The 66,158-nt window shown below is 42.8% G+C and overlaps 1 protein-coding gene across 1 annotated transcript; it reads left to right on the top strand.

Annotated features, from left to right (window-relative positions):
• The first annotated feature begins 12,113 nt into the window (after nucleotides 1–12,113).
• On the top strand, nucleotides 12,114–33,310 carry vps37c (VPS37C subunit of ESCRT-I). Its single transcript, XM_034120894.1, has 5 exons — nucleotides 12,114–12,607; nucleotides 13,041–13,150; nucleotides 15,649–15,820; nucleotides 29,269–29,351; nucleotides 31,938–33,310. The coding sequence occupies exons 2-5, from the start codon at nucleotides 13,058–13,060 to the stop codon at nucleotides 32,664–32,666; spliced, it is 1,077 nt and encodes a 358-aa protein (XP_033976785.1). The 5' UTR covers nucleotides 12,114–12,607; nucleotides 13,041–13,057; the 3' UTR covers nucleotides 32,667–33,310.
• The last annotated feature ends 32,848 nt before the right edge of the window (nucleotides 33,311–66,158 follow it).

Here is a 66,158-nt window from a genome sequence, read left to right as displayed (position 1 = left end):
TTCCCGGGGGAGCTTGCCCCCGGACCCCCCTATGTGAGGTCCACTCCCCACCTATAAAAATAGCACTTTACCCCTGTTTACACCTATATGCTGTGAGCTGATTATCGAGCCTTTACTGTAACAGTCGCAGGTACACTGTGTATTTGCGTGGGGAGTGTTGCAATAGAAAATTCAACTGTAGCGCCCGGTACATTAATGGGAAACCCTAAATGTTTGAGCACCCTCTATGAAATGTCAAGCTACCCCACAGCACCCCCAAAAGAAATCTCTGGCGCCGCCACTGAGCCTGACTATTTGTGTTGGGGGGGCCCGACTTTTTATTTTCTCCAAAGGGGGGGGCCTGACAGAAAAAGTTTGAGAACCACTGCGTTAGGGCCATGTAGCTAATAAGTAGCATAGCCTATAATAAATATAAAATCTGAAAGTATTTATCAAACGCACTGTGTTTAGACCATAGACTGTATATATGGACGTAGGGTCCGTGACGTCACCTATAGGATTCTGCAGAGTTGCAGAGAAGCCCTTAGTAGGCGGAGTCGGCCACTAACGGCTCGACAGTGACGTCAGAGTTCCACTCCCGCCTGCTACAGCCTGCTCCAAATAAGGGCAAAGAGGCGGAACCGAGGCGGGACCTGCTGCCACCGGGCTGGAAGTTCCAGAGCTAGCTGAAGCTACCAAGCTAAGCTAACATGCTCACCATCTGCACACTGCCGTCGCATTTTACGTTTCTAAGGTAAGCGGACATGAAACTATTCAGCAAAACTATAAATAATAATCTAAGTTGAGTTTTTAGCATAATACTTCAGAATCTTAAAATTCCTTAACGTTTGTATGCAATTGTGCTAAATTCAACACTGGAATCAAGCAAATATTAATATGTTTGCATGACATTAGTTATTTATATTTTGCCATCACTTAATAATATGTTTAATACATTTAAGTCAAGCTAAGGTACATGTGATGGTAGCTAGTAAGTGCTCTTACCTGTGAGGCCTCCTCCAAACAGCATTATAACCAGACTGTATCATTAAAACTATAAGTACCAGTTCTAGATCCTTGACTTTAGACAAACAATTCAAAAGACAAAATGTATTTAAAGACCAATCTTTATTTGAAGGTGCCTCTTAACCTGAGATATTAGTTATACAGTAATAGTATTGACAATCTAAAAAAACTGAGCAACTCAACAGTCAACTTTATATTTCTTATTGTCTAAAGCATTTATTATTTTCATTTTCCCCTCTCATATTCAGTGTGGACGGATTGAGACAGCGTGGTGTCCAGAGAGCTGCAGAGACTTCAGGGAGAAACCTCCGTGTGATGGACGTCCTGTCTGTTGGTTTGGAGAAGACTGAGGGTCTTTCCTCTGTGAGGAGGACCAGGCCTGATGGAGGAGCCCATGCATAGCTGATACCACCTGCACAGGCCTAGTCTGTCACTTTATTTGACTAAATGTGTTTACTTATTTAATAGGTTTACACCTTCTGTCCATATGTGCTTTTTATTTAAAACATGTTTGATTAACTTTTGGTTCACATTTCAATAAATTGTATTTGTATTTGCACTCCTTTTGTCCATTATTCTTACTGAAAATGTTAGATTACACATTCACATCCGACTGAAGATTGGCCCCATTTATTTGTGATGTTGCAAACTCTGCGGTACAAGGTACATGTTGTGAAGCTCATAAAGTGAGGCAAATAGAAATAATCAGCTGATGGAGTGTAGATGTGGAAATAGGTGCATCCGATCAGCTGACTGTGTTTTCACAATAAAAGTAGTTTCTTAGTGAATGTCCTGTACTGGTCTTAAAATCTCATAACATCAGCTTTTAATTTTCCTATTGGATGTTTTTCTTGACCCTCAGAGAAGGAGAAAATGTTGAATCGTGTCTTTCAGGCATGTCCTTTCCTAACAAAAATTACAGGAAACATAAAACATATTATTGCAGAACAAGTGTGTTATTTATGAAAGAGGTGTGTTTGTGTTTAGGGGCTGTAGATATAATTATTTTGTAATTGTAATGTTTTTTTTTATTTCAACAGTGAGCTACAAAGACAATCAGATTATGAATGAACAATATGAAATTCATCAACATTGAAATATATTTTATTATCAAAATAATATTTAACTGTTATTAAAACAAGCTTGCTCTGTTGTCTCACTGAAAGAATAACTTTTACCACGTTTTTACAGACAATATTGAGAAATAAATAGCAGTTGTCACTATGCGTTAAATATCTTTGCCTTCAATACATTCAATTAGAAAGCTGACAGTCATATTGCTTGTTAACATCTAAATGTCCTTTTGCATGGAAAAACGAACATGTAAGCAAAGCATAAATTACAGCTACGTTGACGTTACTTTGAATCGCGGGGGTAAGCTAAACCGTTAGCAAGTAGCTATAGCTAGCCAGATATATTAAATAAACACTTTGTCATACAATCTAAATGTTGTGTTTTTTAGCGTTACCTGGTGATTTCAAAGAAAGCTCTCTGGAAAATGTTGACTTACTGTTCGACATGAAGCTAGAAGCTACCTTACAGTACACAGTTGATCCTGAGGGCTGTCAGTTAAAGTGTTTCATAGTTAGCTTAGCTAAGCATCAACCTAGCACTGAAATATATGGATGTTATGTGACAGTATTTCTGAGAAAAAGTCAGCTGAAATGGTGGCATAGTTGCCACTGCTTTACGTGTCGACAGCATGTTTGAACGTATTTGCAGCAGTAAATGAACCTGAATTTAAATGTGCAACCTCTTTTTGTGACAGATTTTTGCATGAAATTATAATTCTTCTGATTGATATTTCCTATTGACAGTTAGTTTCTATGTGAACATTATGAGATGGACAGCCAGCTAACAAGCTTTTTATATACAAAGATTTCAGATCAAAGCGAATCCAGTGTGGCTCCTGAAAGGGGGCAAGGGACACTATGCTCCCAAATATTAAGCCTTGACCCGCATCTTAAAATGTATATGATTAAAAAATGATCTGTATTGTCGGAGGCCTTTTTTCCTCATTATCATGTCAAATTGTACAGCTTTCCTTAGTTTTGAATGCAGAAAGATGACTATATTAGAGTATTAAGTGAAAATGACTATATTAAAGTGTTAAGTGAATATATTAAGTGAATTACTCAAACTGCATTTGTATAGGAATGATTCTGTCCTATTGGCAGATAACTACTCTAACAGTGATATCTACAAGAGGTTTCCAATGTAAATTTAACTATTTTCAATTGGTTAGTATTATATGTTGTGACAGTGTGGTGACACTCATTTTAATGAAGACAAATTTGTGTATCTTGAAATTCATTTATTTGACAGAGCTGGAAACTGATTGACTGATTAACATACACAAGGCCTCAACTATTATTTGGAAGAGCTTTAAAGCCACCCACGTCCATGGGGACATCACAGAGCAGCTACATGCTGCAAATGTCAGTGAGATTCAGGAACGTAGGGAGTATCTGAAACGCGTAGCAGCAGTGACAGCCTTTCTTGGGAAGCAAGGGATTGCTTTTAGAGGGCACAACGAAGCAGGAGAGAGTGATAACAAGGGTAATTTTATGGAATGCATGAAGCTTCTTGAAAACTTTGATCCTTTTCTGCAAACATATAAGCCACCTTCATGTGTGACCTATCTCTCACCCTCATCACAGAATGATATGATTGAAAGCACCGCTGACGTTATAATGGCAAGGATAATCTCTGAGATTAAAGAGGCAAAAATGTACTCAGTAATGGTGGATGAAGCAAGGGATAATCACACAGAGCAGCTTGCATTGTGTGTGCGATATGTAAATCCACAAGGCTTAGTGAAAGAAAGGTTCCTTGGACTTTCTCAGTTTGTAGCATTTGATGCTAAAAACATTATTGACACATTAGAGCAGCTACTTGAGAAACATGGAATAGGACATCTTAAATGTGTTGCTCAAAGTTATGACGGTGCTGCTGTTATGAGTGGAAAAGTGTGAGGTGTACAAGCTCGATTTAGAGAGAAGCATCCAGAGGCACTTTATGCCTAACAGAGCTAATGCAGGCACACGTTTGTTTGTGACACCAGATGGCGTAATTCTCCGATTTAACAAGGATTTTATACCAACCTTTATAACTCTGTGTTACACACCTATGCCGTGAGCTGATTATCGAGCCTTCATTGTAACAGATCTGGTAGGCCACGTTATTCTTTACTTTCTACGTCTTTATATGTATAACAGTAGAAGATATTACTTTTTTCTCCGTCATGTTGTTTCCATAGCAACAACAACTTCCTGTCAACAGCCTAAACTCGCCTTCAAAATAAAAGCACAGGAAGTTAACCTAAATTACATCTAAGACATACAACTGCAATGAAAGTAACACAAAACAATGTAATATCCTTTTCAGTTTCACAGAACACAAATTGGGTTATTTACATAATGTGTTTACAGTACTGTCGATTGTTATTTTTTAATATTCTTTGCGGAATTTGGCCGTGTAAAATGTCCTCTTGGGTTGCTGTACAGCCAATGCGTGACGTCATTGGTAAGCGTAACGGACCCCGAACAGATTCTGGTACCTACACTGTGGCCGTTTCTCAATCGCGAGTACGCTTGCTTGGTAGCACATGTCTTCCGAGTCACTTCCTTCAGAAGCTAGGCAAGAATCCTTCCTGGCATTCGGAAAACGAAGAGTGGAACAGGCTAGCAAGTGTGCAGGTGTGCGTCATATGAGAGGCCCCGCTTTACATTTTCCGCCACAGATTTGGGGAAATTGGTCCGTGCGCAAAGCATTGTGGGGATTTTAAGGACGCGAAGTCTACCCATGTGCAGCCTCGAAATTTCCCCCAAACCAAGGACGCGGCCTCGGTGGAATTCCAAGTATGCTGGACATTGGAAGGTCCTGCTGCGCAACTTGATGACGTAGCATCCTTGAAATATTGGCTTGGAAGCCAATATCCTCGCGATTGAGAAATGGCCTGTGGGCTAAGATCCGAATGTTTCCAGGTCCAGGCGACGCCCCTGGACATGATCATGTGGCTGCTGGTCATAAACATTACGCCTCCTTTATGGGGTTGATGAATGGAGAGAAAGGTCAAAGGAAAAATTACTCACTCCCCCTTTTTTCCCCCAAAATTCTGGTAACAAATATCATGGACCAGCCAGACAGTTTCAGGTTACCAACATTTTAGGTTACTTATGAAACTGGGGCAAATTATAATATGGCTGGCTTCCTTTAAAAGGTATAATACAAAACACTTAGCATAAGTCTTCTCTCAAGGTAGTCAAGGAATGAAATGAGGCGTTCAGTGGGTGTCCTTATTAGATAACCGTTTTCATCACCAGGTAGACAAATAGGCAGACTCGTCATCGCTGGTGGGGACGAGTCTGCCTACAGGTGGGACATCGACCATCAGGGCCCAGGAGTTCAACATTTTTAATCTCAATCAGATCCGATCAGATTTTGAAATCCCATTTTTTGTGATCCAGGATCAGACAAGTCGGACAGATTTTGTCGCTGTAGTTAAAAGCAATTCAGGATAGGATCACCCTGATCCAGATTACGACTTTTCAAGATTACTAGATCCTGAATATCAGTGCTTTAATCCTACCGATCACCATCTAGTGCAGGGGTGGGCAATTATTTTTTACAAGGGGCCACTTCAGAAACTCGAGCTGTGTTGGGGGGCCGAATCAAAAATAAGTTGAACTTAATTCTGCTCAATATACCAATACTGAAAAGATGTTTTACAGTATGTTAAAGATAAGAAATGAATCAGCTTTATACAAAAAGAAATGAGTGCTTTTGATTTTTGTTTTTCAGTTAATTTGACTTGTTCATTGAGAAAAATCCAGTCTGTCTTGGGCTTGAACAAGTGCACGGAAATCTGGTTCAATGTCTGAGGTGGATATGCGAAGGACAGCTGAGAGGTGATCATCAGTGATAGAGGATCTGTATCTGGATTTGTTGAACTTCATCACTGACAATGTCTGTTCACATATGTAGGTAGATCCAAAGAGGACCATCATCTTCTGAGCACGTCTCCTGATGTGTGGAAAGTTCTCCTCTTTCAGGGAAGAGTAAAACTCAGGCAGTGAGACTGACCTAAAGTGCTCTGACAGAAGTGTGTCAGACTGCAGGTCAATGAGTTCAAGCTGAACATCACTGGGTGCATCATCCACATGGCATGTAAATGGGGAAAAGATCATGTTCATTTCATTCTCAATTGTTTTGAAGTCTTTAAATCGCCTTGAAAACTCACCATGCAGTGCTTCTAACATGGATGAGTACCTCTGGAGGTGATCAGCTGATGGTGTGGCTTCCTTCAGTGTTGGCAAGTGCGTGAGAATGTTGTCCTCCATTTGGCTTGAGAGAAGCTGCAGCTTTCTCATGAAAGCCTTCACTGCACTGTACATGTCATGCACAAAAAGGCCCTTGCCTTGCATTTTGACATTTAGTTCACTCATTAGTGCAGTCACATCTACAGCAAAACCAAGGTCTGCCATCCAGTCTGCATCTGAAAGCTGTGGGATGTCGTTTCCTTTCTTCACACAGAAGTCTTGAATCTCTTCTCTCAGGTCCCATACTCTTTTCAGCACTTTGCCCAGGCTGAACCACCTGACAGCTGCATGGTAGGGTATGTCACGATAATCAGTCTCACTTTCCTCCAAAAGTGCAACAAACTGTCTGTGATTCAATGCTCTTGCCCTGATGAAGTTAACTATTTTAGTTACAACATCAACAACATGGTTAATTTTTAACACTGACTTACACAACACTTCCTGATGTATAATACAATGCAAAAATACCTATTTCTGCTCAGGGTTAATTTCTGTCACTTTATCCTGCATTCTCTTCAATAGTCCAACATTTTTCCCTGTCAGATTTGGACAACCATCCGTTGTCACGCCTGCCAGCTTGTCCCATTTCAGTCCCAACTTTTCCACACATGCATTTACCTCCGTGAACAAATCACTCCCTGTTGTTGTACCTTTCATTGACTGCATGGCTGCCAGCTCCTCCGTGATTTTGAAGTCTGTAGTTATCCCACGTAGGAAGATGAGTAGCTGGGCAGTGTCACGTACATCGCAGCTCTCATCCAAAGCCAAGGAAAAAAAGTCAAAGTTGACCGCTCTGTTCTGCAGCTGAAGCTCCAGATTTCCCGCGATGTCCTCAATTCTCCTCGTAACAGTGCGTCGGGAGAGCGGCACTTTCTCAAATGCCTCCTTTTTCTCCGGGCATATTAGTGTCCAACAAACACTCCTTAATGAACTCTTCGTCCGAAAACGGTTAACTTTTAAGACATAACTGGTCTTGACAGCTGCATCTCTGGATGTGGAATGTTTTGTGAAAATGTGTTGTTGGCTTTGCAGCTTAGCTAGCAAAGCATCCGACCAGTTTTTTCAAAAACAGTTTTTTTGCACGCTTTGAGAGCAGCCAGGCTGTGGAGGTACAGTGGGACCAGGAGCTACACTGCCCTTTTGTTTTAAATAGGGCAGATGTGTGTAAATCCTTTAAAAGGGTTAACCCACACAAGGCTCCTGGACCTGATGGCATCCCTGGCCGTGTTCTCAGGGTGTGTGCAGTTCAGCTGGCAGAGGTGTTCACAGACATCTTCAACAGGTCCCTGCTGCAGTCTGTAGTCCCCACATGTTTTAAACACTCCACCATCATTCCTGTCCCTAAAAGACAATCATCACCTGCCCCAACGACTACCGCCCAGTAGCACTCACCTCCATCATAATGAAGTGCTTTGAGCGGTTAGTCAAATTATTCATCACCTCCTCCCTCCCTGAATCTCTGGACCCCCTGCAGTTTGCCTACAGAGCAAACAGGTCCACGGACGACGCCATAGCCCTCACCCTCCACACTGCCCTCTCACACCTGGACCCGAAGAACAGGAACACATATGTGAGAATGCTGTTCATTGACTACAGTTCAGCATTCAATACCATTGTGCCCTCCAAGCTGGCCATCAAGCTCAGAGACCTCGGGCTCAACAGCGCCCTCTGTGACTGGATCCTGAACTTCCTGACGGGCAGACCCCAGGCAGTGCGGGTGGGAAATATCACATCCTCCACCCTGATTCTCAACACCGGTGCCCCTCAAGGCTGCGTGCTCAGCCCTCTCCTCTACTCCCTGTTCACCCACGACTGCGTGGCCACACACAGCTCCAACACCATCGTGAAGTTTGCTGATGACACGACCGTCATCGGCCAGATCACAGACGATGACGAGACGGCGTACAGAGAGGAGGTCGAAAACCTGACATCTTGGTGCCAGGATAACAACCTCCATCTCAACATCAGCAAAACAAAGGAGCTGATTGTGGACTACAGGAAGCAGCAGGGAGAGGGACACGCCCCCATCGCCATCAATGGGACTACGGTGGAGAGAGTCAAAAGCTTCAGGTTCCTTGGGGTCCACATCACTGAGGACCTGACATGGTCTCTTCACACCACCACCATCACCAAGAAAGCTCGACAGCGGCTCTTCTTCCTCCGCAGGTTGAGGAGGTTCAAAATGGATTCCAGGATACTCTGCAACTTCTACAGGTGCACGATAGAGAGTATCCTCACTGGCAGCATGACGGCCTGGTACGGCAGCTGCACCGACCTCGATCGTAAGGCTTTACAGAGGGTGGTGAAAACTGCACAGCACATCACCAGGACGGAGCTGCCATCCATGGAGGACCTTTACTCCCAGCGGCTCAGGAAGAAATCCCTCAGGATTATCAAAGACCCCCAGCCACAAACTGTTCTTTCTGTTGCCGTCTGGCAGACGTTACCGCAGCATCCTGGCAAGGACAAGAAGATTCGGAGACAGTTTCTTCCCGCGGGCAGTGAGACTGTTAAAAAATTGAACTGTTGAAACATCAAACATTCATCTGCTACTCAGTAGTATGTATCTAATACCTAATATATATATATCATTCCAATAACTTGTATATAGACTCGTACTGCACTATTCCACATCATAACTTTATTTCATTTTTATAACTATTATTATTTTTGTATTGCTCATGCTCTTATTGTTATTATGTTATGTTATTATGTTGCATTGTTGGAGAAGCCTGTGACATAAGATTTTCAACTGCATAATTACTCTGTAGCTATGTCAGATTGACAATAAAGAACCTTGAACCTTGAACCTTGACCCCTTTGCCCACTCTTCCTCAGACAGGTTCTTGTATTTATCTGCGTGTTTGGTAGCATAGTGGCGACTCAAATTGTACTCCTTGAACACAGCGACCTGCGCACCACAAACTAAACACACAGCTTTACCTTTCACTTCTGTAAATAAATACTTAGCGGTCCATGTCTTGTTGAAAACGCGGCATTCAGTATCGATCTTTCTTTTTTTGCCCTTAGCGGACATTTCGAGGACTAGCCGGCCAGCATCACTCGTAGCTGTTACGGCATGCGCGTTTACGTAAATAAATAAAAAAACCAGCAGCTTCCTTTTCAAAATAAAAGCAACACAGTTAGAAAAGTATTTACGCCATGCAAGCAATACAGCTGTGTTGCTTTTATTTTGAAAAGGTTGCTGTTTTTTTTCATTATGTTATAATTTATGATCAACCTCACACGGGCCGGCCAAGGCCGGCCAACGGGCCGGATGTGGCCCGCGGGCCGTAAAATGCCCACCCCTGATCTAGTGGATATTAAAAATAATACAAGGAAGACAAGAGACCACATTGCAGAGACATCTATAATGTCTATAATTATATTTTTTAATTTGAAAGGTGATGACAGATGATGGACTTTTTTTTTGTTGAAGATATTTTTACTTTAATCTAAATTACATATGTGATTGACAATCTTTGTTGTGATACTTTTATCAGCATAAACATTTATGTCATCAACATGTGGTTGAAAACAAAATAGGCCACCACAAACGTGAGCAAAAATGGAAAAATAAAATGTATTTCCCATGAAGGCTAAAAATGGTGTATTATTTCAGTTAACAAACTTTGCCATCTTATTTAAATTGAAACATATTTTAAAATAAATTGTACAGTACATTTTGCTCTGGTAATCCACTGGAAATCCACCCCTCTGGTGGGATCAGGATAATCCAGTTTTTTGGGATCAAACTGATCCCAATCCTGTGTTGTCGGTTTGAACTACCCATTTTGAAGATTTGATCCAGATTAAAGCTTGGATTGGATTTCCTGATCTGATCGGATATCAAAGTGATCCTAATCAAGTTTTTTGGTTTTGAACTACCCAAAATCCAAATCTGATCTGATCAGATAGGGATTAAAAGTTTTGAACTCCTGGGCCCTGGAGATCAATGGTCTCCAGACAGTGGAGATGGTTGTGGTGAACTTCTACACCGCCATCATCGAGTCCATCCTCACCTCCTCCATCACCATCTGATACGCTGCACTACAGGGAAGATTGTGGCCGACCCCTCCCACCCTGGACTCAAACTTTTTGTCCCGCTCCCCTCTGGCAGGAGGCTGCGCTCCATCAGGACCAAAACCTCTCACCAACAGTTTCTTCCCCTCTTCTACCGGCCTCATTAACAAGGCCCACGACCCCCACTGACACTGACTTTGATCCACCCCAGATAAACATTATGCATTACAATAATGTACATCACATCATGCAAACAACATCTTGTTGCACATTTCTTCTCCACACTACCTCTTTTTAAACAGCACAGCTCTCCACTTTAAATACAGTATAGTCAGGGTTGCCAACTCTCACGCATCTGGCGTGTGACACACGCTTTCACTCTCAATCTCACGCTCTCACGCTGCCCAACCTATTCTCACGCCAAAAACAAGATGAACCGGCGATCATTTTTGGTTGGTTATTTACAATGTTGAGTTGACAGCTGCTCAAGCTGTCAATCCGCTCCCTCCCCGCCCCCACCACTCTTAACAACGTTAACAGACAGCAGAGCAGTGGGAGCCGGTTGGTCAATCCCCGACCCGTATTGCACATGCGCAGATCTAAGGTCCAGTAGAAATGATAAAAAGTAAAAGTCTGCTGCTTATTGTTCTACTAGGCCAAAATAGAGTCAAAGAGTATATGAGAGTGAGAGTGTGTTAATTAATATATTTGGCAGTTTGGAGTAAGTCTGTAGATTTGTTTGTGTGTGTGTGTTTCATGTATAGGCCTCTCACGATAATTAATTTTGTTGGATACATTTTCCCGGAAATTATTGCGATAAACGATAATATTGTCGGCACCGTTGTATGACCATTTTAGACCACTGACATAATGATAATATATAATAATAATTCAAGTACATCCTTTCAAACTGCTTGTCACATCCTCATGTAAATGGCAATTTATCGAGTTCATTTTTATTTATCGTACGATAAGTCAATTATTTGCTTATCGCGACAGGCACAATAAAACAGTGGAAACAAACATGTGTTTGACTTTCATTAGTGAATGAAACTTTGTGCCCTTTATAGTCTGTGTCCAATATTGTGTATTTGCATATATTGTATATATATCCAATATATATGCTAAGGTCCCGCTACTGACATGATAGCAGTCATTTAGTGCGCATATGTGTAATTAAACCCATGATATAAAAATCTCACTCCAGCCAGGTACCCAAAGTTGGCAACCCTGGTATAGTATGTGTCATATGTAAATATTGTGAATTTGTTATAATAGACGTCTTCTTTCTGTCTTTATATGCACCACATATAGGCCTACCAAAGCAAATTCGTATGTGTAAACCTACTGATTTTGATTTTTTAAATATTGGCCTAGCTGTAAACGTGCAAATTAGGAGGTAGTTGAGTTTAGGTGATTTAATAGTTAATGCATTTTGAAAGAGTGGCTCAATGAAAAATACGTGGCCATTTGTAAAGGTATCCATTGACAGTAGCATTGGCTGCAGTAGATCGGACATTACCGTCACAGGGGTTTCCCTTACATCAGCTGAGCACTGGAACCTACCATTACCCTGCGACACAGGGGACACCAGAGGGATAACTGGCCCAGGAATAACATATAAACACCAACATTTTTTACCCAACAGTAAGTATTTGAATATAGTTAATATAAACTAGGAGTTTGTGAAGGTTTAACGGTGATGTTAAAAATATTATTAAATATGCCCCCCCCCCCCCCCCCCTCAAACCGTGGAACGTCGATGGTTCCTAAAATGGCAGCCGTTTCTGTCAGTGTGAAGTGAAACTTTCCTATTTTTAGCCAACATTTGGTCATTTTCTGTCGTTATAGGTCGACTGAACTCTTCTGTTTACTACAGTAAGCATTACCGGAATACAGAGGTGTTGGACAGTTTTCGTCAGGAGCGAGTGGCGACATTCTTGACTCCGTTTTCCGTCGCGGAATTGCTGGGCTTCCCTCGGAGTGTCAGTGCCTGACATTGGCTTCATACGGACTGCTGTCATCAGATCACTGAAGCTGAGCCGTCAGGGCGGACTGCATTTCGGCCGAGGAACTAGCTGGCCTGCCGGTTTAAGTGCGTGGAAAAACGACTCCACAGCATTCCGTTCAGCGGGATTGAGTTAGGGCTGGTCGGAGATTCTGAGGACGTGTCACGTCAGCTGTCAGTGGAAATACCGAGGTGGTGTTGGATGTCACCAGCAGTCAGTGTCAGGCTGAACTGGGTTTGCTAACGTCATGTAAGTATCACTTTATTTTCCGCCGTGTTGTTGCTCTGCTGTCCACAGTGTTCGTCTGAACAGCCTGTTCTGTTCGTGGCCTGCAGTCACTTGCCTCGATAGTTTGAATGAATGCTTTTTACATAAAAGCTATAAAGTAAACAAACAGTGTACGGTATGTAGCATTCGAAATCACCAGCGTTTACTTTTGACCAGAATTGCCGAAATGTGTCATAACGTTACCATCGGTTGCTATTTTATTAAGGGAGTGGCTGCAGGGGGACAGGGTCTGTTTTGTCTTGATTTGTTATCAATGTCTTGATTAGTACATTGCTAATCGTTGTCTATTAAAGGTTAGTAGCGTTACAATACAAACGTTAGGCCTTTGACTATCACTTTCCGTTTCAAAACATTGTTTTTAACTCTTATTTCCTGGTTCCTTTATGACGGACAGCCATCCTGGCAAATCAAATGGAGAAGCTCCAGGACCTGAGCCAATCAGAGCTCCAGGAGCTCCTGGACAACCCGGAGAGGGTGGAGTCTATGGCTCTGGAGTCTGACGAGGTAAAAAGTGGGGATTTACATGATATGTCTTCCATTTTTACAATACAGTATGTAATAGCTTTCAAATAAGCTCGAGCTAAGATGAACGAATTTATGGGGATTTGATTAATTATTTCTTAAATATGTTAGAGTTTGTAAAAAAAACACAAACCATCCAAAATGCAGTTCTAATAAAAAAAAAAACCGAAGTGACTGGACAGTCTTGGAGGGGGGAGTGAGTAAATAAGGCTTTCCCTTGTACCACTGTGGAGAAATGTTCAACAATATTTTTGTAATGGACAGCTCCTATTTATGTAAGTGTGTGGCCCTTTTAGTTGTATTCCTTCACACACCCTGCACTTGAAATAAAGACCGCTCACAGTTCAACATAGTATACCCAGGATATCTTTGTGCTATCTGGCTTCATTAACCCTAAAAAATGCAATCCTGCTAAACTGTACTACGATGGTAGTTATCAACTTGGTTAGTCAAGCCAGGGTGTCTTAGTCTGGATATGAGTGTGTTCACATAAAAAGGGCAGAGTTATATGAATATGACCATTCAAAAACATGGACAAGCATACTGTGTACATTCAATCCAGGCTTTGTGAATGTTGAAATGAAACGGTTTATAATATCATTGCCCTGTAATATCAGGGGCCCATGCAAAAAAAAAATTTTTTTAATGTTTTTTTTTTATTCTTTGTTTTTTTGGGGTCCCAATGGCATTGACCGGTTCACGCAGTCTTCAAAGTAACCAAGCAACCTAAATTAATTTGTAATTTGTCTGTCCAATGACCTTGCTCCCTTTCATGTCATGTGATACCTTGCCTGACGAGCGAACCGTTTAATCAACCTGTACAGTAGCTAGCAGCAGCAAGTTCGGCAGCATTATAAAAATGTTGGCTGTGCCCGGTGGTGGTCCAACAGTCCCCCCAAGGGGCCCAACCGATAGGGGACTCTATGGCGCTATTGAGACCCCCGACGCCAAGATCAAAAAGGGGGGGGAGGGGGCCCAAAACAATATCACAATCTTGTTACGCCACTGCAAAGACACAAGGAGATCCGAATTCAATTACATTTAAGTATTCCTTTAAATTAATGTGTTGCTTAACGGGGCGCTTTTCCTTATCTGCTGCAAGGATCAGAACAGGGGGTGTTGTTTGTATGCTGTACAGATGTATTTTGGGTTTATCTTCTTCTAAGAAGCAGTTCATACGTGAATGGTGTGGAAGGTCTTCAGTCTGTGCAAATTGTAAGAGGTGAAAGAACAACCTTAAAACAAAATTGGAAATCAAATAAAGGTCGAGCAGCATATTGCCAATAGCAAACTGACAAAACCCACTAAATCTGATGTAGCAGCCTATTATGTTTATTGTTGGCATGTCAATTTGTTTTGTTGAGATTTATAATGCAATTTTATTTTGGACACTTGGTGGCGGAGATTAGCTGCACAGGGTTAGCCAAGAGGAGAGCCACAGGAAAAGCTGCAGGGGAAGAATGGAAACTATTGTTCTTTGTACTTCTGATATCGGATCAACGGTATAAAATCCACATAAAGTACGTTCTTGTCTGGACTTTGATCATTCCAGCGGCAGTTTTACTTTTGATTTAATTTTTGGTTTTATTTCTTTATGATTTTTGCTGCTACATCTGATATATTACACAAATACAAACGGTGATTAAGGGTATTGAGTTTTATCCAGAAATACAGGATGGCTTGCAAAACGCATTCACAAATGTGTAAACTAATCTATAGATCTGACTATAATTAAAATTGTTGGTAAGCAGGCTAACTTTGATATTGTATCATTATACAATATTAAACTAATGGGTCATTACCCACAGCAGAAGTAACTGGAGCAAAGTAACTGTATGAGCAATGTATTACTGTAAGTCTCAGCAGTGCCTGATTTATCACATCATATATATTATCACATCATATATATTATCACCATATATATTATCACATCATATATATTATCACATCATATATATTATCACATCTTATGTTCACTTCTCTGTGTCAGCTGCGTGAGCCAGATGTTGACGTGCACTTACAGTGCCGCAGAATGATGCATTAGAAGTTTTCTTTTACTACAAAAAAAAACATAATTTTATGTACGCAGCAAGTGGTTTTAAGATTAAAAAATATATTTAAGATGATAGGTGCTGGACTGAAGAACATTTAAAGTAAGGAAAAATAAACTACACGTTAGATAATGCTTTGTGGAAATGTTTATAACCCACTGTCTTTAAGATATGAAAGTAAGCCTGCTTACCGCATTGTACTATTTATTTTTTTAGATGAATAAAGCAGCGTGTAGCTTATATTCTATTGCATAAGAATGCCTTTAACAGAACGTTTGAATGTTGTGATATTGACCCAGTTGTACACACTAGATACTGTTATTTGCAATGCAAAACATGAAAAAAAATACCCCTCTAAATGTAGTGCTATCTAGAAATATCCTAAAATGTAAAACTGCCATAATCTTATGCCTTTCCTTTTCCCTTCAGATCCAGAACATCCAGCTGGAGAGAGAGATGGCCCTGGCCTCAAACCGCAGCCTGGCTGAGCAGAACCTGGACATGAAGCCCCGTGTGGAGTCAGAGAAGGAGGTGCTGGTGGAGAGATATTCTCAGCTAGAGGCCATCAGAGAAACCTACAGACAACACTGCTCCCTCAGAGGTAAGTGGGAGGGAGGGAGGGAGGGAGGGAGGGGCATCTACAGTACGGGACAACAAAGTGAGTCTTGATCTTCAGGGACGAGAAATGAATGGGAGAGGTGGAGAGGAACCAGTGACCCATGAGCTGTGATGGTTCTAACTGTGGAGCAGCTGGGAGCACATCTTGGAAATGTCACTACAAAGACAATGTTTCCAAGCTCTCCTGCAGTCCACCTGAAACAGAGACTTTGTACTGATACATCAGAGCTAAGACATTATGATTACTGAGTGAAATACATTAAACCACATAGGCTGGAATAAACATTCTTTTGAACAATGTATTGTTTAAAATACTCTCCTTACCCAAACACAATAGAATAAACCACACACTATAATGTTGAGAAAGGCTTTGGTCCCAGGCGTATGTTTAGTTATTGAGGTTATTATAAATGTCAGACACTTTGAAGTTTGAAGAATAGATTGTATATTCCAGCTGGTTTTAATGGTAAAGGAAATATATAAATACAGTAAATGTCTCATACAGATGTAGCACCTAATTTAGGACAGTTTGAAATGCCGGGGCCGTGGCCGGCACAGGGTCTGCCCTCGCTGAAAGGAAAACCTCCAGCGTGACTTGAGACCGCCCCCTTGATAAATAAATAAAATTATAATGAAGCCAGCTGCAATGGATCATTGATCCACCAGGGGGTGCAGTGGGGTTCCACACTGGAGCTCATGTGAAATAAACTGTGATGCAGTAGATTTATGTCTGGTACTATAGCGGATCTTTGTTAAGATCCATATGTCACGGTCTAAAGAGACATGTAATCATTTACAAAACATCACCATGTTTTTATTTAACAAAATAATGTTGTTTAATCCACGTTGGCGTAAGTACAAAACCATCGCTATGTTTTTTCATCAGGAAATGCAGACCGGCTCATACAAACTATTTTTAATCATCATCCTCACGATCATTTAATGTATCATATGTTCGCCGAATTGACATGAAAGCACTGACAAATATGAATATTTCAGTGTTTGTTTTGTTTAAAAATGTAAAAAGTGATATACTCATTATATATACTACACATTTTCCTTGGATTTTTTAACACCATAGTCCCTAATATATTTGTAGAAAGGCAGGATATTGCAGATATTGCAGATATTACACTCATAAAATAAATGGTAGGCATATCAGTATACTCTTAGTGCCGAGTTGTCTCAGACAATCTGTTGACTTCACAGCTTGTCACTCAGAGGGGGGTGGGGGCTGGTGAACGGTATGGTCACTGTTTGTTTGTTTAAAAAGGACTCGGAGGGTTATACACTACACATTTTTCTTGGATTTTTTAACACCATAGTCCCTAATATATTTGTAGAAAGGCAGGAAATTGAATTAAATCGGAAAAATGTTTAATTGTGGAGGACCCCCTGTTTCGTATCCCCCCCCCCCCACTTCTCAAACCAAAGTTACACCCTTGGATTTTAAACAAAGTCACGTGACCACAACAATATTAGAAAAAATATATATTTGTATTTATTTTAGGATCTTAAAATCAGACCTGTTTTTTAAATGAAATCTGACGGCAGGCAGGCAGCTCTGATCACCTAATCGCCGGCCATTCAGCCACAGCTCCCTCTATACAAATCAAACTGTAGACGGTGTGAAAGCGCCTATTGTTTTAAATAATGGTCGGAATGTGAGCCTTCTCAATTACCGTGGAACAGCAGAGAACTCTAAACTAAAATGTTCAATCAATAAAGTAACATCTTATCTTATCTTAATAATATCTTCATATTAATAATAATAATAATAAATCATGCAGTATGTGTCCGAAAGGGAGCAGGAGGAAGCAAACACCAAAAAAAATATTGCAAAATATATACTGCATATTAAAGCAAACTATTGTAAAGGTATGAGCATAACAAATAAAGAAGTGTAAACATTTACATTATTATTATGATTATTTAATATATAAATAGGGTTCCCGCGGGGTCTTAAAAAGTCTTAAATTTGATAATCTGAATTTAAGGCCTTAAAAAGGTCTTAAATATGACCAAAAAAATAAGAAAGGTCTTAAATATGATTTAGAAGGTCTTAAAAATGATCGGATTTGAAAGCTACTTCTGTGTTGAGATCGCGTCTAAATGTGTTTTGGGGGAAATGTCCGGGCTGCAAAGTAACCAGCACGGTAAGAGCCTTTCAGTTCCCCCAAACAATTTGTATTGAAATAAATCAACATGGAACCAGTAATCACTAACTTTGTTTCCACCGGCCCCTTATCGGAGAACACCCAACAAGCAAGCAAGCTTCAGCTAGCGGCAGTCAGAAACTCATGTATCTTAGAATCTACTTAAAAATAAATATGGGGAAGTGTAAGTTCAACCGTATTTGGTTGGAAAACATCGAATGTAGTGCTTGGTTGAAACCAGTGGAGGGGAACGTGTTTGAAGCCCGCTGCACCTTTTGCAAAATAAATTAGCGTTTGTTTTTGCTAATGTAGTGTTAGCTAGTGCAGCAGCTCCCGCAACAACACTGGGGGACCTCTGGGCGACGTGTGGGTGTACGTCAACCCTAAAAGCGGAGGTGCTGTAGACGCTAAATACCGTAGCTAAACACCAATCATGAAAGATTGTAGCCAAGGCAGCAGAGCTCTGAATATAGCTCTTGTCACACACACACACACTGCTCGATTATGGCAAAAATCATAATCACGATTATTTTGGTCAATAATTGATATCAAGATTATTAAATACGATTATTCATTGACTTTGAAAACATCCATTTATTGAACTTTAAAACAAATAATAATTTGAACAGTATCTTTTTAACTGTTGATTACCCTGAACGTATAATTCAACTGCAAAACCAAGACAAAAATAAATTATACATTTAAATAAATAATATCAAAATAATAAATACCAATAAACAAGATCAACAAATATTTTGGAGCGCACTTCCACAAGCTATTATTAACATATATAAATATGATAAATAAAAATTAGACTAAAATTAATTAGATCAAATATGTTGTAGTGCAACCTAGCAAAGCAAAATAATTTCGTAATTGTGGCAGGCCAAAATCGTAATTGCGATTAAAATACGATTAATTGCACACCCCTAACACACACACACACACACATACACTTTTTGTCTAACACGCTAACACAGTTCTGTACTGTTATGCCTTTACATTTACTTTGTAAGTAATTATGGGACGTATTTCTTCTTTCATAGCAATTTTCCTTCATACTCTCTTGTCGTGAAATAGGTCTTAAATTCTATTCAAAGTGGTCTTAAAAAGGTCTTAAAAAGTCTTAAATTTGAGTAGGCGAAACCTGCAGGAACCCTGTATAAAGACTATATATTATTGAATTACAAGATTAGATATACTTTATTTGATCTAAAATATTGATGTTTTTTCGTTATACTGTGAAAACCATAACAAATATGTGTTCAAATGCTCTTCACCAAAACACAACTGAAGTACTGAAAGTCCATGAAACTTGTCTTTCTGTATTTGTGAATGAAGCGCCATCTCATGGTTAAATCCTGAAATTGGAAATCTGGCAACGCCCTCTTGGAAAATAGTGGGAGGGCTTAACATTCCCAGCCGCTGGGATCCCTTGGGTCTTTGGCAGGAAGCTGTTGGCTGGAGTCCTTTCTAGAGTGCTACATCTGTAAATATGTAATATAGACATTGAGAGATAGATTAATACATTTCAATTAACATCTAATATTAACAGTTAAGCCCTTTGCATATACAGTCTATGATAAGGCGGTGCATGTTTTTAAAAGTGAACGATATCCATGTCAGACCTGAGGACTCCTCTGTTCTCACATGCCTCGCTTGTGTTTACAAGGGCGGAGCTTAATAAGTTCTTAGGATGATGCTTGTGTGTGTGTCCCAGGCCAGGGCCCTCCCTCTGCTGCTCGCCCTGAGCTTTCTTCTCTTGTTCCACCACCAATCGGGGGGTTGTGGGGAGCGTTTCCCTGTCAACGATCAGAGGACTGAGGTTGTCTTATGCTGTTCCCTCCAGAGCTGCACACAATGAACGAGTCGACCAACGAGTATGGGCTTAGATTTGTCTCATAAATATTTGTGTGAACATAAAAATAATTTGTGTGCAAATATGTGATTTGTAAATGTAGAACACCATCCACAAATGCATTTAAAGGAGAGGTGTCATGCTTTTCCGGTTATTACCCATCCCCTTGTGTGTTATGAAGGTTTTTATGCATGTAAACGGTGTGCAGAGTCACAAACCCTCAAAGTACACCCTGTAGCGAGTAAAACTCTAACACAGAAAAGACCTCCCCAAAACGCCTCGTTGGAGATACGTCATTGTCCATTTGATTCTTCCATTTCGTTCCGGGTACGGCATGATGTCAAGCCGTACCCGGAACGAAATGGACCAATCCGTGGAGCCGTTACGTTACGTCCGCGGAGCCGTTACGTTAAGCCCCTGCTGATTGGTCCAAATTGACCAATCCACGGACTTCCTCACACACACATCTGTGTGCAGGGAGCAGGCAGCTCAGCTGATTTCTCCTCCCTGGCTGCAGGCTGATAACAGACAGTTGGGATCGCGGCGAAATTCTCTCTGCAGACCCATTCTCTCTGCAGACCCATTCTCACAGAGTTTATCAACCTTTTTCTTACTCAATATCAAGCCACACTTATTGTTTTTACTTCGGCTGTGAGTTTGTGTGTGCTCAGGATGAGTTTGCCTGTGTTTGGCTGTGTATCCTAAACAAGGAAACAACACCTCCACGGAGCTCAGCGCGATTCACAACGTCCCGACCAATCAGAGCACACTGTGCTCACAGGGAGGGTGGGGGCTGGAGCTATTGGAGCTCCAACGAGCCGTTAAAGGCAGAGAGTGAAATTCAGTGAATACACGTAGTTTACAGAGATGCTGTATGAGAAACCAATGTGAGTTTGGAGAAATGCACAATATAAATCTATTCTAGTAGACCTCAACAATGGAATTATGATCAGTGGAAATGGCCATGACACCTCTCCTTTAAAATATTTGCAAACTCACAAATACATTTGGAAATGTAAAACGGATCTGCAAATACGCAAAATATTTTCAGTGTTTGTTTTGTTTAAAAATGTAAAAAGTGATATACTCATTATATATACTACACATTTTCCTTGGATTTTTTAACACCATAGTCCCTAATATATTTGTAGAAAGGCAGGATATTGCAGATATTGCAGATATTACACTCATAAAATAAATGGTAGGCATATCAGTATACTCTTATACCCCTTTCACACCAGCGCTTTTCCAGCTCCTGCTGGGAGCTAGAGCCTGAAAAGCGCCGGTTTTTCCTGTTCACACCGCAGCGGCGGCGCGTCATAGCTCCGGAATGCGGTTCACTTCCAGCTCCAAAAAATTGTCGGTCCAGAGGCAAGAGCTTCGGAGCTATGACGCGGCGTCGCTTACGTCTCTTACGTCGAGGCGTGCAGGAAACCTTACTTTGACCATCCGTTCGCTGTTATTGATCATTGTGGAGATACATGGGCTATACAGGTTGTCATGTCCGACTATCAGAAGTAGAATCATAATGAAAAATACGCCGGTAAAATGTGCCTATAGAAAACGGCTTAGCAAGTAGTCAGTTTAGCTTCGGTTGCTATGCTAACATCACCCATGTTATACCAGAGAAACTTTCATAACAGCGTTGTGATGCCAAACAGCGTCAATTCAGACTGACACACATTCACTTAAGGGGAACTGGGGATATGTATCAGCTGCTTGTGTGACAGTCAGACAGTGAATACTTTAGAGCCGTGTGAGCTAACCCGGAGCTAACGGGAGAATAAACTCCCGTGGAAGAGCAGCCAGCACTGCAGCGGTCGCTAAATGCCGCTGAAACACATTAATAAACAATGAACCACGGCACTCTGGAGAAAAGTATAAGGTTGGAGAAGTCGTTATTTAATTTAAGCTGGCTTCGTATGATTAAAAGCAACACGATCATCGACCCGACGCAGTCCCCGGCCCGTTGTTGTTGTGGGAGAAAATCAGCGACGTAAACTGTGACGTCATGACGCAGCAGCGGCAGCTCTGGGCAGTGTGAACAGAGCGGGAGCTGAAAAGGGAAACGGGAGCTGAACCAGAAAAGCTCTCGCGAGGAGCTAGAAAGTGAAAAGCGCCGGTGTGAAAGCCGCATTAGTGCCGAGTTGTCTCAGACAATCTGTTGACTTCACAGCTTGTCACTCAGAGGGGGGGTGGGGGCTGGTGAACGGTATGGTCACTGTTTGTTTGTTTAAAAAGGACTCGGAGGGCTATACACTACACATTTTTCTTGGATTTTTTAACACCATAGTCCCTAATATATTTGTAGAAAGGCAGGAAATTGAATTAAATCGGAAAAATGTTTAATTGTGGAGGACCCCCTGTTTCGTATCCCCCCCCCCCCACTTCTCAAACCAAAGTTACACCCTTGGATTTTAAACAAAGTCACGTGACCACAACAATATTAGAAAAAATATATATTTGTATTTATTTTAGGATCTTAAAATCAGACCTGTTTTTTAAATGAAATCTGACGGCAGGCAGGCAGCTCTGATCACCTAATCGCCGGCCATTCAGCCACAGCTCCCTCTATACAAATCAAACTGTACACGGTGTGAAAGCGCCTATTGTTTTAAATAATGGTCGGAATGTGAGCCTTCTCAATTACCGTGGAACAGCAGAGAACTCTAAACTAAAATGTTCAATCAATAAAGTAACATCTTATCTTATCTTAATAATATCTTCATATTAATAATAATAATAATAAATCATGCAGTATGTGTCCGAAAGGGAGCAGGAGGAAGCAAACACCAAAAAAAATATTGCAAAATATATACTGCATATTAAAGCAAACTATTGTAAAGGTATGAGCATAACAAATAAAGAAGTGTAAACATTTACATTATTATTATGATTATTTAATATATAAATAGGGTTCCCGCGGGGTCTTAAAAAGTCTTAAAAAGTCTTAAATTTGATAATCTGAATTTAAGGCCTTAAAAAGGTCTTAAATATGACCAAAAAAATAAGAAAGGTCTTAAATATGATTTAGAAGGTCTTAAAAATGATCGGATTTGAAAGCTACTTCTGTGTTGAGATCGCGTCTAAATGTGTTTTGGGGGAAATGTCCGGGCTGCAAAGTAACCAGCACGGTAAGAGCCTTTCAGTTCCCCCCAACAATTTGTATTGAAATAAATCAACATGGAACCAGTAATCACTAACTTTGTTTCCACCGGCCCCTTATCGGAGAACACCCAACAAGCAAGCAAGCTTCAGCTAGCGGCAGTCAGAAACTCATGTATCTTAGAATCTACTTAAAAATAAATATGGGGAAGTGTAAGTTCAACCGTATTTGGTTGGAAAACATCGAATGTAGTGCTTGGTTGAAACCAGTGGAGGGGAACGTGTTTGAAGCCCGCTGCACCTTTTGCAAAATAAATTAGCGTTTGTTTTTGCTAATGTAGTGTTAGCTAGTGCAGCAGCTCCCGCAACAACACTGGGGGACCTCTGGGCGACGTGTGGGTGTACGTCAACCCTAAAAGCGGAGGTGCTGTAGACGCTAAATACCGTAGCTAAACACCAATCATGAAAGATTGTAGCCAAGGCAGCAGAGCTCTGAATATAGCTCTTGTCACACACACACACACTGCTCGATTATGGCAAAAATCATAATCACGATTATTTTGGTCAATAATTGATATCAAGATTATTAAATACGATTATTCATTGACTTTGAAAACATCCATTTATTGAACTTTAAAACAAATAATAATTTGAACAGTATCTTTTTAACTGTTGATTACCCTGAACGTATAATTCAACTGCAAAACCAAGACAAAAATAAATTATACATTTAAATAAATAATATCAAAATAATAAATACCAATAAACAAGATCAACAAATATTTTGGAGCGCACTTCCACAAGCTATTATTAACATATATAAATATGATAAATAAAAATTAGACTAAAATTAATTAGATCAAATATGTTGTAGTGCAACCTAGCAAAGCAAAATAATTTCGTAATTGTGGCAGGCCAAAATCGTAATTGCGATTAAAATACGATTAATTGCACACCCCTAACACACACACACACACACACACACATACACTTTTTGTCTAACACGCTAACACAGTTCTGTACTGTTATGCCTTTACATTTACTTTGTAAGTAATTATGGGACGTATTTCTTCTTTCATAGCAATTTTCCTTCATACTCTCTTGTCGTGAAATAGGTCTTAAATTCTATTCAAAGTGGTCTTAAAAAGGTCTTAAAAAGTCTTAAATTTGAGTAGGCGAAACCTGCAGGAACCCTGTATAAAGACTATATATTATTGAATTACAAGATTAGATATACTTTATTTGATCTAAAATATTGATGTTTTTTCGTTATACTGTGAAAACCATAACAAATATGTGTTCAAATGCTCTTCACCAAAACACAACTGAAGTACTGAAAGTCCATGAAACTTGTCTTTCTGTATTTGTGAATGAAGCGCCATCTCATGGTTAAATCCTGAAATTGGAAATCTGGCAACGCCCTCTTGGAAAATAGTGGGAGGGCTTAACATTCCCAGCCGCTGGGATCCCTTGGGTCTTTGGCAGGAAGCTGTTGGCTGGAGTCCTTTCTAGAGTGCTACATCTGTAAATATGTAATATAGACATTGAGAGATAGATTAATACATTTCAATTAACATCTAATATTAACAGTTAAGCCCTTTGCATATACAGTCTATGATAAGGCGGTGCATGTTTTTAAAAGTGAACGATATCCATGTCAGACCTGAGGACTCCTCTGTTCTCACATGCCTCGCTTGTGTTTACAAGGGCGGAGCTTAATAAGTTCTTAGGATGATGCTTGTGTGTGTGTCCCAGGCCAGGGCCCTCCCTCTGCTGCTCGCCCTGAGCTTTCTTCTCTTGTTCCACCACCAATCGGGGGGTTGTGGGGAGCGTTTCCCTGTCAACGATCAGAGGACTGAGGTTGTCTTATGCTGTTCCCTCCAGAGCTGCACACAATGAACGAGTCGACCAACGAGTATGGGCTTAGATTTGTCTCATAAATATTTGTGTGAACATAAAAATAATTTGTGTGCAAATATGTGATTTGTAAATGTAGAACACCATCCACAAATGCATTTAAAGGAGAGGTGTCATGCTTTTTCCGGTTATTACCCATCCCCTTGTGTGTTATGAAGGTTTTATGCATGTAAACGGTGTGCAGAGTCACAAACCCTCAAAGTACACCCTGTAGCGAGTAAAACTCTAACACAGAAAAGACCTCCCCAAAACGCCTCGTTGGAGATACGTCATTGTCCATTTGATTCTTCCATTTCGTTCCGGGTACGGCATGATGTCAAGCCGTACCCGGAACGAAATGGACCAATCCGTGGAGCCGTTACGTTACGTCCGCGGAGCCGTTACGTTAAGCCCCTGCTGATTGGTCCAAATTGACCAATCCACGGACTTCCTCACACACACATCTGTGTGCAGGGAGCAGGCAGCTCAGCTGATTTCTCCTCCCTGGCTGCAGGCTGATAACAGACAGTTGGGGATCGCGGCGAAATTCTCTCTGCAGACCCATTCTCTCTGCAGACCCATTCTCACAGAGTTTATCAACCTTTTTCTTACTCAATATCAAGCCACACTTATTGTTTTTACTTCGGCTGTGAGTTTGTGTGTGCTCAGGATGAGTTTGCCTGTGTTGGCTGTGTATCCTAAACAAGGAAACAACACCTCCACGGAGCTCAGCGCGATTCACAACGTCCCGACCAATCAGAGCACACTGTGCTCACAGGGAGGGTGGGGGCTGGAGCTATTGGAGCTCCAACGAGCCGTTAAAGGCAGAGAGTGAAATTCAGTGAATACACGTAGTTTACAGAGATGCTGTATGAGAAACCAATGTGAGTTTGGAGAAATGCACAATATAAATCTATTCTAGTAGACCTCAACAATGGAATTATGATCAGTGGAAATGGCCATGACACCTCTCCTTTAAAATATTTGCAAACTCACAAATACATTTGGAAATGTAAAACGGATCTGCAAATACGCAAAATATTTTCACAAATGAAAAAAAGATCTGTGAATACTATAATTAATTTACAAATAAACAAAAGGAATTTGTGAATATCTCTTTAACATTGACAACTTTCGATCAGGCATTCGTGAATCCATTTTGTATTTGTCAACCAAAAATGTGCTTGTGGATCTCAAATCTCTGCTTGTGGATCGTCTTTTTACACACAGAGTTTTGAGACAAACTTTCCACCGGTCTCGACCGAAATCTGCTCGTGTCACTCGGTTATTTTCGGAAACCACGTGATGGCCTGCTGATGACGACATTTCCGCATTTCAAGGTTTCAAAGTAAGAGCATGATGGCTTCCCTCTGGAGTCGACGCTCGCAGCGCCGTGTCGAAGTGCGCATATTCTACGTATTTATTCAGATCTTTCCGATTATAAGGAGTACAAATATCATGCAGATAACCACCGAATCGCTGGATCTGTAGCTTTCCAGCGGTACCTATTGTGAGACTTTACCCAACTCACAGCAGCCAATAAGGCCACTCAAAGCAGCTTGACTTTGCGTTACACTGTGTGGGATTTGGTTGTATCGTATGTCGGTCAAGTAAATCTCGGCCGGGGCAGCTGCAGCTATGTTGGTCTGAAATGACAAATGGACACTCAAGAAATCACTAAGGACCTACCGACCAAGAAAAATACATAAACCACGTGTCTCCCATCAGTTAACGTATGTGAGGAAACAAGAGAAAGACTGAGAAAATGGCTAAAAAAAACATAACGGTTACGGACGCGCTAGAGATTATTTTCGCTAGCACTCGTAAAAATGGAGCATCAGAACCAGAAGGCTTCGACTCTTCTGAAGAAGAAGAAGAATACAGGGACAACAAGGATCCATTTGGACATGGGTAAGTGTAAATATTACAGTAATAGTGTACTTTCACTTTGTGTGGAATACCGCAAAAATGAACAATAGGTTTATTGAACTTTTTCTTGGGACAAAATAGACTCAAATAATAAACTTTTACTCTGTGTTATCGTTTTTTATGTGTAAAAGTTATTTTGATGTGTAAAAGTGAGGTTACATGTGTAGATGAAAAAATTATCGTTTTTTCGTCCCACAACGGAGACATTTACTGTGTGTGTGTGTGTGTGTGTGTGTGTGTGTGTGTGTGTGTGTGTGTGTGTGTGTGTGTGTGTGTGTGTGTGTGTGTGTGTGTGTGTGTGTGTGTGTGTGTGTGGGTGTGTGTGTGTGTGTGTGTGTGTGTGTGTGTGTGTGTGTGTGTGTGTGTGTGTGTGTGTGTGTGTGTGTGTGTGTGTGTGTGTGTGTGTGTGTGTGTGGTGTGTGTGTGTGTGTGTGTGTGTGTGTGTGTGTGTGTGTGTGTGTGTGTGTGTGTGATGTGTGTGTGTGTGTGTGTGTGGTGTGTGTGTGTGTGTGTGTGTGTGTGTGTGTGTGTGTGTGTGTGTGTGTGTTTAAGCGCGCTTAAGCAACATGCCACTTGAACTTTATTTCAATGAACTTAGTAGTAATTATTGTCCTACATTTTAATTTGTTTTACAGAGAGGTTTCACATAGGCGTATATCCAGGAGCCAGAACCTCCAGCTGTGCCTGCCACCAGGTCAAGATACACTGTGGCTCAAGGGCCTTCACCAGAGCCATCACCACCAAGGACCAGCATCACTACAGCTGCCTCCACCTCCATCTGTGCCTGCCACCAGGTCAAGATACACCTCGGCACAAAGGCCTCCACCACAGCCACCAGCATCAACTCAGCCAGCAAGGAGGTCTCTTAGAACACACGTACCCCCCACACAGCCACCACCATCAACCCGGCCAGTAAGGTGGTCTCGTAGAGTACACGTACCTTCCACACAGCCACCAGCATCAACCCGGGACAATCAAACGTACCTCCCTCCAACACAGCCACCAGCAGCCCTGCACCATCACCCCCACCTGCACAGCAGCCAGCCCCACTGTCTTGGAAGATGGACACAGACCCTGCCACTGCTCCCCCTGTCTTTTCATTTATAATGAGTAGTTGGTTGAAAAAGTTCTGATATTGTAAATATATATATAGTTGGTTGAAGAAAACATATTTATAATAAATTGTTGGTTGAAAAAGAGTTCTAATGCTGAATTTGTATTTGTACACATCACACAACCTTGGTATGTCATATGAAGTCATTCAGTCCTGATGTATCTCAGTCCTGTGGGGAAAGTAGATTGATAAACAACTATTTTATCTAATTTAAACATTTTCATTTTAGACATGAATTACAAATGTATATACAGTGTTAGTCATATATTACACTACTTTTGTGAACCTAAGACTTTGGTAAACCAAATCTAAAACACCAGAAAAATGGATGACATGAGTAAGTCTGTGTTTTCACAAGAGTTTTGAAGATTTCAAAACAATCAGATGTCAAATGTTCAGCTTTAGAGCTAATTATCTCATAACACAGTGCTCTAAGGTGAGTGACTTTATACCAAGAACAGAGACTGTCCTGAAGGCTTTGATATGTAACACACGGGGTGCCATGTATAACATTTTAAAAGGTGATTTAAGGAGACATCTAAAAAATACTCGAGGGTTATTGCGCCGTTTTTGTATTACAATAATGAACAGCAATACGTTAGGTGCATTCTTTATCACCATCATGTTATAGTGATACAGTTACAAAGCACTTCACATTTTATTAATCGGCCTAGTTTTACCTTACCAGTGCAGTGGTAAGGTAATCTGTAGAAAAGCACCGTATTTAAGTTAGCCTTCACAGTAAGGCTACATTAAATGTTGTAATATTCATTGTGTATACTTTGTGTATACACTTCCCGTGTATTGCTTTTATTTGTATTTAATTGTATTATGTTTATACTTGTTTTCCACCTTTTCCCACACAGCGCATTCTTGGTTGACAAATACAAAATGGATTCACAAATGCCTGATCGAAAGTTGTCAATGTTAAAGAGATATTCACAAATACCTTTTGTTTATTTGTAAATTAATGATAGTATTCACAGATCTTTTTTTTTTATTTTGCGTATTTGCAGATCCGTTTTACATTTGCAAATTTATTTGTGAGTTTGCAAATCTTTTAAATGCATTTGTGGATGGTGTTTTACATTTACAAATCACATATTTACACACAAATGATTTTTATGTTCACACAAATATTTATGAGACAAATCTAAGCCCATAAACGAGCCAGAACAACTCAATAATAGATCACTTAAAGCTTGCGAGGGGGCCATTCTACTTTGGCCGTGATTGGGAAAGACATTTAAATAAGCTTTGCAGCATATTTTAAATCAAGTGGCACCCCAAGCTTTTTTCTAGAAAATGTTAAAAAGAAAACAGAATTTGAAAATACATCTTATAACCTGCGTCTCTCTCTGTCTCCTCCTCAGATGGGATGGTGGGTCAGTTGTCCCCAGAGGCTCTGTTCTCCAGACTGCAGACAGAGGGCAGCAAATCAGAAGCAGAGTCCGAGGTACACACACACACAAACACACACACATTTATTCCCTGCACCACATCTCAATGTAAATGTGAGGGCTATGTTTTCTTCACAAGGGTAATGTCAGTCCTGTTTTATTCACACGTACAAATACAGATAGTAGGCAGTGTCTGATGAAGCTGTAGCCCTGCAGTATGTTGCACATCATCATTTACATGCCCTGCTCCTGCCAGACAGTTGTTTTCTGACACAAACGCCCTAATATGCAACAGTAAGTTGTTTATTTCCTCACCCACAGTTAGTTTCCCCCAGTAACAAACAGTTTACTGTGTTTTATTATAGTATGCAAAGTTGAAACAGTTTTATTAGAACAATGAACACACTGATCATTATTAAGGTCCTCTATCCACATGAATGTACTAAGGAGAACCCAGTCCACCACAGGAACACAGGGGTACACACTGTTCCTCTGAGCATTAAGACCAGAAAGCAGAGGTGGGGACTCGAGTCACATGACTTGACTCGAGTCAGACTCGAGTCGCATATTTTTTGACTTGAGACTTGCTTGACTAACATTGATAAAAGACTTGACTTGACTTTGACTTGGTATTCATGACTTGAGACTTGACTTAAGCTTGAGACAGATGACTTGAAAGGACTTGACTGTTTAAAATTAAATATTTGCGTTTGTTTTTGTAGTGAGATATTACGTTTAGTGTTTTCGAAAAACGTGATTGGGTGATTATAGCGCCGTGCGCGCAAACCTGGCAACCCAACCCACTAGACGGCAGGAGCGTCAGTTAACATGGCAGCGGCTAGCGTTACTCCACAAATAGTGAAGTTTGGATTCAAGGATTATGTTGTCGATGACGCTAATAAGAAGAGAACAGCGGTATGCAGGGTCTGCAGCATAAAGATCAGTGACACGACCACCACAACATCCAACTTCATTCGTCACTACAAAAAAAAACTCAGAGAAAGGTGCGTGAATGTGTTGTGTTAGCTAGAAAGCTAACGTTAAGTTACGTTAGACTTGGTTTCAAATCGATTAAGCATTGCAAAGAGAAGACAAAACGGTAAATGAACACTAGAACCACCAAGGGATTCATTTGTACTAACCCCGATATGAGAGAGAGAGAGAGAGAGAGAGAGAGAGAGAGAGAGAGAGAGAGAGAGAGATAAGAGAGAAGAGTATAGAGAGAGATAGATAGAGAGAGATAGAGCGAGCTCTCTCTCTATCTCTCTCTATCTTCTCTCTCGCTCGCTCTCTCTCTCTCTCTCTCCTCCCCTCTCTCTTCTTCTCTCTCTCTCTCTCTCTCTCCTCTCGCTCTCTCTCCTCTCTCTCTCTCTCTCTCTCTCTCTCTCTCTCTCTCTCTCTCTCTCTCTTCTCTCTTCTCTCTCTTCTCTCTTCTCTCTCTCGCTCTCTCTCTCTCTCTCTCTCTCTCTCTCTCTCTCTCTCTCTCTCTCTCTCTCTCTCCTCTCTCTCTCTCTCTCTCTCTCTCTCTCTCTCTCTCTCTCTCGCTCTCTCTCTCCTCTCTCTTCTATCGTTCGTCTTACCGATCTGCTGGCTTCTCCGAGTCGTTCTCTTCGTCTCTCTCAGGGTGCGGTCTGCTTCTATCTTTCTCGTTCTCTCTCTCTTCTACTCTCGAGAGAGAGAGAGAATTCCCCTGTGTTATCAGAAGGTACTGTAACTTTTGAATAATGTAGTTCATCTACTTTTAGTAGTTTGATTTAAATGTTTTAATGATGTTGTTTTTGTTTGTAGAAGTGCATCATTCCTTGATTATTGTAAAATGAATCTGAACTTTTTGATCGTTATGATGATAAACTGAAGCAATTTCAAAATTAAAGTGAGTTTTAAATCGTCCTACTTAGTTTATAAGTGAAATTATGAGAGGAACAAATTAAAATGATTTGAAAATGATATCTAGGTAGGTGCTGATGCTGTTGGCGGTTCTAGTGTTAACAGACATTTAAATTAAATATGTGTAATGGCAAATGCCATATCTGATTTTCTTACCTGGAATTCTGCCTTTTTGACACAGACTCTTTGACTGAAGTCCTAGCTATATTGTCTGCAGTTCTACGGTTAATATGAATCTAATATGATTGTCTTCGGTCTAAATTAGATTTCAAATGATTAACTGTGTATGTAATGAAGATCATAGTGTTAAATAGTTATAGTTAAATCCATTTTCATAACCACTGTCTTTTAACTAATTTAAATGCGGAAACTGGGCTTATTCATCAGAATTTCGTATGACTTGACTTGACTTGACTTGACCTGAGCAATGACTTGACTTGACTTGCTTGACTCTCACCACAGTGACTTGGGACTTGCTTGATACTTGTAGGTCAAGACTTGAGACTTGCTCATGACTTGCACATGTAGGACTTACTCCCACCTCTGCCAGAAAGTAGAGAGGACATGGAACCTCTCTCACTGGCAGCCTCTTGCTGTGTGAGCAGCCTGTTAGACCGTCAGGAGACAAACTGAGAAGTTCCTGGGTGGGGGGAGGAGTTTTTGAGAACTTGTTTGGGGGGGAGTTCAGTACTTGTTACTCGGATTAGCTGCTTAGCAGTAAGCGTTTCTGTCCCTTGTTGTCCGTCTGTGTGCAGGCTCTAGCTGATGAGTTTCTGGAGGGCTCTCTGCCATTGGACTGCTTCCTGGATCGCTTTCTCTCCCTGCGCTCCCTCGCTCACAAAAGACGGGTGCGGATAGAGAAACTCCAGGAGATCCTACGACAGAGGAGCGATGGCAATCCCAACGCCATGACCTCCTCAATAGGCATCAGCCAAGACCCCGTTGCCAAACCTTCCCCATGGAATCAACAGACAACTACGGCAACAACATCAAATCCGCAGCAGCCAAACTCCAAACCTCAGTCCTCCAGCTACCAGAACGCCTCGCAGCCTGCCTCCTCGTCTGCAGGGGGCGCTGCTGGCCTCCCCTACAGCCCCTACCCTGTCTCCCAACCCAACCCTCCCCCTGCGGCAGCATCAGGCTCCGGCCCAGCCAACCCCCCATCACAGTTCCCTCCGTACCCAGGTTCTGGTTCACCTTTCACCCCTGCGGGGAGCTTCTCTGGCCCCAGGCCTGCATTTGGGCCTCCGGATCCAGCTGCTTGCCCTTACCCCACCCAGCCCTCCTTCCCTGCCCCACACCCAGGCTCAGCATTTGGCCAGTACACCCCCAGCCACTCTCATGGTGGCCCCGCACCCTACCCGGCCTCCTACAGCTATGGGGGCTACAGCTACCCCGCCGGGCCCCCGTATTCCAATTCTCAGTCCCCCACAGGGAGACCCATCTACAGACCAGGATATGGAGTTCCACAGCCATACTCATGAAAGCACTACTGCTCTTCTGTCTCAATTCTTCCTCTATTTTGCTATCTCACCTCTTTGTCCTCTTCTCCCCCTTATTACCAGTTTCCTCTCCTCCTCTTCTACCTTCTCTCCCCCCTCCTCTCTGCCATGCTGAGAGAGGTCTCTGGCTTTACTTATCTCTGTTGCACTATTTCTCTCCTCTACATATACGTTTGTTGATCTCTCCATCTCTCTCCCTTTCCTTTTCACTCCCTCTGTCACCCTTATGACTCCCCCACACTAGTCTCAGGTTGTTGTGTTAAAGTGTTAAAACACTTGTATCTGGCCCTCTCTCCATCGCCCCCTCTCTACTCTTCCATTCCTTGTGCGTGTGTGTGTTGCTATTTGGCAATCAGAAAGTCCTTATAAACACACAAGTGCATTCCCTTTTTGTAACACCACATCTGTGTCCGCTCAGAATCTGTCTGCTTCACATTGTTATTCATGAGCACAGTCTGCATTGAGAAAAGACTCGTATAGAACATGTATGTCCTTGGGCTTATGAAATGCAATTAAATTGGCAAAGGGATGGCTGTCACAAAGATGTCTCTTGTATTAAGTTTATTTAAGATTAAACATATGCTTGCTCCATTCCAACCTATTACATACAATAAACCTAAATGTGGGAGGTGTATTTGATATATGCATAATCACCTGTGGGCAGAGGGACCACCAGTATTTCCGGTCACCCTCTATTTCCGTCAACCAAAGAACCATGTGACGATGATAGTGCTTCAATTTGTTTTCATTTATCTTATTTAGTGTTAACGTCAGAATAAGCCCGTGATAAGCCTGGCGCAGCAGGAAGTGGCGAGGCCAAGTGACTACAGTAGCAAGGCTTGTTGCTAAACTAGTGCAGCTCGCTAGCTAACCACTGACACACTAGTTCGGTGAACATGAGAGTGAGCGGAAGCTTCTTTCCTGTTTTCTGTACTGGTTTACTCCCTCTGGTATTTGTTCTCAGAATGGTTTATCATTTCATTTAAATACGAGTTTCTGAAGAGGGGGAAAAGCTCTCCAGGCTAACAAGCTCTTTAGATATTTTCTGAGGTCAGTTTTCTGTCCTGGGTTAGGATCAATAGTTAGCAGGTACTAAATGTCTCTCAGTAAGCCTCATATCAGCCTGGTGCCAGGGCCACAAAAACCAAGCAGCCCCTGCAACACTTCACTTTTGGAAATGACCCAAAGCCCATTTAAAACCACCTGGAGTAAGTGAAAGCTTGTTCGCTGTAACAACTTTGATAAATGATCACTTTGTAAAGATGATATTCTGATGGTGTGAACAGCTTCCTGTTGAGCTTTATGATCCGATGTTATAAAATAATGAGAGCAGCAAAAATAAATGAATGTGTTTAACAAGCATCTCCTTCCTGTGTATATGGGGAGCGTATTCTTTAAGTCTTTCCTCAAGGCCTGTCTGCATGTTGGACCCAAACTGGACTGGTAACTGGACACACAGGCAGCTATCATATTCAGCTGTGGTTAGCTGTCCTTGTCATGTCTTACATTTGTAGTTTCATGTATGTCGTTTATTCCACAACAATTACAAATAGCTAGCAAGACAAGGCAACAGTGCAGTACTACCAAGTGTGTGAAAGACATTTCAATAACCAGAAGGCAGATGTTTGCTATACCATAAATGAACTATCTAACTTAAGGTTTAGATTAGCCTGTCACATAAGATTAAGATGAGTGCTCAGAGCGACTGATGGAGCTATGGGGTGAGTGAAGAGCTCACCCTAATGTGGACAGTGACCGAGCGTCTGTCTGCAGACCCAGCCTCATCCCTCTCCTCCACATCTGCTTGTTGAATATGACCTGATTCTTGACAATGATTACAAAGGGAACATTGTTTTATTTCTATGAGTCCTCACTATCAGTGACTATACATGTGCTGTGTATAGTTTAATAGAGTATAATATAAAGATTGGCAATGGGTCTGTGCCAATTTAATCCGTACAGATAATTCAGGGGTCAAGTACCGTCTCTAATATTGTAAAACACTTTTATTTTTTAAATGGCACTGTCATCTTATATCTTTAACATCTCTTCTTAGCTACTTCAGAACACAAACACTATCTTTCTTATATTTGTGTAGCCCCCCCAAAAGAGCCTGTATGTCCCCAAAATTCGACCCAGCTTTTAAACATCAGAGAAGTAGGACAAAAGTAAGGATTCAGGGCTGCTGCCACCATATCAGGATGTTTGTCTCACTCAAATGCCATCATTGCTGCAAACACATGTTGGACATTAATCCACTCTGCTTCCTGAATGGACAGAACTCATCACATTTTGTGTGAGGAGGGACTTTTACCTGTAGAGGTTATTTATTGGAGCCGTACAGCCTCTGTTAATGTGGCCCACATCAACACCAAGAAGACGGTTATTATTTATAACCTTGTTTTGAGTTTCCTGGCTTCAGCTGTTCATTATCATCCAAAATCCATGGAATAATAATAACTGACCTTTTTGGCACAGGTGTGTGTGTGTGCATGGACTTCATTAGGAATGTGTATCATGTCCACAGATCTCAGCAGCATTCCTGTCCCTTATCATTTCTGATAGAAAAGGTGCTTTTAAATCCTTTCTCCTTTCAGTGCTCATAGATATGCACTTGAGAAGGTTTCGCCCAACTTCCTGCTCACAATCTGAGTTTTCGCAACTACCACCAGTCAGATAGATTGATCTTTGACTGACGTGATAGACAAAGCAAAGAATAGGCATGTGTTTAGCAGAAGTGAAAGAGAGAAATGGTGGGTCTTAGGCCTGGACTTGTTGAACAGGAAGTGTTGTAGCATAAAGGCTGTGATCCATGTGCAAGAGTTTGATGTCGTTCTGACAGTCTATGAGAAATACATCCAATCAACAAAGGTTGTAAGAGAAAAATTGATGAAAGAATGAAGGTATTCTTCTGAAACCTTAGCATAATGGCAGTTATGTGTCACCATCCTTTATAAAGAATATAGCTCTCACTAATGGATTTAATACTGGTTAGTAAATAATGTTTTTAATCTTTATTGGTTGTTAGCCTATCTTTAAAGTCCTTCATAAATCCTTGCCTAAGTGTGTGTGATGTTATCAGTAACTCCTTTCTGCTTTTGAACTACAGATTTTCTAAATCAAGTTGGGGAATTGAACCTTAGACATGTTGTGTAAACTTGTTGTTAGGACCACCTGAAGCTCCATCTGCATTATACCAACAGGAGTCACTGTAGCACCATCACCCATCCTCTCCACCATGTCTTTACTTTGAATCATACTCACATCATAGTGCGTGTGCTTCAGAGCTACAAGAATTCATGCAGAATGAGTAGGAACGATTACTTCTAAGTATACCTGCTCCTGACAGAATGGTGCTGACATCATTCTCCACTTCTAAATGACATGTTTCAGTTCAGCGCTTCATCACTCCTCTCACTCAACTTCAGCTGGCTTTGACTCAACTCAACAACGTGAGTAGATTGAGACCCGGAATACTCTGGAGCAGACCTGGGCATCGTACGGCCCCCGGGCCACATACGGCCCTTTGGTTGACTCTGACCGGCCCGTGTAAGGCTAATTGGAAATTACAAAATAAACATATTTTCTAACTTTACCTCATGCATGGACTAAAGCTGCATTGCTTTTATTTTGAAGTTGTTTTTTATTCACGTGCATAATGACGCAATACGTATATCAAGACGTGCACATTATTGGATCCTTGTCACAAGACGACTTTAGCCCTCAAAAAAATGTCCGCTAAAAAAAGAAAGGTAGATGCTGAATGCAGGGTTTTCAACAAAAATTGGACTGCTAAGTATTTATTTACTGAAGTCGGAGGTAAAACCGTGTGTTTAGTTTGCGGGGAGCAGATCGCCGTGTTTAAGGAGTACAATGTGAGTCGACATTACGAGACGAAACACGCGGAGAAATATAAAAACTTGACTGACGCTGAAAGGGCGCGGACATCGGAAGCTTTGCTAGCTAAGCTGCAAAAGCAGCAAGGCTTTTTTACCAAGCTTCACACATCCAGTGATGCAGCAACCATGACCAGCTTTGTGATATCCCACAAAATTGCTAAAAACAGTAAGCCGTTCTCGGAGGGGGAGTTTGTCAAAGAGTGCTTGGTGGACTCTGCAGCACTAATATGCCCTGAAAAAAAAGCCGCATTTGAGCAAGTCCCGCTGTCCAGGCGAACCGTGACTAGAAGGATCGAGGACATTGCGGGGAATCTGGAGCTTCAGCTGCAACGTGAAGTGGCAAGTTACGACTTTTTCTCCTTGGCTTTGGACGAGAGCTGTGATGTCCGCGACACAGCCCAGTTACTCATATTCGTCCGCGGGATAACACCGGACTTCAAGATTACGGAGGAGCTGGCAGCAATGCGGTCGATGAAAGGGACGACGACAGGGAGCGATCTGTTCACGGAGGTAAACGAGTGCATGGACACGCATACATATGTGAACAAACATTTTCAATTATGAAGTTTACGAAATCCAGGTATAGATCCTCTCTCACTGATGATCATCTGTCAGCTGTGCTTCGCCACCTCAGACATTCAACCTGACTTTGATGCACTCGTTAAAGCCCAGCAGAGACTAGATTTCTCTCACTGAACAAGAAAAGAGAACTTAAAAACACCAAATGAGGTGGTTAGACTACAAATGTTGGCATGTAAAGGCACCAACTAGCAGTGAACTGGGACACTTTCTTTGGAAGCCTTTTTCTCAAAATCACAGTTCAGTGATGTTTAGTGACAGTTCAATATGATGTATCTTGCTTAATATTTGGAGTACAAAGACAATATTGTGATGTCTTTAGAATGCTAAGAACCTCTTTCCAACAGTAAATGAAACTCAAAATGTGTTTGAGTGAATGTGACTGAAAATGTTCACTAATATGAGTCACAAATGGTGAAAAACGTTCATTTTGTTTACCATTGTTTTGGGAAATTTGATTTAATAAATGACATTTTTTTGTAAGGCAACCTCACTTTTTCATTGCTTAACTATAACATATACTCTTACCAGCTTGTCAAAAACAATGCTATTTACTGCTTTTTATAAAGAAATACAATTAATATTATGCAGAATTGAGTTCAGCCTTGTGGCCCGGCCCTCCACAATATTTTCAGTTTCTCATGTGGCCCCATGGAAAAAATAATTGCCCACCCCTGCTCTGGAGCATGACACGTTTTCATATCCAAATGGCCACGAATGATTCTAATGAGGAGAAACAATGACACTGTTTTAGAAGAAGCACAAAAGCGATGTCCCTATACAGTCTGGCATTATTATTAGTCAGAGGGAAATAACCTTCAGATTTGCTTTCTTGTGATGGATGAAGCATATGATGTTAAGATGACTGCAGATTGTTAAAGAACCTTTCGTTTTCTCTTTCTTTTGGGTTGTGACCAATTAAACAGAAGTTGATCTAAAGCAAAACAGTGTGTGTTTGTATTTCTAATTATTGAAGTGCTGGCTATTTAGAAACTAGAACAAAATATACAGTCAGGAAATGTGGCATTGTTTTATAATTAGAGTATTTTGCCAACTGGCCATATAATTGTTTTCACAACCTCAGCAGACCAGCCTTAACTGCCTGTACTTCTTATTAGAACTGTCACCAGTAAATGACTGCAGAAACACACTAGGTTCAGATGTGGCCTCTGTGTCTTCAGTCCTTTCAATAGCTGAATACACAGACAATCATTTGGATCAGTAAGCTCCAGTTCTCCTACAACACCAACCATATATACACACCTATTGTACCCTACACAACTATTCCCTCCTACCCAACACAGGCTGTAGTGACCAACATTCAGCCAGCACAGAGTTTCTGATAATTGATCACAGTCTCAAAGCAAAACTGCATTAGATTGTAGCCAGCAGTGGAAGAAGTACTCAGATCTCAAACTTGAGTAAAAGTAGAAGTACTCAGATCTCAAACTTGAGTAAAAGTAGAAGTACCAGAGTGTAGGAATACTCTGTTGCAGTAAAAGTCCTGCATTCAAAATGTTACTCAAATAAAATTAGAAAAGTATTAGCATCAAAATATAGTTAAAGTACCAAAAGTTTACTTTTTTCATTGTGCAGATTGGTCCATTTCAGAATAATATATATGATATGTTTTATAATGATTGATCATGAAAGTGTTCTCAAAGCTGGTAAAGGTGCAGCTAGTTTGAATGACTTTGTATACTGCAGGGTAGCTTGTGAATTTACTCCAGGTGGAACTAAAGTCTGATTTAACACTTGGTTATATTTCATATCATTCATCCACATCTGTAAAGTAACTAAAGGTATTAAATACATGTAGTGGAGTAAAAGTACACCATTTACCTCTGAACTGTAGAGGAGTAGAAGTACAAAGTAGCATAAAATGGAAATACTACAAGTTCCTCAAAATTGTACTTAAGTACTTGAGTAAATGTACTTAGTTACTTTTACACCACTGATTGTAGCCAGCACCCACTCACTTTCAGAGCGGTCTGAGGTGACATCAGCACCACCAGGGCGTGGACTGGAGGGTGGTCAGAGTCAGGGCCGATGTTTGTGAGAGGACTAACAGAGGCAACACCAGGGCCGGAGCTCTGCTGATCTACTGACATCACCAGGGATATTCACTCAAATACTGTACCTGAGATTTTACATTTTTATTAAGACAAAACTTCCCAACAAGTATTTAATAAAAAAAGAGAAGAAGCTCCTGCTATACCAGCTGCAACATCAAAGTAATAAACATGCCATAATAAACATACTTCAATGTTATAATTATGAAATTGGTTGTTCGATTACTTTTTGTTCTTTAAATACTTTTTTAAGGAAGAAATGTTGTACTGATACAGTATAGTTTTTAATGCAGGACTTTTAAAACATTAACGTTGTATCTTGTACACTGTACACTGTGTGTACACTATGGCGTTATTTTTGTGCCACTATCCTAAGCACGCAATGAAAAATTTGGAGCATAGAAAATGTTATTGAGCGTGCAATTGAACATTTTTGAGCACAGAAAAATTAATTATTATTATTATTATTATCAATTATATTTTGAAGAGGAATTGACTCTTGCCCTCTCACAAACTCCTGCTCTGTGCGCAAGCAAACTGCTGCACACGCTCTCTCTCCCTCTCTCTCCCTCGCACAGCGTTACAAATGTGCCACAAAACCAACCAATCGGAGAACTCGAGAAGGTCAATTCTGATTGGCTGTTTCGTCTCCAATCATATCTTCTATCTGAGATACGGACAGAGAGGGATTTCCGGTTGCCATCAGGCTGTTGACGTTCTTATTACACATCCATAGTTGACATTTAAATGACATGAAAGAATCGAATGAAGAGAATAGTATGCCACAGCGTCAGGTGCGTTATACAGAGTTCCCGTTAGCCGGTAATTACCGGACTATGACTGGTAAAATATGCTGAAGACCGGCAAATCTAAATCTCTCCGGTCAAAATGTCCGGTCAAAATAATTTCCCCTTTAGCGCAATACCGCTTCAGTTGTGCCACTTATGTGACAGACAAGAAGAGTATGTGGCAGACAAGAAGAGTATGTGACAGACAAGAAGAGTATGTGACAGACAAGAATAGTCAATTCTAATGTCTAACACTTAGGCCCAATCCCAAACCACTCCCTCGACCCTACCCCTCCGTGACGGAGTGAACTCCGTCTGTAGCCACACTCGCAGCTGAACGAGGCTCCCTCCTGTCAGATGGAGGGAGTAAATACAGCGGCAAGCTTTGGGACAAACTCCCCTCTCTCCGGCAGAAACAGGAAATGCCGTAACTGTATGTAACAACGGTTTCAAATCAGCATCTCTTAGACAAACATTTTTAAATTAATAACTCAAATAAAACTCCAAACATCTTTCATTGTGTTACTTTTTTGTAAAGGTCTTTTAGTTTTAAACCTGATGTTTATAAGCTTCTTAGTTTTTGCAACAGTCTGTAAATATACACAACTTTATAATAAAATGCACACATTTACCTTTTTCTAGACTAAACACAGGTACGATCCTAAGTTAAAAAAAATATGAGGTTATCATGAGGTTGTTAACATCACAATTTATCAGTGGATGTTTGCTGGAACTACTTGTAAACAGCGTGTTTCCTGACGGACACACACAGCGTTGAGACCGGTCAGGTAGAGACCGGTCTCCAGTCAGCACCGCTGCAGACTCGCTGTTTGAGGGCTTGATAGCCCACTCCCCCTCCACACCGCTCCACACTCGTTGGTTTGGAACAGCACTTAATGTGGCGGACCCTCCGCGTGAACGCGCAAACGGAGGGGTAGTGTGTAGGGGTAGGGTGTAGGGGGCGGTTTGGGATTGGGCCTTCATGTGGAGAAAGAGATGTCCTGTATGGGTTGATAGTGCGTTGATCTGTTGGTAATGCCTCTGGGTTCCGGTGGACATGTAAACAAATGCATAATGCTGCTGCGCTATACTTTGTGGCCTCACCCGGTTGCATAGCGACGCTTATTGTTTAGGTGTCTTTTAATAAGCAGGTAGTCATATCACCATATCAACTAGCTGGATCTGATCGATATGGACATAAACGCGAGTGAAGTCTAATGATGCGTCGTTGCGTGATGCGCCGGTGAAGATGGCCGCATCGTCTTTGTGCTCCTCTCCAACTTTGCCCATTTTCGTATTTTGTACATATTTCTTTTACTTTTGCCGTTTTACTTTTAACATGGTTCGCAACATGCTAGCCGACCGCACCTACTCTGCCATACAATATAGCAGAGAGGAACTTTTCCAATTGCGAAACTTCGTGGACAATATTAACCCTCCGACAGACAATGGAGATTCACCATGGCTACCTGTTGCTGTTCTACCTGAGAGACGCAAGAAGAAGACAAAGCGGGGATGCCGGGCCGGGTTGCTGGTCAGACTGAGAAAACGTGAGAATCGGCCCCCTCTTCCGAGTATTCTTCTGGCTAATGTTCAATCCATTGAAAATAAGCTAGATGAACTCAGAAGCCGGATTGCTTTTCAACGGGACATTAAGAACTGTAACGTGTTAATTCTCACTGAGACTTGGCTCAACCCCGCTATCCCGGACTCCGCTATTGTCCCTGACGGATTCTCTATTTTTCGTCAGGACCGGACTGCAAACTCGGGGAAAAGTAAGGGAGGCGGTGTGTGTGTAATGACTAACAACAACTGGTGCTCAGATGTGAAGATTATTTCATCGGACTGTTCCGCACAGCTAGAGCACCTCATGATCTCATGTCGGGCCTTCCATCTGCCGAGGGAATTCACATCTGTTGTGATAACAGCAGTGTATATCCCGCCGCAGCCACTCGCCGACAACAACACGGCACTCGATCAGCTGTTTGGGTTTATTGATAAAACCGAGACTTCACGGCCAGATGCGGCGTTCGTTGTGGCCGGAGATTTCAACACCGCCAACATGAAGAAGGTTTTGCCAAAATATTACCAACACATCAACTTCCCGACGCGCGGGGGAAACATACTGGACCATGTTTATTCCCCTTTCCGGAATGGATATAAGGCTCTCCCTCGCCCTCCCTTCGGCAAATCAGACCATATCTCACTACTGTTGTTGCCTGCTTACAAGCAGAAACTTAAAAGGGACAGACCGATAACAAGGACAGTACAACAATGGAGCGAGGAGTCAGATTCAGCACTGCAGGATTGCTTTGCATCTACGGATTGGAGTGTGTTTGAGGACAATAACATCAACACACACACGGACACTGTCATCTGCTACATTGGGAAATGCATCGATGACGTGGTACCGAAGGTTTCTGTACGGACATTCCCAAATCAAAAGCCCTGGGTAAACGGTGAGGTGCGCGGCAAACTGAAAGCGCGCACAGAGCTGGAGATTTGGAGGAGTACAGGAAGTCTAGGTACGATCTCCGGAGAGCAATAAAAAATGCAAAGAGACAGTACAAAGAGAAGGTGGAATCTGACTTCAAAGGCTGTAACACTAGGAATATGTGGGCGGGACTAAGGACAATGACTGACTACAAAGGAGCAGCGGGGGGTGCTGCGGGAGTGTCTGCGTGCGTATCTCTCCCAGATGAGCTAAACAGTTTTTTTGCACGCTTTGAGAGCAGCCAGGCTGTGGAGGTACAGAGGGACCAGGAGCTACACTGCCCTTTTGTTTTAAATAGGGCAGATGTGTGTAAATCCTTTAAAAGGGTTAACCCACACAAGGCTCCTGGACCTGATGGCATCCCTGGCCGTGTTCTCAGGGTGTGTGCAGTTCAGCTGGCAGAGGTGTTCACAGACATCTTCAACAGGTCCCTGCTGCAGTCTGTAGTCCCCACATGTCTTAAACACTCCACCATCATTCCTGTCCCCAAAAAGACAATCATCACCTGCCCCAACGACTACCGCCCAGTAGCACTCACCTCCATCATAATGAAGTGCTTTGAGCGGTTAGTCAAATTATTCATCACCTCCTCCCTCCCTGAATCTCTGGACCCCCTGCAGTTTGCCTACAGAGCAAACAGGTCCACAGACGACGCCATAGCCCTCACCCTCCACACTGCCCTCTCACACCTGGACCCGAAGAACAGGAACACATATGTGAGAATGCTGTTCATTGACTACAGTTCAGCATTCAACACCATTGTGCCCTCCAAGCTGGCCATCAAGCTCAGAGACCTCGGGCTCAACAGCGCCCTCTGCGACTGGATCCTGAACTTCCTGACGGGCAGACCCCAGGCAGTGCGGGTGGGAAATATCACATCCTCCACCCTGATTCTCAACACCGGTGCCCCTCAAGGCTGCGTGCTCAGCCCTCTCCTCTACTCCCTGTTCACCCACGACTGCGTGGCCACACACAGCTCCAACACCATCGTGAAGTTTGCTGATGACACGACCGTCATCGGCCAGATCACAGACGATGACGAGACGGCATACAGAGAGGAGGTCGAAAACCTGACATCTTGGTGCCAGGAGAACAACCTCCATCTCAACATCAGCAAAACAAAGGAGCTGATTGTGGACTACAGGAAGCAGCAGGGAGAGGGACACGCCCCCATCGCCATCAATGGGACTACGGTGGAGAGAGTCAAAAGCTTCAGGTTCCTTGGGGTCCACATCACTGAGGACCTGACATGGTCTCTTCACACCACCACCATCACCAAGAAAGCTCGACAGCGGCTCTTCTTCCTCCGCAGGTTGAGGAGGTTCAAAATGGATTCCAGGATACTCTGCAACTTCTACAGGTGCACGATAGAGAGTATCCTCACTGGCAGCATGACGGCCTGGTACGGCAGCTGCACCGACCTCGATCGTAAGGCTTTACAGAGGGTGGTGAAAACTGCACAGCACATCACCAGGACGGAGCTGCCATCCATGGAGGACCTTTACTCCCAGCGGCTCAGGAAGAAATCACTACGGATTATCAAAGACCCCCATCACCCCAGCCACAAACTGTTCTTTCTGTTGCCTTCTGGCAGACGTTACCGCAGCATCCTGGCAAGGACAAGAAGATTCGGAGACAGTTTCTTCCCGCGGGCAGTGAGACTGTTAAAAAATTGAACTGTTGAAACAACTTCAAACATTCAACTGCTACTCAGTAGTATGTATCTAATACCTAATATATATATATCATTCCAATAACTTGTATATAGACTCATACTGCACTATTCCACATCATAACTTTATTTCATTTTTATAACTATTATTATTTTTGTATTGCTCTTGCTCTTATTGTTATTATGTTATGTTATTATGTTGCATTGTTGGAGAAGCCTGTGACATAAGATTTTCAACTGCATAATTGCTCTGTAGCTATGTCAGATTGACAATAAAGAACCTTGAACCTTGAACCTTGAACCTTGATCTGACGGGATAGAGAGATCAGCTGCTGCTGACGAGTCGACACGCAGCTCTGCATGATCACATGCAGCGGTGAGCGGAACAAAACACACACTTCAGGTTAGAACATCACACGTAGCTATTTTAATTACCTCTCAAACTACCTAAACTAGTTATAGATATGTTTAGTTTTACTGTCGGGTCACTCATTACTGGATCCGCGAGCTGCATGATACTGGCGGGCTGTCACGAGAGGGAGAGAGCGCTCCGTTTATTATTCCCGTGTTATTTAGTGGGAATGCCGATACAGCATTCCAACTATATGTTATGCTACGGACAAAATTCGTATTATTATTCCGTCCAGTTATTTTGTCCGTCTTCTCCTCCCACATTCAACATCGCAGAAACTCCGTTCAAACATCAAAACGTTCAGCTCGGTCGGGAATCGATGGCTATTACTTTTATCATTCATAACTTTCATAATTCCAGAGATACATCCCATAATACATCACATTTTTAACCATTGAAGTCAATGGAGACATTCTTCAGACTTCAACAAATCTTCATGCGATTTCAACTGCTAACTGTTCATTCATACTTTCACTCAGAAACCTCATTCCAACTTTAAAATGTTACACATCTTTCTGACATTATTCGTGTAACACAACTTTTAAATCTGATTCTTACTTTTAGAGATATTAAACATTGTTCAGACCTTGTTAAAGAGGTTTTCTTCAGATTTTAACATTAACTAGAGTGCGTGATGTCACAGCTAGAGGGTAGGAAATCTTGAAATTTCCCTTCATATATTTTTTAAAAACTGCCAAACCCTACATTCTTGAGACATCATTTTTCATGAGAAACGTAGGAAAACATCTCGTAGCTTGAAAAATGACAAATAATTAAGCAAAATAATTAAACAAAATGCCTCTTGAGGGCATGAAGTGACAAAAACGTTCAACATGTCTCCATTAAAGCCCATTGTAATTTCAGGCAGATATTTCCTCACAGCAGCAGCCGCACACCTTTCTTAAACTGCCAAAAAGGCCACATTATTAACCCGAAAGTACACACAAATTACACTTCAGATGCTCAACTTCCTTGACATGCTTCACGTTTTGAAATTTCACAGATATCTGTTATCGTTCTTCCACAAAACGTTCACATGTAAGAGGTTCATCTCTCATTCAGAACAATGAAACCTTTGAAGTCTTGGCACCTCGTTAGCTCAACGATGAACACCTGTGTAATGGAACACGATGATGTCATCACTCCAACTGACAGCAGTCAGTTCTAACTGTTCATTTCATACTCACACACTCTCTCTCTCTCTCTCTCTCTCTCTCTCTCTCTCTCTCTCTCTCTCTCTCTCTCTCTCTCTCTCTCTCTCTCTCTCTCTCACAAACTCTCTCTCTCTCTCTCTTTCTCTCTCTCTCTCTGTTCAAAAAGTGCTCAAACTTCACATGTGTGCTAACAGTCCAGCCGTGAAGACATCTACGGGACAGTTTTGAGATTTCTTCAAATGCCGTTGCCATGGCAAAATGGAAAATAAATGGGGCTCAGAGCCTCAGAATACTGAAATATGTATTTTTTATATCTTTTTTTCCTTCTAATTTTTTTATACTTTTCTAAATAACACACTGTTATTTACTCAACAATAACACACAATTATCCTTGTTTTTATTTATTTGTTTAATTCTATAATCTCTGCCTTTTTTGGCGTCCGTCAGGAACTGAATTTCAAAATAAAATAACCGGAAACAGATCACACCTACTGAACTGATTACCCAAGATCCTCATCTATGGTTTAAGCTTGGTGATTGGATTGTTTAGCCGCAATGCACGTTGGGATATGGTGTTTATGCGATATGAAATCCGAAAAACGTTTAAAAAAAAGAAAATAATACTTTAATCCGAGTGTGCTTGCTTTTCTCTTTGAAAGTCATCACATCACTGTACTTTTCCCACTTAAGTTCCGATATAGTTCCGAAATGACTTCCGGCCGGGGACTTCGGGTGGCAGTATACGCCTCACTGGAGACATGCCACGTTCCAGCATGCTTCAAAACCTCATCCCGGTTCCCAAGAAAACAAGGATCACAGGATTAAATTACTACAGACCCGTCGCCCTGACCTCTGTGGTTATGAATTCCTTTGAGCGCCTTGTCCTGTCCCACATCAAATCCATCCCAGACCCCTACTGGACCCCCTGCAGTTCACCTACAGACCCAACTGGTCTGTAGACGATGCTGTCAACATGGCCCTTCACTTCCTCCTCCAGCACCTGGACACAGCAGGAACCTACGCCAGGATCCTGTTTGTGGACTTCAGCTCTGCCTTCAACACCATCATCCCGGCTCTGCTGCAGGACAAGCTCTCCCAGCTGCACGTGCCCGACTCCACCTGCAGGTGGATCACAGACTTCCTGTCTGACAGGAAGCAGCACGTGAGGTTGGGGAAACACGTCCCTGACCCCCGGACCATCAGCACTGGTTCCCCTCAAGGCTGCGTTCTTTCACCCCTGCTCTTCTCCCTGTACACCAACAGCTGCACCTCCAGTCACCAGTCTGTCAAGCTCCTGAAGTTCGCAGACGACACCACCCTCATCGGACTCATCTCTGGTGGGGACGAGTCTGCCTACAGGTGGGAGATGGACCATCTGGTGACCTGGTGTAGGGACAACCACCTGGAGCTCAACGCTCTCAAGACAGTGGAGATGGTTGTTGACTTTAGGAAGAACACAGCCCCACCCGCCCCCATCACTCTGTGTGACTCCCCAGTTACTGCTGTGGAGTCTTTCCGCTTCCTGGGCAACCATCATCGCCCAGGACCTCAAATGGGAGCAGAACGTCTGCTCCCTCGTCAAAAAAGCCCAGCAGAGGATGTTCTTCCTGAGGCAGCTGAAGAAATTCAACCTGCCAAAGACAATGATGGTGAACTTCTACACCTCCATCATCGAGTCCATCCTCACCTCCATCACCATCTGGTACGCCGCAGCTACAGCCAAGGATAAGGGCCGGCTGCAGCGTGTCATCCGCTCTGCAGAGAGGGTGATCGGCTGCAATCTGCCATCCCTCCACGGCCTCCAGGACCCTGAGGCGGGCAGGGAAGATAGTGGCCGACCCCTCCCACCGTGGACACAAACTGTTCAACCCCCTCCCCTCTGGCAGGAGGCTGCGCTCCATCAGGACCAAAACCTCTCGTCACCTGAACAGTTTCTTCCCCTCCGCTACCGGCCTCATCAACAAGGCCCGGCCCCCACTGACACTTTACCTCAGCCTCAACGCAGACTCTATACGCATTACATTAATGCACACAACGCACAACAATATTTTGTATTACTGCTGATTTTTATTCCATATTTTATTCCTTCTATTCCATTCCATTGCAATGTAAATACTGTTATATTTTACCATAATTTTTAATATTTTTAATATTTTTCTAGTTCTCTATCTGTGTTTTTAATTCTTGTTTTTATGCAGCATGACACCAAGTCAAATTCCTCGTACGTGTAAACCTACCTGGTAATAAACCTGTTTCTGATTCTGATTCTGATGAGCAGATAGGAGGTGTATCAGAGATTACAGAAGCAATACGAAACCTACATCATGTTGTCCAGTTGGAAATTAACGCAAGCTCTATGCCTATTGTAGAACAGGAAACAGAAGTTAGTCCAGGTTCTGGTCACCCCAAAATTGTGATAGAGAGAGAAAAACTAACACATTTGCTGAACACACATCTGCCAGTCTCCTGCAGTGCGAAATGCCTCTGCGTTTCAAGAAGAACCATTTACAGGAGAATGCAATAATTTGGCTTGTCTATAGGAGGATCAAGAACTTGACAACGTCATTTCTGGTATTAAAAGTCAGATGCCAAATGCTGGTTATCGAATGGTTCAAGGCCATTTGGTTTCAATGGGCCTCCGTGTTCAGTGGTGGAGAATGATGGCCTCTATGCATCGGGTTGATGCTGCTGGGATCTTCTCATGGATAACAGAACTAGGGTGTGTTGTGCGAAGAACTTATTCCGTGCGAGGCCCACTCTCCCTGGTCCACATTGACACAAATCATAAACTGATAGAGTAAAATAGCCTGCTTATGCAATTACCTACACATTGAATGTTGGGAGTATATAATAAGAACAACCTTAGTTATATAGCAACCCTGTGGAGTGGATGGCTACTCAAGACAGGTAATTGTGGCGGGAGTGGTTCAGTCTGTAGGGGATTGGATTTTGGACCGAAGGGTCGCCGGTTCACGTCCCGATCGGACCAAAAAATACGGAGTGTGGACTGGTACTGGAGAGGGGCCAGTTCACCTCCTGGGCCACTGCCGAAGTGCCCTTGAGCAAGGCACCTAACCCCCAACTGCTCACTGGCGCCGGCTAGACTGGCTGCCTCCGCTCTGACCTCTCAACTGCATGTGCACTGTGTGTGTATTTGTATATGTATGTGCATATTGTAAAAAGTGTGTACTGTGTGTACTGTATGACCTGTATAAAAACGCATGTGTGTACGACAGAGTGGAAACTGAATTTCCCCCTCGGGGGATTAATAAAAGGTCCATCTTCTTAATTCATGTTTTATTGTTTATTATTGTTAAAGAAATGCAGCTCAAAGTACGAGGCCTCTTGTGACCAGCAGTTATGCTTCTGAAATAAACGTATTTGCATATTTAGAGATTATGTGTTCTGGCTTTGCCAATGTTGGTGTGTTATAGTGACTCCTTCTGGTTACTTCCCATACTGCATAAAGCAGTTCTTTTTGTGACAGAAAGTTAGCTCGAGATATTTTAGAATCAGTGGCGAGCCGTGACTTTTATACCAAGGCCCTCTGAATAGGCAGATTCGAATGATTTATTTCTTTGGAAATGTTATTTTAAATACAATTAAATTAAGTTATTTTAGTAAAACTAATGAAAAATATAACTAAAAAAATATTTTAAAGAAATATATTAAAACAAATATTTTTTTTTAATGTTTTTAAATATTATTTTGTAGAATATCTTAGGCCCTCAGAGAGGGCCTAGAAGGCCCTGACGGCTCGCCACTGTTTAGAATAGCATCTGTGCTCCAGTGAAGGTGATATCTGTTTATCCTGTGCCATAGTGATGGGCAAATGAAGCTTTGAATGAAGCATCGAACCACTTGGACAATTGTGTCGGAAATAGGTTCATTTCTCGAAGCTTCAGTTACAGCGACCTCTCCTGGCGAAGTGCAAGGCTGTGTGGGTTTAACGTATCTTTGCCTTGAAAAATATTCGATGCACACACACACACTAAGACTGAATATCATGTTCTATTTGCAATTAAAGATTGATAATTGTGTGTATTGGGTTATTGAGAAGAGAGTAGAGAGTGCTGGAAAATGTGGCATTGGTTGGGTGTGCTTGTGTAATTATGGCAGGGGGTAATTATGGGGGATGGGGAACACTCAAATATCTTTATTGAGGTAGCCTACATTATTATTTTTATTTTGTATTTTTCTAAAGGCATTTTTTTGGCCGGAGAGGGCCTTTTATCAGTTATAGTATTAAAGTTGAAAAGCGGGCAATGATTAAAAGTTCATCCAGTCCAGGATTCGAACCAGTTACACTCTATCCACTGGGCTAAAGCTATCTATTCTTTAAACTGTTAAATCTTTTTTTCAATACTCATAATTGTCTTTTTGTTCACAACTTCTCCACATTTTGAAGTGTTTCCCGAGCCACAACGACCTATCTTTCTTCCATGCTTGCTCTATAATGATCCAATACAAATGCAATACCAACAACAACTCAACAGCAACAACGCAAACTACGACAACAACCCACACATTGCGCATTGTTTAGAGCGGTTATAAAGTGTTGAAGCGCTCAAATTTGAAACTGTTTCAACCTGTCACCTGTCAGAATCGAGACGAGGCAGTGCATTGAATCACCTGATTGGACGGCGAACCAGTGAGTTGATTCATTCAGGAAATGAAGCAGTTGCTGCTTCGGACGTCATATGTCACGTGACTTGAAGCAAGCTTCGAAGCACTGCTTCTATGGAATAGGAAAACCAGGGTTTGAAGCACGTATCGAAGCTTCAGTGTCAAACAGCCATCACTACTGTGCCATCCAGGCATTACCTGTACATTTTTATGTTTCTACATTATATATCTCTACTTTGAGTGCATTATTGTGGTCATTTATCCCAGCTGACATTTGTGTAGTTGCTGTATATGCAATATAGCCTAAACATTGCATCTGTACTTTGGCACTGACCTAATTTCATGCCGTCTTGGAGTATATCTATGTATATGTAATTGTTATGTAATGTAGTTGATATGTACAAGTGCTGTCGTTTCTGTATTCTTTCAGTTTCACACTGCTTGCTTAGTAAAGCTTCAAAACATCACCTTGTGGTCCTGAGTTTTACTGTGTGAGAGTGTTTATCTCGCTGGTTAACCGAGAAGGAGATTTTGGCGAGGCCAGTAAAGTGAAAAGGTAAACCATCAAGCAAGTGCTATCTCCCGGGACTGGATTCCCTCTGCATTGTCACCCACGGCAACGAGGCCAGCACGACAGCTGCAGAAATCCACGGCAAGGCAAGGCAAGGCAAGGCAAGTTTATTTATATAGCACCTTTCAACACAAGGCAATTCAAAGTGCTTTACAAAAAATGAAAGACATTAAGAAAATGGCATTTAAAATCAGTCATTAAAAAGAAAAGATAATAAAATAAACATTAAAAGAAAAAATACATGGATAAAAGTTACAGTGCAGTTTAAGATGTGAATAGTTCAATTAAAAGCGGCGACAAAAAGAAAAGTCTTCAGCCTGGATTTAAAAGTAGTAAGAGTTGCAGCGGACCTGCAGGTTTCTGGGAGTTTGTTCCAGATATTTGGAGCATAATAACTGAACGCTGCTTCTCCATGTTTAGTTCTGACTCTGGGGACAGAAAGGTGACCAGTCCCTGAAGACCTGAGAGATCTGGATGGTTCATAATTTAGCAGTAGGTCAGACATGTATTTTGGGCCTAAACCATTCAAAGCTTTATAAACCAGCAGAAGTATTTTGAAATCTATTATTTGACACACAGGAAGCCAGTGTAAGGACTTCAGAACAGGAGTGATGTGATCCACTTTCTTAGTGTCAGTGAGGACTCGAGCAGCAGCGTTCTGAATCAGCTGCAGCTTTCTAATAGATTTTTTAGTGAGACCTGTAAAGACACCATTGCAGTAGTCCAGTCTACTGAAGATAAAAGCATGGACAAGTTTTTCCAAATCCTGCTGTGACATTAGTCTTTTAATCCTAGATATGTTCTTTAGGTGATAGTAGGCTGATTTAGTAACTGTTTTAATGTGACTGTTGAAACTCAGGTCAGAGTCCATGACTACACCTAGATTTCTGGCTTTATCTGTTGTTTTGAACATTGCAGACTGAAGCTCAGCGCTAACTTTTATACGTTCTGCCTTGGCTCCAAAAAACATTACCTCAGTTTTATCTTTGTTTAATTGGAGAAAGTTCTGACACATCCAGTCATTGATTTGTTCAATGCACTTAATCAGTGTTTGAATTGGAGCATAGTCTCCTGGTGAAATTGTTACGTAAATGTGTGTATCATCCGCATAGCTATGGTAACTTATTTTGTTGTTCTTCATTATCTGTGCCAGTGGTAGCATGTAGACGTTAAAGAGAAGAGGCCCCAAGATGGAGCCTTGAGGTACCCCATATGTCATATTTGTCAACTCAGATGTGTATTTACCTATAGAAACAACGTTTTTTCTGTCCTTTAAGTAGGACTCAAACCAATTTAGAACTGTTGCCGAAAGTCCCACCCAGTTTTCTAGTCGGTCTAGTAATATGTTGTGGTCAACAGTGTCAAACGCAGCACTGAGGTCTAATAATACTATCACTGAAGTTCTGCCGCTGTCTGTGTTTAAGTGGATGTCATTGAAGACCTTAACAAGAGCAGTCTCAGTGCTGTGGTTTGGTCGAAAGCCTGACTGGAACACATCCAAACAGTTATTTAAATGCAAGAAGTTACTCAACTGTTGAACAATAACTTTTTCAATGATTTTACCTAGAAATGGCAGGTTTGATATTGGCCTGTAATTGTTCATTACTGAAGCATCTAGATTATTCTTTTTTAAGAGCGGTTTAATGACTGCAGTTTTCAGGGCCTGTGGAAAAATACCTGAGTGAAGAGATGTGTTTACTATATGAAGTAGATCTGAGGCCATGCAATGAAAAACATTTTTGAAAAATCCTGTTGGAATAATATCAAGGCAGCAGGAGGAGGATTTCAGAAGTTGAATAATGTCCTCTAAGTTTTTATCATTAATCTGATGGAATTGTGTCATGATGTCTGAATTGATATTAGGTGGACATAGTGACAACACATTTGCTGTACCTGATGCAGAGGCACTGACTGCTTGTCTGATTTTCTGAATTTTGTCAGTGAAGAAGGCAAAATCATTGCACGCCCTGGTGGATAGAAGTTCAGAGGCTACTGACACTGGGGGGTTAGTTAGTCTGTCGACGGTAGCAAACAAGGCACGTGCGTTGTTTTTGTTTTTGGTAATGATGTCAGAGAAGAAAGACGTGCGTTTTTCAATTCCAAATTATAAAGGCCAAGTCTCTCTTTATAGATTTCAAAGTGAACCTGGAGATTTGTTTTTCGCCACCTACGTTCAGCTTTTCGACACTCTCTTTTTTCTGTTCTCACGGTCATGGCCTTTCTCCATGGAGATATTTTCTTGCCAGACACTTCCTTTACCTTAGTTGGAGCAATGGTATCTATAACATTTTAAATTTTTGAATTAAAATGATCTACTAGCTCATTTACTGAGATGTTAGCAGGGGCAAGTGTGGAAGAAAAATTCTGAGTAAACATTTCCCTAGTATTTTCAGTTAAATATCGCTTTGTGGTTACCTCTTTTTTTTAACATTTTTGTGAACAGAAATAGAGCTCTCAAAGAAAACACAGGAATGGTCAGAGAGTGCAACATCAGTCACCACAACCTCAGAGATATTCAGACCCTTTGAGATAATTAAGTCCAGAGTGTGCCCCTTATTGTGCGTGGGCTCCGTCACATGCTGAGTCAGTCCATAGCTATCAAGAACACAAAACAGTTATTTAGCCCCTCTGTCCTGGGGGTTGTCAACATGGATGTTAAAATCACCAACAATGACTAGACGGTCAAAGTCAATACACACTATAGACAGCAGTTCAGTAAAATCATCAGAAAAGCTTGCACAGTATTTGGGTGGTCTATAGATATTTAGGAACAGAGCTCGAGAGGAGCATTTCAGCTGAAGGGCCACATATTCAAAAGAAGCAAAGTTCCCATAAGATGTCTTCCTACATTGAATGGAATCATTGAACAAAATAGCAACTCCACCCCCTTTCTTATGCATTCTTTCCTGACTCATAAAACTAAAGTTGGGAGGGGTTGATTCGATAAGAACAGCTGCACTGTTATTTTGTTCAATCCAAGTTTCTGTTAAGAACATAAAATCGAGATTGTGCTCAGTGATAAAATCATTGATTAAAAATGTTTTTCCTGCCAAAGACCTGACATTTAATAAAGCTAGTTTAAGTTCGTTAAACACACTATCAGTCAGGTTTTTTGTAACAAGCTGTGGCTGACATGGAATCACTGCTAAATTTGATAAACTCACAAAAACATTTGAGCGTTTCCTGTATCTAAGATGATTCACTGCTCTTAATCTATTACCTATCAACACAGATATCGGCAAAGCTACTGGCAGGAAGGGCCCCGGCATGTCCTTGGAAAAGTTGAGAGTGCCATACGCCCTTGAGCCTGGACCCAGCAAATATCAGTTTGCAGCGTTTTGTACACACACATCCCTATCAGGCTTTGAAGGGGAGGGAGGACCCACCATCCTGCTCCTCTCATCATAGGAGGGCAGGGTGAGGGCTACACTGTAGGAAGGGGGGTTTGGAAATCTGCTTCCATCTTCCTTGTATTGTTTTGGTTTGGATGATTGTGGTAGGCATGGTGATGAAGACGGGGGAGATGGTGCGCGTCTTGTCTTCGGTGATTTTGGTGGGCGTCGTTGAGGGGCGGGGGTAAAGGACATGCTGCCAACCCTGCGTATCGCCTTCATGCGGTCATCGAACTCCAGGGGTGGGGTGAAAGGGTGAGCGGAGAGTAGAGAGAGCTGGGGGATGAATGAAGAGTATCCTCAAAGGCGTTGACAGGAGGGGTGACGGGCAGTGGAGACTCCTCTATTTGTGTCATAGGTCTCCCATAATCAGAACATTCCTTAGGCGGGTGCAGTGATACTTCTTCAGGGTTTTCTGCGCGATGTGTTGTGTCTTTCTCCTGTTTTGATTCCTCTTGCCGCTTGTCCTTGGCAGAGGGAACAGATTGATGACGCAGGCAGTTGAATATGTTAGAGATAAACAATTTCACTCCTGACTTGTTCAGGCAAACTCCATCTGCCTTAAAAAGATGTCTGCGATCCCAGAAAAAGTTAAAATTGTCAATAAAATGGACAGAATGGTCAGTACAGGCAGTTGAAAGCCACGTGTTCAGTGCAAACAGTCTGCTGAATCTCTCCACTCCTCTTCTGACTGGCGGTAGAGGGCCACTGATGAACACCTCCGCATTTAGAGAGCTAACAGTTTCCAACAGACATTTAAAGTCTTCTTTCAGCGCTTCTGACTGTTGTTTCGCAACATCATTTGTTCCAATATGTAGTACCACATCTCTTACAGCAGAGTCACCCACAATCAGAGTTTCAGGCCCAGTCGTTAGCTTTCCCTCTAGCCTTTTACTTTTGGAGTAGCTATTGGTCCTTACCCTGCTGTGTGAAGAGGACAGGTTATCCAGGTCATCAGAAAGAGATCTCCGGTTCTCGGTCAGCGGAGCGTATCTGTTCTGGATTGGCACACTTGGTGGTTTAGGAGGATTGTTTGTAGTTCTCCCTTTAGCAGCTGTCCACGGCTGTTTCCTAGTATGAATAGGGGTTGAAGAGGCACTCTTCCTGGGTGATAACAATGCAGGCCAGCCGGTCGCATCACAGATTTCAGAGCACTGGGCTCTGCCTGTTATTCGTCCTCCCAAATCCCATGGAAATGATTTACTCTTAGGCTTTGCACCCAGAGAGTTCCAGGGAGGACTACCACTTGTAGATTTATTACCCAGTGCACAGCCCTCCTGTTCCTTGGAAACCTTGTAGCTGCTAACTAGCTGTGAGTTAGCATACCCTTTTCCATTATTTTGCAACACTGGTAAAGTGGTGTTATTCACGGCAGGTAGAGCAGACATACTCACCACAGGACGAGTAATCACGTCACAAACATGGAGGGTGAACTGGCCGAGAGCCAGTCTGTTTCATCCAAGTCATCAAATGTGTCAAGATCAAGTATGGCAGCCAATAAAGCTGAAGCAAGAGCTGCATTTGCAAGGAAAGAAATATAAATAAAGATAGAAAAGGCCCGTCTAGAAGCCACACTAGAGGCCCTGGAGAGAGAGGGCGAAGCAGAGGCTGCTAGGGCCGAAGCAGCTGTAATGGAGGCTGCAGTAGCAAATCTGGAGCCTAGACCACCTTCGCTACCAACACAAAATTCAAAACATCACCTCGTGGAGTTCTACTGTGTGAGAGTGTTTATCTCGCTGGTTAACCGAGAAGGAGATTTCGGCGAGGCCTGTAAATTATGTTATATACATCTTAAAACATGTCTAGGAGGGAAATCATCAATGTTATTAGCTTAATGTAGATTGTTTTGATTGTCTAATTACAGCTTGAAATGCATATTGTTTGAAGATCTTAACATCCACACAGTGACATAGCTGACCTATGCATGTAATCATAATCCGCTGCTTAAGACATGTAGTTCTTATCGTTAGTTTGATCAAAAAGTGTATATTTTTTAGATCAAATTATTATTATCCAATCTGGTTATACTTTTCGAATACAAAGCATCTTAAGGGATCAATAATGTATTGCCTCAAAGAAAATATATCTGAGTAAGCTGCATTTTAGTATGTAAAATATACCAAGTTGATCTTTTTGAATATGACCTATATAATAATTGAAATGCCAAATCCTGTTGATGGGCCTGTTGAAACGCTATGTGTGAAGATGTAGGACATGCCTTTCTTTTATGGTATAATACAACACTAAAAGCTCTAAGGCTAGCCATAGCTGAAAGCAGATGTAAACTATTTAATCTGGTTTCTATGCAGATCATGTACTTCGATGCTGCAACAAATAACAGAGCATCAACTGCATACTCATTCTTTCTGAGACCAACCCAGCTTCATGGCCCTAACCCTAACAAAAAGTGGATGTTTTTTTACATTTTTTTATTTATTACACTAATATACAAGATCTTTAATTTCATCTACTGAAGTTAAAGTAAACCTTGTTAAATTAATTATTGAATTATTTATTTATTGAAATGTATTTTGATCTTAGGGTAAGGGGGGATCAGGGAGTCGAAAACGTGGACATCGCACAATACATGTTTGCCACACGGGGCACAGGAAGAGCCAGCTTTATCTATGGAAAGAGTGTCCACAATCAGAGGTTAGTTGTGTTTTCATGTCTTGAAATGTTGACTGTATAATTATTAGTAACTGTAGCAGTTTGGTTGTTTAATGAAAGCACAAATAGCTGTATAAATCCAAGTAAATCAATTAAAATGTAATTCTAGGATAGAGCGACTTTGGCGTGAGGTCTGGGTTGCAGTCAGCAGCAAGTACCATGATGTTCTTCACTCTCTGGAGGAAGATGGTCTGCTTGATATCTCTGATGTGGTTCACCTCTTTGGTGTGCACTACATCTTTGTCCCTCGACTTCGAGCAGACCTTAACACCTTTATCCAAGGATGGAATAATCATCAACAATTGACTTGCAAAGGTGTGTGGCAGGCAGATATATCTAGTTTTGAGACATAGACATCAATGTGAATTGGACTATGGAGCATGAAAGCCAAAATTATTTTTAAAATATTTATTTCCAAACAACATGGTTAAAAGGTCTGAATCAATGTGATCTTCTGTCTTCAATTTTGTAGATATGCTGTAGTTAAATTGTTTCCAAACCTTACAGTTCTGTTGCAGTGAGTGATGAGAGGCATATCTGACAGATGTATAACATTATTGGTAACAGCAATCTGTTCAATAACTAGTAGTTTGAATTTCTAGAATAATAACATTTTGAGTAAACAAAATCACCTTTATGTAACATTTGTGTTTATTTAAAAAAAGAAAATCACACGTTACATAAGTGTATATGAAAATACTTCATGTACAAAACGTATTTAATTGTTTTCCTGGATCCTTAGGAACTTCAAAACCCAGGCATCGACTGCAAGAAGACTCAAACGGGCAGTTGTGGTTCCTGAAGTTGTGTGCCCCCTGGATGACGAAGACCTAGAAGAACTTCAGAGAACTGTTGATCCTCTGGAACATTCTCAGTCACATGGCCATGACTTGTACACACGATTCTTGCAGTGTGTACAATAACATTTGAACGTGAACTTATAAACTGATACATTAGCCGATTACAACAACCTTGGTTAACAGATATTATATCTGTTGAGAATACACAGAGCCCAACAACGACGATTGCTCCTGAACTGCTCCTTATGTTCCTTTTTGCTTGTCTGATGTTTTGGTAAAATAACTTTTCTCCCCATCTGTGATAGATGTATATTTTAAATAACACAAATAAAGAAAAGCAGTTTAAACTTCTTAAAAAATATCCAAGAACATTTATTAGGTATGTGCTCAGTACATTAAAATCAGTAAAGCATTCATTCATATGTGTATTGCATTCTATACAGTATATCATACCTGACATTTCAATCTCTTGCAAGAAATCTTGCAGGAAGTTGATCATCTTCCTCTCAGTTCTCTCCTTAGACGTCCCTTTTTCACTCAAACGTGGCTGGCAGGTCATCATTAGGAAATCTGCATCAGGCCCTAAAGAGAGTGAATGCCGATTTAGTTTAATATATTGTAAGTGTTCAAACCAAAGCTATTAAGGCAATACAAAATGAAAAATACAATACAAAAGAAGAATAGAGTCTAAAAAATAATAATAGTGGCAGTTCAAATTCTTACTTTGGTGATCTTCCCATGGAACAAACAAGGAGTGACAAGCTTCAGGGTTTCTAGTCATCTGGTCCACCAGGCCATACAGTTCCATGCCCTTTCTGAGTTGCTGCAGCATTGGAATCAGTCTTGTTGTAGAATGTAAGACAATTGCTCTTTGAAGAAAAGCAGACAAATTAAACACTGGTTTGAAAAATAAACATTTTAAAATTATTATACAACTCTTACTGAATGATGCTGTCTTTATTGTCCAGTTTGAGCTGGCTTGTGTATCCACAGCTTACAATTTCATCAGCCCACAACATCAGAGACTGCTCATCTGCAGAATCTTCGACCTGAAAATGTGAAACATTGAATAAAGGACAGATTTACAATGGGTGTTAAAACATAGATCTAATTAATATCTAACAATGCTAAACAGAGTACTCACCTTGCTAATGAGAAGACAGGATTCTAAATCAGATACATCGTCCTTTGACAGTGAATGAAAGTCCATCTCTCCACGCTCTCAGAAAGGCAGGAGGTGGGCCACCTTGTGCGATGCCTACTGACATTATTTCATTGTGTGCAAGGTAGTGAAAGTCTCTGTAAAAAACTCCTTACATACATGACAATGTGTACAAAAAAAGTATGTTACCAACCTGAAGTTGTCATTATCAAGGTCTGTCAATAGCCGCTTTCACACCAAGTACTTAGCCGGTACTTGTCCCCGGTACTTGTTCCCCCCGAACTCTTTAGTCCCTCGAACTGTCCTAGTAGATCGCGTTCTCAACGGAATAAGTCCCAGAGGGAGGATTAGGCAAATGAAGCCGCTGACGTCACTTAAACTTTGGAGTTGGGGACTGGCTTCAGTTGCGATTTACTCTTCCGAGTAAATCGCCAGAAGCGCCGTCACCTCCTCATCACTCCACCGCTCCCATGTTTTCTTGCGTTGCCATAAGTTAGTCTCTCTCCGTTGGTGCGCTGGGAAAAGTTTTGTGAAGCTTCACAAAACTTTTCGGAGTTTTACGGGGTGTGGTTTGCAATTCGCCCAGCCAATCAGAAATTGTTAGCGTGACCGAACTAGGGACTAGGCCCAGATCCTTTTTGGTGTGAAACCAAATCTCCCCCCTCTATCGGCCTAGTTCGGGGGGAAAAGCAGCTTTTTTCCGTTTCCACTGGAGAATTCCCCTGTCTGGAAGGCCCTCTGTCCACACAGTTTACATTCTGTTGTGGTGTCAACTTGGTGTTCAAGTAATACGGGAGGCGTGTGGTACAGTGCATTGTGCATTGGTGTTCGGATCAGGGGGTCACGGGTTCAAACCCCACTGCAGTCAGCATGTCGTTGTGTCCCTGGGCAAGACACTTCACCCCAAATTGCTCCTGTGGGGATTGCCCACAGTATTGAGTATTGAAGTAAAAAGATATGATTCTAAACTGTGTTAGAGTAAACATGTATTATTTGAACTGTTTTAAGTAATCCCATATAGAAATGATATTCTCACTTACAACTCAATGACACAGAGATCCTGTTTCACACACACACAGCTCCTTTTCACCAGAGCGCACACACATGTTCTTTTCAAGGTTCAGTATGTTCTTTCTGGGCTCATTATATCTGTATACAATGTTTAATTGTCTGAGAGTAACAGTTTATGTGAAAGATGCCATGGGAAAATAAGGGAGTGAATACCGGTGCAGAGATAAGATTGACTTTGACCTTGTAGAACCTTAGAATCTCACGTTCTGGTCAGAACTCTGATTCGCTGTATTGAACCCGGCCAGAGGTGGATCCAACCAGTAAGGACACCTGGGGGAGTGAGCAGCTCACACAGCTCCTCCCCACGGACTCTCTGATTCGCTTCGGAGTAAAATGGGAAGGAAGAGTCGACACATCTCCGCCCCAAAATATGGATATAAATACTGTTGTTTTTGTATGTAAAAGTACTTCTGGTTTGATGAGTTGGTTGGTCCCGATACTTGTATCCGCATCGCATCACAAGCCTGAAGTCCGGAGTACTCTGTAAAACTTGTATATGTGCTTTGTTTCCTACCAGTAAACTCAGATAATTGTTATAACTTTTGATTCCGGTGTTTTCAATTCCTTTCTTTATTAAATAGAGATCAGCCTCATCCAACGAACGGCGCATAGCAGAAGGGGTGGCTATCAGCCACCACAATAGGTGTTCTGCTCCAACAGTATGTAAGTCGCTTTGGATAAAAGCGTCTAACAAGTAACATGTAATGTAATGTAATACATCTTCCGTACTTAAAGGTGGGGTAGGTAAGTTTGAGAAACCGGCTCGAGATACACTTTTTGTTATATTCCATGGAATGCTCTTAACATCCCGATAGCAATGAATATCTTAAGTGCTTTGACAAAAAAAAAAGCGTAGTACTGTAAAAAGTACGACCAATCATCTGAGCCGGCCTGGCTAAAATAACTGGATGGCCTACCTGCCTGTCAGCCTTCCATCTGTGCACAAACTTATCTCGTGCCCTCATTGGTCATGTGCGCGTTTGTGTGTGTTGGAGGAGGGGCTCTGTAAGGAAGTGGCAGATTTTTTCCGGCTGTGTATTTTCAAATTCTAGCGCACTCATGCTGGTTTCTCCAAAATTACCTACCCCACCTTTAACCTCTTAAGGACGACGGTCCCCCCAGTGGACCCCCCCCACCGTTTTGTTTCGAGACTGTGTCTCAGGGCTTCTTAACATTTATGAAACTATTAATGTGTAGCACCAGATTAACGGGAAGAATCTCAGCTAACTGAAGATATGAACCATTTTTACCAAAACAAAACACAAGGGTAATACCAAGCCTCTGAATTAGCACTAAGCGAAAAAATGCTAACACACTTTAGCACAGAACTCAAGATAAAGATACCCTTATTACATATCGAAACTGCACATACAATATATCCGATTAAAGCTGAGACTCCACAGATTATATAGGTATAGTATCATCACTGAGCGATCCGAACTCGCGACAGGGGAAGCAAACACAGACATCACAACACGTACCTTTACGGAGCTTTTACGGGAGATCGTCTCACCGTAGCTGTCAATCTGATCAAAAGACGTGTTCAATGGCATTAAAACGAGAAAAAACGCGGCTGCATCGATTAATCCATAGGTCAATAATGTATCTGTGGCTTTGAAAAAATTATTTATAATCCATAATTCCATTTTTATGTAAAAATCGGAGCAAAAAAGTTAGCTGCTAATGGTAGCCAACAGAGTGTATGCAGCTTCCGGTTTTGGTCACTGTGAGCCTCTCTGCTCACACAGGGTTCAAAGAGGGACGGAAGGAGCAGGGTTTGGGTGAACACAGGCGTTTATTAGCACCAAAACAAAGTGTACAACACGGGTTGCAAAACGTTGCCCGTGTGGGATCCTTCACAGGTCCTTCGGCGACCTCCCAGGATCCTGCCTACTGCAAGACAGACCAGAACCAGGTTACCACATGCTTTTATTCAGTGATTGATTACCTGATTCCGATCAGCTGTCTGGCCTCCGGCCGAGCCACTCCCTTCCCACCAGCAGCCGGCGCCCTAACCACACCCCGCTGCCACATACCCCCACCGCCCGACTCAGGCCGGGACCCCGCCGGCCGCAAGCTGACTCCCCCCCCCCTCCGCCGAGCGAGAGAGGAAATCAGCCACGACCATCTGGTTACCCGGCCTGTGGATCACCTTGAAGTTGAAAGGCTGTAGCGCCAGATACCACCGAGTGATCCGGGCGTTGGCATCCTTCATGCGGTGGAGCCACTGGAGCGGGGCATGGTCCGACCAGAGGGTGAAAGGGCGCCCCAGGAGGTAGTACCACAGGGCGCCGACCGCCCACCGTATGGCGAGGCACTCCTTTTCCACCGTACTGTAGTTCACCTCCCTCTGGGCGAGCTTACGGCTAATGTACAGTACGGGGCGGTCGACCCCCTCCACCTACTGGGACAAAACGGCCCCCACCCCACTGTTCGAGGCGTCGGTCTGCAACACAAAAGGGAGAGAGAAGTCAGGAGAATACAGAAGTGGCTTACCACAGAGGGCTTTTTTAACCCTCTCAAACGCCAGCTGACACCGCTCCGTCCACTGGACCGGATCTGAAGCACCCTTTCGGGTCAGGTCGGTCAGGGGACTGGTCAGCTCCGAAAAGGACGGGATGAACCGCCTGTAGTAGCCGGCCAGCCCCATGAACCTCCTGACCTCTTTTTTCGTCTTGGGCGCCAGACAGGCTGAAATGGCGGTTGTTTTCTCTACCTGTGGCCGCACCTGCCCGCCGCCCAAGTGGTACCCCAGATACCGTACCTCCCTCCGTCCAACCGCACACTTCTTCGGGTTGGCCGTGAGCCCCGCCTGCCTCAGGGACTCGAGCACTGCCCCCACCTGCTGCATATGCTGCTCCCATGTCTCACTGTGAATGATGACATCATCCAAGTAAGCAGCAGCATATGCAGAGTGGGGACGCAGCACCCGGTCCATGGAGCCGCTGGAAAGTGGCTGTGAGCTCCGAACAACCCGAAAGGAAGTGTGACAAATTGGTATAAGCCATACGGAGTGGAGAAGGCCGTTTTTTCCTTAGACTCTGGAGAAAGGGGAATCTGCCAATAGCCCTTGGTTAAATCCAGCGTTGTGTAAAAGCGAGCAGTGCCTAGCCGATCCAGGAGTTCGTCGACCCGGGGCATTGGATAAGCATCGAATTTGGACACCTCGTTCACCCTGCGGTAGTCCACACAGAACCGGATTGACCCGTCGGACTTACGTACCAGCACGACGGGGCAACACCAGTCACTGGTGGACTCTTCTATCACTCCCATCTCTAGCATAGCCTGAAGCTCCGTCTGAACAATTTTTCTCTTGTGTTCAGGCAGCCGATAGGGCCGTGAACGAATGGCCACGCCCGGGGGCGTTTCTATGCGGTGGTGTATGAGAGAGGTGCGCCCTGGCAGCGGGGAGAACACATCGGCAAACTGCCTTTGCAACGAAGCAACGTCTGCTCTCTGGCCCGGTGAGAGATTGTCGCCACAACAGACCGGGGCTAATTTGTTGCTTTTAATGACCTCCGGTCCCAACTCATCTCTCTCAATCACCGTGGTGACCAGAGAAACAGACGCCACCTCCCTCCATGATTTCAGGAGGTTAAGGTGGTAAATCTGTGTTGCTCCCCCCCTGTCAGAACGCACCACCTCATAATCTACGTCCCCCACTCGTCGTGTGACCACGAAGGGTCCTTGCCACTTGGCGAGTAGTTTAGAGCTAGAGGATGGGAGTAATACAAGCACTTTATCTCCCGGTGAAAATTGTCTCAGTTTCGACCCTCTGTTGTACAGGCGCTGCTGACGTTCCTGAGCCTGGAGCAAATTCTCCCGTGATATCTGCCCCAGTGAGTGGAGTTTTGCTCGCAGGTCCATAACGTACTGTATTTCGTTTTTACTGGTGCTTGGACCCTCCTCCCAGTTTTCCTTAACTAGGTCCAAAACACCCCGGGGCTTCCTGCCAAATAAGAGCTCAAAGGGAGAAAATCCCGTGGAGGACTGGGGCACCTCCCGCACTGCAAACAACAGAGGATCTAGCCATTTATCCCAATTACGACTATCTTCGTGAACGAACTTACGAACCATGTTCTTTAGTGTTTTATTAAACCGTTCCACCAGGCCGTCGGTCTGAGGATGGTAAACACTAGTCCGTATTGAATGGACGCCCAATAGTTCATACAGCTCGCGTAGTGTGCGTGACATAAACTGTGTGCCCTGGTCAGTCAGGATCTCTTTCGGGATCCCGACTCGGGAGATAATGTGAAACAGTGCCTGTGCGACGCTCTTTGCAGAGATATTATACGCAGCGGCACTGCCTCGGGATATCGCGTGGCATAATCCACTAGGACCAGTACAAAGCGATATCCCCGTGCACTCCGGTCTAATGGCCCGATGAGGTCCATACCAACTCTCTCAAAAGGCACCTCAATCAATGGTAACGGGCGCAAAGGCGCCCTGGGGGTGGCCGGCGGGTTAACCAGCTGACATTCACGGCAAGATGCACACCACCGCTTCACATCAGCGCGAATGCCCGGCCAATAAAATCGGGCCATTATCCGGTGTAGTGATTTGTCGTACCCTAGGTGACCTGACATGGGGTTATAATGAGCCGCCTGGAAAACCATTTCCCGACGGCTTTTTGGCACCATCAACTGGGTATTTATATCTCCTGTCTGTGTGTCACGGCTCACACGATACAGCCTGTCCCTAACCACCGTAAAGTGTGGGTGAGTGAGTGCTGCGTTTGGGTGTAGCTGGGAGCCATCAATACTCACCACCTGGTCGAAGGCGTGCTGAAGGGTCTCGTCCCTCGACTGTTCGAGGGGGAAATCCTCCAAGGGAAACACCAGCGGGGCCAGAGGGACCTCCGCGGCCCCCTCCGTGTCCGTTTCCCCCTCGACGTCGTCAGCCGCCTCCGACTCTCCACTAAACACAGCACACAACTCACATTTCCCTGCCGTCCGTGAATGCACCCCCATAGCCCCCGCTAGCTTAGCAAACCCCGGCCAATTCGTTCCCAAAATCAGAGGGTGCGTAAGGCGAGTGCTAACTCCAGCCCTGACTCTATGCTTTTTTCCCTTATAAGAAATTTCCAGCGTCACCTCCGGGTACTGGTGAATATCCCCATGCACACACCTCACCTTCACCCACGATGCTTCAATCAATGCCCCAGGCCGAACCAAGCGCTGATGGATCATCGTCTGATTACAGCCCGTGTCCATCAGAGCCTGGTGTGTACCCCCCTGTGTACATACCGGTATACGGTACGTCCCTTCCAAATCGGGGGAGGCAACTGGCGGTCCCGCAACCCGGACCAGCTGTCCGACCTCCATGAGAGGACACTCCCGTCGGAAGTGGCCGGGCTGCCCGCACCGCCAGCAATCCAGCCCTGGCGTCTGAGGAGCCCCCCGTGGTGCCGGACGACCAGAAGCGTAGGCCGGACCCTGGGGAGAGATAAAAACAGGAGGGTAAGGTAGGGCTTGGGGGTGAAGTGTCGGGGCTGCGGGGTTGGGCCCGTGTGGTGGTGGTGGAGGAAGGGCAGCTGCTCCAGGAAATCTCCTCCTCGGGGCTGGGATGGGTCTGCCCGCTGAGACAGCCGGTGGTCGGGGCTCCTCTTTCATGCTCCGCCGGGGAAGCGAGAGGTGGTCCTCCGCGAGGACGACGGCTGCTTCCAGGTTGGCGGGGCGCTGGCACTGGACCCAATTCGCCGTTGAAGATGGCAGGCCGGCGATTAACTGCTCCAGCGCCACCTGCCCGACGACTTCCTCCGCCGAGCGCACCCCCGGCTGGAGCCAGCGGCTCGCTGCATCCAGAAGCTGTTGCGCATATGAGAAGGGCCGGTCAGCGTCCTCGAAGGGGAGTGCCCGGAACCGGCGGCGATGTCCCTCTGGCGTGCTGCCAAGCCGGTCCAGGATGGCCTTCCTCAGATATCGGTACACATGCCGAGAGGCTGCGGGCAGGCTGTGGGCGGCTAACTGCGCACCCCCAGATAGCAGGGGCAATAGCCGCGCTGCCCACTCCTCCTCCGGCCACCCGCACGCCGCCGCTGTGCCCTCAAAGATGTCCAGGTATGCCTCCGGATCGTCGTCTGCCGTCAATTTCTGGAGGGCAATCGAAGGCG

The sequence above is a fragment of the Trematomus bernacchii genome, unplaced genomic scaffold, assembly GCF_902827165.1.
Source record: "Trematomus bernacchii unplaced genomic scaffold, fTreBer1.1, whole genome shotgun sequence".
NCBI classification, from domain to species: Eukaryota; Metazoa; Chordata; class Actinopteri; order Perciformes; family Nototheniidae; genus Trematomus; species Trematomus bernacchii.
The sequence above is the reverse complement of the archived record's forward strand: the minus strand, read 5'-3'. Positions and strand labels throughout refer to the sequence as shown.

What these genes read in the sequence shown, in the direction of transcription:
- vps37c (XM_034120894.1), top strand. Translation starts at nt 13,058, where the DNA reads ATGGAGAAGCTCCAGGACCTGAGCCAATCAGAGCTCCAGGAGCTCCTG. An exon ending in TGGCTCTGGAGTCTGACGAG is followed by an intron (nt 13,151 to 15,648) that starts GTAAAAAGTGGG and finishes TTTTCCCTTCAG; the next exon opens with ATCCAGAACATCCAGCTGGA. An exon ending in AATCAGAAGCAGAGTCCGAG is followed by an intron (nt 29,352 to 31,937) that starts GTACACACACAC and finishes GTCTGTGTGCAG; the next exon opens with GCTCTAGCTGATGAGTTTCT.